The sequence below is a fragment of the Glossina fuscipes genome, unplaced genomic scaffold, assembly GCF_014805625.2.
Source record: "Glossina fuscipes isolate IAEA_lab_2018 unplaced genomic scaffold, Yale_Gfus_2 27, whole genome shotgun sequence".
In the NCBI taxonomy this organism is placed as follows: Eukaryota; Metazoa; Arthropoda; class Insecta; order Diptera; family Glossinidae; genus Glossina; species Glossina fuscipes.
The window spans coordinates 797,802-850,790 of record NW_023998422.1 but is presented as its reverse complement, the minus strand read 5'-3'; the positions used below and the strand labels follow the sequence as shown (position 1 = coordinate 850,790).

General features: G+C 33.7%; 9 protein-coding genes across 12 annotated transcripts; 4 read left to right on the top strand and 5 right to left on the bottom strand.

Moving 5' to 3' along the window:
- Positions 1-1,090: 1,090 nt before the first annotated feature.
- On the bottom strand, positions 1,091-5,668 carry LOC119636050. Of its 3 annotated transcripts, XM_038031133.1 has the most exons (5): positions 5,471-5,668; positions 4,571-5,185; positions 4,423-4,513; positions 2,536-2,754; positions 1,091-2,483 (listed from the first exon to the last, which is right to left on the bottom strand). In XM_038031133.1, the coding sequence occupies exons 2-5, from the start codon at positions 5,174-5,176 to the stop codon at positions 2,317-2,319; spliced, it is 1,083 nt and encodes a 360-aa protein (XP_037887061.1). In that variant the 5' UTR covers positions 5,177-5,185; positions 5,471-5,668; the 3' UTR covers positions 1,091-2,316. The 3 variants fall into 3 exon arrangements, with proteins under 3 accessions (XP_037887061.1, XP_037887062.1, XP_037887063.1); XM_038031134.1 differs by lacking the exon at positions 5,471-5,668 and having other exon boundaries at positions 4,571-5,360; XM_038031135.1 differs by lacking the exons at positions 1,091-2,483; positions 2,536-2,754 and having other exon boundaries at positions 3,296-4,513; positions 5,471-5,663.
- A 1,838-nt stretch (positions 5,669-7,506) lies between these two features.
- LOC119635933 (ADP-ribosylation factor-like protein 6-interacting protein 6) lies at positions 7,507-9,332 on the top strand. The gene is made up of 3 exons (XM_038030971.1): positions 7,507-7,963; positions 8,657-8,873; positions 8,936-9,332. Coding segments are annotated over exons 1-3 (318 nt in total). The 5' UTR covers positions 7,507-7,962; the 3' UTR covers positions 9,036-9,332.
- Positions 9,333-10,446: 1,114 nt separating this feature from the next.
- LOC119635567 (glucose-6-phosphate isomerase) lies at positions 10,447-13,173 on the top strand. Its single transcript, XM_038030418.1, has 5 exons — positions 10,447-10,808; positions 11,352-11,934; positions 11,990-12,229; positions 12,300-12,831; positions 12,897-13,173. Exons 1-5 carry the CDS (start codon positions 10,675-10,677, stop codon positions 13,088-13,090), a joined length of 1,683 nt encoding a protein of 560 aa, XP_037886346.1. The 5' UTR covers positions 10,447-10,674; the 3' UTR covers positions 13,091-13,173.
- On the bottom strand, positions 13,150-16,239 carry LOC119635566 (WD repeat-containing protein 43). 2 transcript variants are annotated; one of them, XM_038030416.1, is made up of 8 exons: positions 15,975-16,239; positions 15,811-15,912; positions 15,219-15,751; positions 14,681-15,163; positions 14,493-14,621; positions 13,606-13,755; positions 13,439-13,542; positions 13,150-13,379 (listed from the first exon to the last, which is right to left on the bottom strand). In XM_038030416.1, exons 1-8 carry the CDS (start codon positions 16,170-16,172, stop codon positions 13,246-13,248), a joined length of 1,833 nt encoding a protein of 610 aa, XP_037886344.1. In that variant the 5' UTR covers positions 16,173-16,239; the 3' UTR covers positions 13,150-13,245. The 2 variants fall into 2 exon arrangements, with proteins under 2 accessions (XP_037886344.1, XP_037886345.1); XM_038030417.1 differs by lacking the exon at positions 13,150-13,379 and having other exon boundaries at positions 13,452-13,542; positions 13,606-13,750; positions 15,975-16,237.
- Positions 16,240-17,792: 1,553 nt separating this feature from the next.
- Positions 17,793-19,009, top strand: LOC119635867 (MRG/MORF4L-binding protein). The gene is made up of 3 exons (XM_038030881.1): positions 17,793-17,959; positions 18,058-18,590; positions 18,648-19,009. Exons 2-3 carry the CDS (start codon positions 18,203-18,205, stop codon positions 18,857-18,859), a joined length of 600 nt encoding a protein of 199 aa, XP_037886809.1. The 5' UTR covers positions 17,793-17,959; positions 18,058-18,202; the 3' UTR covers positions 18,860-19,009.
- Positions 19,010-19,737: 728 nt separating this feature from the next.
- LOC119635703 (peptidyl-prolyl cis-trans isomerase Fkbp12) lies at positions 19,738-20,473 on the bottom strand. Its single transcript, XM_038030671.1, has 2 exons — positions 20,300-20,473; positions 19,738-20,180 (listed from the first exon to the last, which is right to left on the bottom strand). The coding sequence occupies exons 1-2, from the start codon at positions 20,334-20,336 to the stop codon at positions 19,891-19,893; spliced, it is 327 nt and encodes a 108-aa protein (XP_037886599.1). The 5' UTR covers positions 20,337-20,473; the 3' UTR covers positions 19,738-19,890.
- Positions 20,474-20,538: 65 nt separating this feature from the next.
- Positions 20,539-22,068, top strand: LOC119635702 (histone-lysine N-methyltransferase SETMAR-like). Its single transcript, XM_038030670.1, has one exon. It carries the CDS (start codon positions 20,828-20,830, stop codon positions 21,836-21,838), a length of 1,011 nt encoding a protein of 336 aa, XP_037886598.1. The 5' UTR covers positions 20,539-20,827; the 3' UTR covers positions 21,839-22,068.
- Positions 22,069-32,082: 10,014 nt separating this feature from the next.
- On the bottom strand, positions 32,083-36,466 carry LOC119635781. The gene is made up of 4 exons (XM_038030784.1): positions 35,845-36,466; positions 34,309-35,779; positions 34,015-34,192; positions 32,083-33,938 (listed from the first exon to the last, which is right to left on the bottom strand). The coding sequence occupies exons 1-4, from the start codon at positions 36,160-36,162 to the stop codon at positions 33,461-33,463; spliced, it is 2,445 nt and encodes an 814-aa protein (XP_037886712.1). The 5' UTR covers positions 36,163-36,466; the 3' UTR covers positions 32,083-33,460.
- An 8,900-nt stretch (positions 36,467-45,366) lies between these two features.
- LOC119635780 (protein tramtrack, beta isoform) lies at positions 45,367-47,736 on the bottom strand. Its single transcript, XM_038030783.1, has 2 exons — positions 46,638-47,736; positions 45,367-46,544 (listed from the first exon to the last, which is right to left on the bottom strand). The coding sequence occupies exons 1-2, from the start codon at positions 47,610-47,612 to the stop codon at positions 45,498-45,500; spliced, it is 2,022 nt and encodes a 673-aa protein (XP_037886711.1). The 5' UTR covers positions 47,613-47,736; the 3' UTR covers positions 45,367-45,497.
- Between the last annotated feature and the right edge of the window lie 5,253 nt (positions 47,737-52,989).

Genomic DNA, 52,989 nt, shown 5'->3' with positions numbered 1-52,989 from the left:
ATGACATGCATATATTTCGGTGAAACAGAAGGTTTAGTGAAATAATAAATCATGTTCGGGAGTAAATAATAATTTTAATACATTACATTACATACATAAATACATTACCAAAAGCCGAACCCGTGCCTTTTCTGTTATTATATAGTTTCTTTACCGCGAGTCCGACTTGTCAGTGGTTATAGGCTAAAGGGTTAAATAATGTTGCCTTGGTTGACATTCGGAGGATAGCAACAATTGCTTTGTTTTTGTAATATTTCTATACCTGTTGGTGTTTTTTTTTTTTTTTTCATAAAACAAATAATAATAAAAAAAAACTATGGCTGGTTTATATAACTAAAAGATATGTTTGTTTTTTTGTTTTATTCTGTTCAGATCCTGTTCAGATTTTTTAAGTAAATCTCCAAATTTTCTCCCTCATTTTTCCTATTTCTCATGGCCTCAATGGTTTGCTAACGAATAGCGCATTAGTAAGTTGGAAGGTATTAAGTAGTTTGGCAATATTTTCACTTTAATTAGTGATATATTTTAGGTGAATTTTTTTTCTCCAAAAGGAAGCTTCAGAGACCCTATGCAGTACATATATTCTTTATTAGCGGGAAATTGTGAATTGATTACATCACGTCTGTCCGTCTGTGTGGTGTTTGGTTGGCACTGTGCTCGTCGCAAAAATGAAGACATCGACTTCAAATGCGGTAAAAATATTGCAAATTTTTGCACGCAAGTTGGTATTGAAAATGGGCCAGATTGATTAGAAAAGAGGACCGCAATGGAACGTTAACTGGACATAACGCGGTTTTTCTTAACAAAAATCTGTAATTTAAGAGGCTAATAATTTCCACATTTACTTTACGAAACAGTCTACTCTTTAAGTCCGAAAATGGAACCAATCGGCCACGCCCGCACAAGGTTACAAGTGATTACAAATTTCATTTTTTTCACTTTTTTGAGTTTTTATGCTTATTTATCATAAGGCAAACGGGATAGAATGTTTAAAACTCTTCTGGGACATTCTTCAAATGAAGTTATATTATCTGCCTAAAAATGGGTTAATTCTAAAATGAGTGTGATACACACAGCGATTAATTTTTGTTTAATAATACCAGCGATATGGGTCTCAAATAAAAGAACTTGGAGAGTAGAATGCGAAAAGCTAAACGCGTTAGTTCCAAATTAATTGAAGCACACGTCACAACTTAATCCTACTAAATCTATTCGATATAGCTATCAAATGAAAGAAATTGAAGAGTAGAATGCGATAAAGTGTGTTAGCTATAATCTTAATTATGATGAAAGTTTAATACATAAGGTCTTGGGGTATTTAGGATTAAAAGTATTTCTTGGGGTAAGCATATATGGCTTAATTGCATGCAATTATAATTCTCCGCGATCGGGTGATTTAATTTTTTTCTTAAAATGGTTATCAAATAAGAGAAGTTGGAGAGGGAGAAGAGTATTGTGGTGGATATGCGAGATTCGGCCCCTGCCGAATATAACTTTCTTACTTGTTAAAATATACATTTATACTTTCTTTTCCCTTATTATAATGAATTTTAGATTCTAAGAAAACTTAAAGTATATATGGCAGTAAAACGCATAAACAAGGTGAGAGATAAAATTTTGGCATTTTTTAATGTGACAGGCAGTCCCATTCAGCCATTGTAAACTAGAAATGTTATGTTAAAATCGAATTTTGCTATGAATACATTATTTTCTTCCTTCCTTTCTCATCTCTCTTGGGGAGGTAGCAGGAGCTTTTACTCCTTTTATACTAATTCTTATTTTGCCCATAAATGTAAAAGAACCTAAATATTAATTAATTAAAATGACTTTGACAAGTAACAAGAAAGTTTTTACTCGCTACACAATAATGCTAATTACTTGTATGTAAGCATATGTTCGGAGCCTTGACATCCGGCCCGTTCAAGGTTAATTGTTTCGATAATAAAATATCTGACGTAAATATATATCGGTTACCAATATATACGAAAATATATGATTTAAAAATTTGTATTATGCCTTCGATATGTAAATTTTGGAAGTGAAAAGGAAGAGGAAGAAAAGTTTTCCAAATGGAAATGTTCCCGTACTCGATATAATCTTTCGAATAATCGGTACAAGCTCTTTTTGAATAAGAGAATAAAGAAGGAGGAAAATTTTTGAAATGACAGATCCAATTTTTAGAGAACAATGGCTGGAATAAATTGCTCTTAATATCTCCCATGAAAATATTATTGTTTATGTAGTCAGAAAAATCTCATTATTGGTCGCCATCCCTCTTATACATTGATTTTCGTCAGAATATTTCTTAATTTTAAATTAATGACGAATCATGCGTACACGTCGTTTAGATTCGTTCAATTCAAGCGAATCAATAACAGATGGTCGCCTGGAAATGGACAAACTTGTAATAGCCTGTGCGGAAGAGGTGATCTTTTGCATTTGGAACGCCAAACCAACTGGCCCTGTCTCCGAATGTGGCATTTCTAAAACATAACAACAGTTCATGGCAAGAATTGATTTTCATAATAAATATACCTGTGCGTTTCGTCACAGCAAACCTGTCGCTTTTGATACTTTGCTTCAAAATTTGCCAATTTTTTGGTAAAGTACTATCAGATACGATTGGCTGTCGTTTCTCACTCGAATCGTTTAACGCTGATGCAGTCATGTGTGTAACCGTGAACAAACGTTCTCCAAATTGATAATGGTCAGCCGATAGGGAACGGGCGGACGCCAATCGTGAATGGTACATTTCTTTATTCCTCATTACGATGTTTTTAGTTTAATGAATGAATTATCAAAAGTAAGTATGATGATTTAGTAGGTATATGTGTATGCATACAAATATATATATGTATATATCGATTACACACATATAAAAAACGCAAAACAAATGCAGGTTTAGAATTTTAAAGCATTTTTTTTATTTCATAACTTGCGACAAATATATTATAAAATTATTATCAAAATATAACAAGTAAGAAAATTATATTCGGTTATGACCGAATCTTTTATACCCGTCACCGTTATCTTTAAAAAGCCAAAAAGACTAAAAGAAGTAAATTTTCACGCTCTATAATATGGAATGGGCGTGGCCCATTTTTTCTATTTTCAAAATAAAAACATAGGCATTTAGGCCTAGTTGTAGGCGTGTTCAAATTCTATTACAAATTTTTAGGCGATATTTTCGTATTCGCTCACAGGAGAATATTTACCACAGATGCATAGACAAACAGACGGATATGTTTAGTTACATTGCAAATTTGAAACTGGCCAAGAATTTGTACACTTTATGGGGTTTTTGAAATTTTTTCCCGCACTTTATAAAGGTCAAGGTGCCCCTTGATTGATTTGGCCCATTTTCAATGCCAACCCGCATGCAAGAACTTTCAATGTTCCTGCCAAATTCGAAGTCATTTTTGCGGCCACGAAAATGTTTACAACAGACTTTACAGAGACGGACAGGCGGTCATGCTTACAAGGATTCAGAGTTTGGTGCTGATCTAGAGTACATATGCTTTGTGGGCTCTCCGAAGCTTCCTTCTGGGCTTTGCAAACATTTTGACGAAATGAGCAAACCCCCCGTCCTTCGGTGATGGATATAAAAATGTAAAGATACACGTAATTAGACAAATACAAATAGATTTAAATTTGCTTAAAAAAGTGTAAACAAAATCGTAAATTAGATTGCAGTCTATAGAAGTGTGACATTAGTTCCACTAAATTTGATTTGAATTTGAGAAAGCCGTAATCCACATATAAAAGAAAATTATTCAGTGTATTGAGAAATTCTCAATTTTTTGTTAATTTGTAAGACATTGATATTGACGGTTTGCTGTCAGCTTTATATACAAGTTCACATGAAATATTAGAATTTCATCTTTGTTCCCATATAAATTCATTTAATATAGGGTTTAAATTTTGAATTTAAATCTAATATCTGGTTTAACTTTATCTATAAAGATTAGTAAATTTTGATTAGATGTATAGAGTTGCTAAATAAAAAGTGCGAAGACCTTTCCTTGCCCAATATGGAAGGAAAAGAGCAAAGGAAACAAATCGAAATTTCTATTCAGCCAGGCAAACATATGTATAAAAATGTGCGTGAAAAGGTAACACTCTTGGTAGTGCTTTGCGAGGTTTGTTAAGACAGTTATAATAAATCTTTCTTTTTCTAAAAAATACAACCTCACAAATATTGCAATGGATAATAATTTACTTTAAAAAAGAGTTTATTTTCTTCTTTCTTAATTCATATATACACATAAACATTGTATTTTTCAAAAAAAAAAATCAGTCGAAAATAAAAGGAAACCTAGAAAAGGAATGCATTGACATTTAGAAACCAGTAGTTAAAAGTTTAATTGGCATAGATTAACAAAGCTTAGGTTAAAACAGACTTGGATTGAAATACCGTAATACCTTTTGAAGCACGACGATCCGCTGTCGACCGGCGACTTTGGGCGTACGATTGCAAGGAACATCGTCTCAAACGTTTATCGTTTTTATTTTGCTGTAAGTAGAGTAATTATCTTGTTATTCAAGTTTTTGTACAGCATCTTGTATTTACCGTTTTATAGTGTTGATTAATATCAGAAGCCGCCTTCAGCAATAAATATATAAAAACCAAAGCGAACATATAGATTATGGGTTCAGCTGTTGAGTTCTTATTTTTACTTTCATGCCGTTTCTTTGTATTAACCGGAAATTTGTATTTTGTTGATTTATTTGCAGGAACAATCGATCTGCGCTTATTTTTTGCTGGGCTTGTTTTTTTGGTCCCAACGCATTCATGTTTTTCAATATTTTCGACATTTTCATTATCTTCTAAAGCGGTTTCCTTCGCAAGTGTAGTGGTTTTAAATTTCTTAGTAAAGATCTCCAAATCCTTACAGATATGCTCGTACTCTAATAGTCTGGCTAAAATGCTGTTCTGATTATTTCCGTTTTGCTGTTGCGTTTTTAGATCATTTTCCAGGTCAGACCATATGTTTTCGCTGGGAAGATTACTGCTCGACTGATAGGAACAACTCACAAAATGTTGCTGCACAGCTAAATACAGTGTCATTAAAACAACGGCAACGCCTATTGGCGGTAATATATGCCGATTATTTGGATTTCGCTCCTCTGACCACAAAGAATTGTTTACTTTGTCTGCCCCTGCTTGTGCTGGCATTTTGTTTCTCTGTTGACGAAAATAAACGTTATATGTGATTCATTTCTTATCAATTCCTAAGCACCACTTGAAGTAGCAAAATATCAAATGTAATGAATAAGACAATTGTTGTCTTTTATAATTTTTAGTTATAAATCAATAGTATAAAATACTAAATATGTTTTTGTTGTTGTGATTAAATATGTTTTTTTTCCATTTTATCTCTACATCCAAAAAAAAACAACAAATATGGTTTATAAAAATGTATGAAAAATCAATAATGATACAATAGAACAAAAAGCTTAAGTTTTTTACTGTTTCAAAGATGACTTGTAAAACTTGTAGGTCTTTGCTTCTATAAAATAGTATTGCCTTCAAAGTTACATGGTTTTTAGAACAAAATGAAATAATTTAACCGTTTCTTATTATTAAAAATGAACTTGAAAATTTATAGATTTATTGCCAACTGGTTTGGACAGTTGTATTTTTAGTGATACACAAACATTATTATACTTTAAAAGACAAAATCAGGGTTGGCATTAGTTGCACCTTTTTTATTATCGCTTCATAAATTGTGTCCATCCTCACTCAACATCCGAAAAAAATAAAAAAATATTATGTTTTTATTTTTCAATATTTAATTAGAGTTAAAAATTAAACATCTGCAACAGATTTTCATGGAATAAAATTAAATAAAGCTTCTTTGATGTCTCTTAAAAATATTAATTCACGTTTTCTATGATAATTGACTTTTAAAACTTGCCAGAGTTGATATCGACTGCATATGTTTAGATTCCTAAATCAACTAAAAGGGGAAAGATAAACAAACATTTACATAATATTAGGTGTTTCCAGAAATTTTGATTACTTTTTTACTTGAAAAAGACATTTATTGTGGAAAATTAATCAGAATAGTTCCCATCATTTTCTGTAAAATTTTTAAAATATTTTTGGCAATGTGACGATATCATATTGAGAGTATTTATATTGATTTTGCAGCGATCCACCCACCGATCCATTTTCGCACTTCTTCACTTTTGCGGAGCCGCGTACCAGCAAAACCATGCTGCACCGATCTGGGTGCGACAGAACTTCCTAATCGAAATGCAACAGTGTATCTTAGACAACTCTTGCAACAAGTGGCCAAGAAATGGCATTTTCAGTCAATTCGAGTCGCCACTTTTAAACCGTTAAATAAAAACCGGCAATTGGTATAAGATGGACCAACATCTCCATAAACCTCTGAACGTGCATCAAGTCGCTGTGTGCAGCGCAGTCGCTAAGTGCAGCGCACCAATTGAATTTAAGTTCTTTTTTGTTTAAATACACTGTTCTTTTCACAATTTCTAGAGCATGAGTTGTTTATTATTTATGGTCTTTTGGGTGGAAGGGTTCGAAAGAGAAGCGAAGTGGTTTTAAGTCGGATAGCCATTACATGAAGAAGTTGATCGTTATCGGCAATGAACACTTGGTATATAAATAATATTTATATTGGTTATAGAATAGTTGCAATTCTCCGCGGAATGGATTCGTAGATTGTCTGAGTGGTTTGCGACAGAATGTTGTCCGATTGCTGCACTAAAACAACCGCCAACTGTTTCAATGATGTTAGAGAAAGAAATGTGCTCCTCACCCTCTGCTTTAAAACTCCCGCATAACTATTCAATTATCTTGAGATCTGGCCTCTGTTTTGAAACGCCCCCATAACGGTTCAGTTATCTTACGATATGGCGATTATGTTTACCAAGGAAGATTTATATATAAAAACACTTTAGTACTCATTCGGAAAGTGTCTTCAAGTACTAAACTTGGAAATCTATTGGCCTATTAATTAATATATGAGATGGATTATTCACTAATTCAGGCCAGTAAACAATGTGAATTATAGCAACTTTCGAATGGATTTGAGAAATATGTTTTTAAAGTGCCAAAGAGAAAAACATTACGAAAAATAATATGATTGTGTTTTGAGATTTTGAAGAGAGATTCGAAAATTCTTTGGCAAACAAAACCCCGCCATTTGTATTAAATCCAACGATAGGTGCTACAAGTTTCAACGATTTATCTTCATTCCAATAGCAGGCAAATAAGAGGGAGAACAAACCTATCTTCTACGGCTAAAAAGTTTGAGAATTTCATAAGGATTAATAAGGTGCAATTCTACGGATCAAATAGCAAAGTTGGCATGTATCCAGGCTTCCTTGGTTTTAGCATAATTATCAGTCGTAACTTGTCGTAAAAGACGAGTGGAACGTCTACATAAGGAAACCTTCGTATCGATTCTATCGCATACCTGTGCAAGTTTCTTATTTATTTACATGTTTGCTTATATACATGTACAAATACGTATTGAGTGTGTTTCGTGTATACAAATATAAGTTGTTGGTTTTATGTCATTAACTTATATTGTGACGTCATTAATCGAACTACTTGTACATATAAATCTTCGAAATTTCCAAAGTTCTGTTTATAACTGTTGATAATAATAAAACAAAAATAAAAATATATATAATTATATCAAAAATGGAAATAAATTGTCTACCTTCTGTAGCTCACGCATCTAATGGTTTTGCCAATAATTCAATCAGCGCTTCTATCGATGCCTTCTTTTCATTCAGTTGTGTGACTGCTCTGACTGCGAATAATCTAAATAAAAAAATATTCATATAGATCACCAACAACAACAAAAACTAGGTAGTAGTTCATCTAACGGAAATTTGTTAAATAAACAGTCGAAGGATTATTTGACTTGCTGGTCAAAGATTATATTATATTGCTGTGCCTGTTTGTGTGTCACCTTTAGTACAAGTAAGTAATTTTTTATACTTTAATATCTAAAACAAAGATAACTTTTCTGCATATTTTTTTTTCTCTCAATGCCAAGGCCATTTTTTAAATTGTTCGCTTTCCAACTAAGTTAACGAATGTAGTAACTTTTGAATTTGTTCGTTTTTTTTTGTGTACTTAATGAAGTGAAGAAAAAAGAAAATATTCAAAGTATTTAATTGAATGTATTGGATGATGATCTCATACTATTTAGCATACCACTGCGTTTTACCAAAAAGCATACAACCTTCCTATATATATATATATATATATAGTTAGTACGCATTTACTATGGTGTTCTTTTTATTTGAAAATTTCAAATATTTATGTACCTAACGTACCGTGTCTTCCTTTTTTTTCCTTTGGACCAATTTCAATCTTAAGTACGGAAACGCTTTATTTTAATTCAGCGGCATATGTACTGAGCTTTCTATGTATACTTTCGGACGATTTGAAGAGCAGAAAGTTGAGTGCGAAAATCTATATAACCCCCGCCGGAAAATTTTTAGTCGAAATTTCACGCCAATCAAGAATATGTATAATTTATAACATTTTTTCGTTACGAATAGAATCCCAAAAACTAGATTGCTTCCCTTTTTCAAACAGTTTACAAATACGTCTTATCTGCACAAAAAAAAAAAAAAAGCAATATTAATCATGCTTATTATATTGTAGTGCTATTCCTCCAAACAAATAGTCTATCCGATTTCCTCTCATCATATATCGAAAATAGCGACAACCGTTATCTTAACTGGGATGGCAAGTATGTCAACCTCAGACCGCTTCTGTGTGGATTTGCGGTAACATTGTTCTCCTACTATTTGGTATATTTAGACAGTAAGTTACCTGGTATTAATCCACCATCACCGTTTTCTCCGCGAAAGAAATTATAGTAAGTTTTTTGCCATCAAAGATTCCTGCTTGATCTAATAAACAAAATCCTTCTTTCAACAGTTATCATCAGCAGAGAAGTAATCTGCACTTAGGTTATCTAACGGCTTTGGCATCTGGTGTAACAGTGAGCGTGCTGATGTATTTAAATCTGGATATTTAATTAATGTTCAAGAAATATTCTCATTAACTTTATGAAATTTATGTATTTATAATTATTTGTTATTGTATTTTTAAGCTTAAATGTAAAAAATGAAGGGAGGAAGGAATTCAGTACAAAATCCTGTATTATAGGTTATTATTTATATAATAGGATATGGGGATTTAAGGGTAGCTGCCATCTGGTTTTCCCTTTACATCGGTTCCTAATAAGAATTCCCGGTACTTATGTGTTTACGTCACCGCGGCAAAAATTCCGTTAAAAAACCAATAAAAAGCAACCTTTTAAACTTCAAAAAAAGGTTTTTTTGGCTTCTAACTATAATAATAATATAATAATAATAATATTTTAATAATTTGTATTTAATTCCCTTTTGTTGAGAATGAAGAGAGCGCAGAAGTGGCAGAGTTGTTTTCAATAAATGCAAATCCTCTACCATGAATCAAAATTGAATCTCTATCAACTAAAATGAAACAAATTCCTTCTTAGATATAAGACGACGTGAATGCGAAATTATTTATGCAAAAAATTATGAAAATAAATGAATGTCTTGTAAATAAAAATTGGAAATTTCTTCCAACAAAGACACCGTATTTTTCAGATTATACATAGAAAAATGGACAGAAATTATGAGTGCGTCTTATGGTCCGAAGGTAACACTAAAATATTGTTTCCATAAATTTTCTCTAAATTTGAGGTTTGAAAGGAGTGACAATAACAGCTCAGATGAAAGTAATACGAACGCCTATTTTAAATCATACAAAATACAATGCCTATTTATGAGAAGTGGGAAAAAAAAATGTATATATATAGTATACTATGCCCTATACTAATATTATAAATCTTTTTTTTTTCCGTTAAAGGCAATTATTAACAATTTTTTTTATGTAAATATGAAAATCTTATGAAATAATTGATTAATGAATGTTTGCATTACACGAAAAATTTCTAAATATTTGCAAAAAATCGAAATATGCGATTAGTGTAGAAATTTTTGCTTATAATAAAAATAGACATACAAAAGTTTAAGAATTACCCTGATTCGATCGATGATTTTTGAAAATAAATAGCAATTTTAACGATCTTCTTTTATCTTAGTTTATTAGTCAAGCAGGTATAGTTTTCTGTAAAATTAAAGCAAACTTAATTCTACTTCGTATTTATTGCTTTATTAACCCAAAATGAATGATAACGGCGAGAGCGACAATGAAAGTTTTACACAATTCAAATGAAGATGTTTGTGAAACTTGACTTTCGTCGTTAACGCAAGTTGTTTAAAAATATGTAACCATTTTCCAGCATTTTCGATTTAACTGATTATTCATTGGAGTTGAAATGTGTGTCAACTCGATCGGCATCACTATCACTTTATTGTTATCGTTGTTTTGTCATCTACATCTGATGTTGACATTTTTGTTATTCATTTGACTTTGAAGTGACAGCGACAAGTTGCCGCTTGTGTAAATTGCATACGTTTTGAATTAAAAACGCGTTCTTCTTTGGACACATAAGCCAACAATTTATTGGCTTAGTCCATCTCCACTCAACAAACCCAAAAAAAAAGATTTAATAACGCGTACATTTTTCAAATTTTTATTACTTATAAAAAATATACATATTTGAAAAGTATTCATCAGTTAAAATGGCCGGTTCTTTAAAAACATTAACTACAGAGCCGGTATACAAAGACTTGCAAGCACTGTACGATCAACTGGGCAAAGATATTAATATGAAAAATATGTTCGATAAAGATCCGGAAAGATTTAACAAATATAGGTTTGTAAAAATTTTTGGAGTTTGCAACAGTAATAGATATCTTAAACACATCGACAGATGTTAATTATTATATTGTATTATTTGTAAGTAAATAAAAATGTTAGTGAAAGGTTACAAGTTTTGCAGGTTCGACGAGGTCATATAGTTAAGTGTGGAGTGGCCATGCACACATATATGTCAAAGTAAACTACTTTCAAATTTACACGCACAGCTTAGGATACCTAAACTAGAATCCACCATAATGCATTCCATAGAATCCCCCGTGCACATTTACATGCATACTGTGATTCCAGGTTTTGTTTAAAATTTGAATTTATCAGAAAATCAATCACAAGTATATATTACATGTTTTTGCTTAATATGGATAATAGCTCACGTAAGATATTCAAAAATTCTTTCTGTTTGGAACACGAAAATTTCGGTTTCAAGTTTCGAGTTTCATCCCAAAATTAAATGAAAGCCACTTTCTTATTAAGACAATGTATTTGCAATCAGAATGAGAAGCGTAACTCGATTCCAACTTACATTTCATTGTCAATATAGTATACGGCTCAGGACGGAGAGCGATGGTGAGATTTTAATTGATTACTCGAAAAATTTAATCAACGACGAGATAATGGGAAAACTTCTGGAATTAGCGAAGGTTAGACGAGTGGCTGATGCTCGCGATGCTATGATGTCCGGCGAATTTATTAATACAACGGAAAATCGCGCGGTTTTACACGTTGCTTTACGCAATCTGGATGAAACGCCGATATTAGTAGACTGTGAAAGTGTCATGCCTAAGGTAATGGCGGAATTGGCGCATATGAAAGAGTTTACGAGAAGAGTTTTATCAGGCGAATGGACCGGCTGTACCAATAAATCCATTACAGACGTCGTCAACATTGGCATAGGAGGCTCGGATTTAGGCCCGCTCATGGTGACGGAGGCCTTAAAACATTATGCTAAACATTTACGTTGCCATTTTGTATCCAATATTGATAGCACACATTTGGTGGAAGTACTAAAGAAAATCAACTACGAAACGACGCTATTTATAGTAGCCTCGAAAACCTTTACCACCCAAGAGACCATAACCAATGCTAATTCCGCTAAAAGCTGGTTTTTGGAACAGGCTTTCGAGGTAACCGTTTGAAAAAATATGGAAGGGCGGATTTTTACTCTTTGTATTGTTTCAGAAAACAGCAATTGCCAAGCATTTTGTGGCTTTATCCACCAACAAAGAGAAGGTTATTGAGTTTGGTATTGATAGTGCGAATATGTTTGGTTTTTGGGATTGGGTAGGCGGTCGATATTCGTTGTGGTCTGCCATTGGCTTGTCGATTTCTCTTTACATAGGTTATGAAAACTTTGAAAAACTCTTGATGGGGGCTCAGTTTATGGACAATCATTTTAGAGAGGAACCGCTGGAAAAGAACGTAAGCCAACTGCCTACTGATATTTGCGTTCCCAATGCTTATCTGATTATGATGTTGCAATATTGTTTAGGCTCCAGTTATCTTGGCTTTGTTGGGTATTTGGTATATTAACTTTTACAATGCCGAAACCCATGCATTGTTGCCTTACGATCAGTATATGCATCGTTTTGCTGCTTATTTTCAACAAGCTGACATGGAAAGCAATGGAAAGTTTATTACTAAAAGTGATGGCAAGGTGGTTAATTACAAAACCGGCCCTATTGTTTGGGGCGAACCTGGCACGAATGGCCAACATGCTTTTTATCAACTAATACACCAAGGTACTCGCCTAATACCTTGCGATTTTATCATTCCTGCTCAGAGTCATAACAAAATTGCGGACGGCCTTCATCATAGGCTTTTAGTAGCAAATTTTTTGGCTCAAACTCAGGCTTTAATGATAGGTAAAACTGCAAAGGAGGCACGCGAAGAGTTGGTAAAAGAGAAAAAAACAGAAGAGGAAGTGGAGAAACTCTTACCGCACAAAGTATTCCCAGGTAATCGTCCAACTAACTCAATAGTGGTACGACAAATTACTCCGTTCACATTAGGTGCTTTAATAGGTAAGTATAAGAAATAATTTCTCTGCAGGATCTAATTGTAATATATAATTCATTTTGCTTCTCAGCTTTGTACGAGCACAAAATTTTTACACAAGGTGTTATTTGGGATATAAACTCATTTGATCAATGGGGTGTTGAATTGGGCAAACAATTGGCGAAAAGGCTTGAGCCCGAATTGACACATAAAGAATTGATATTCCATCATGATTCATCCACAAATGGCCTCATGAACTTCATTAAATCCAATTGGTCATTTTAATTGTTGCCCGATAGAGTATGTTTTTTTTATACAAATGGACGCAATTTTCAATTTGATAAAATTAAATATATTCTAAAAGTAAATAGACTTGTTGAATAAAAATTGCTATGAAATATTTACTTGAACTAAGTGATGGCGGGAACTCAGTACTTAGTTCACATTTCCATGTTCTCATCGTCATCGTTATTTTGATCCATTGTTCCTTTATTTTCTTCAACATTATCCTCTTCCCACGCGTCGTCGGAATCACTCTTTCCTCCAGCATTTTCCATTTCAGAATTTGATGAGTCTTCAAACATAACATTAAATTACATTCAATCCACATTAAATTAATTAGCTCATACTTACCATCATCTTCATAAACCAAAAGATTTTCACTATGAAAATCGTTCGGCTCAGTGTCAGTATCTCGTTTTAGTTGATTAACCAACAATTGCAAACGCCCATTTAATCTGCAATCATAAAGAGAAACTTTATTAATGTTGTTTGTGTCCACTTAAACGATCGCAATTTACTTGGACAGCTCCTTCAAACAATTGGTTCGGTGCTCAATAATACCAATACAAGGTCCAAATTTGTTTAGCAATTCCTCTGCTCCTAAAGCCATCAATTGGCTCGAGTGAGTTTGAGCTAAAATCTTTAACCAATTCATAGCGAACTCTACGCTGAAAAAAACGAAAGAAGAAAATTTCTAGAAGTGTCTCAGATATCCAACATATATAATATATATAATTATAAGTTGGTCATAAAAGATAGTTACGATTAGCAGGAGATGTATCCTGAAAACTAAATACTTCAAACGAGTGAAATGAATATTAAAGAGCCTTTGGTAAATATTTCTTTCACGTTTTAGGTTAACAATTTGTCCTTAATTATGAAAGCTTTTGTTTATAGTGGCCGTAGCCTTTCGACAATCTAATCTATGATTCTCAATAAAGAATATATATGCATTTCTCGTTACAACTTTTGCGAATGATATGGGTCTAACAAAAAACAGACGAATAAAACGGTGGGTGGTAAGACAAACTTGGGTAGATACAAAATCATACGTAGGTCAAAACACTCGATTCGATTTTTTTCGTCCAATCTTAGAAACTCCGACCCAATACGTAATTTATCAGATCTTTGTCCTTAAAGTTATAAATGGTAGCCATATTCAATATCGGCTCAGCATAAATATTTGAAGCGAAGTGTTCACATTCTTCTAAAGCTTCAGCTGTATTATTCACTAGAGAATATATGGGTGTACCTCACTAAAAAGTACACGTGTGAGCGGACGAACATCTCAGATCCTCCGGATCATAAAATATATGTATACGATCCTCATCACTCTTGGCCATAATTATATCTTTACGATTGTGACTGTATATGTAAATATCTTTTGAGGAAAAAGTCGTCTTACTTTACGTGCTTTTGATGCATGAGCAACGTCAGCTCATCAATCAACGTTCCTATGTATCGTGTTGGTAGCTTTTGTACAGTTAATTGTATCGTTTTGACGTCATTTGTGCACAAAACACTTCTTAACAATCTGAAAAAATGCAATACATTAGGATTTATTTGTACAGTAAGATGAAGGAATTAACTTACACAGCATCTTTACTATGTAATGACTGCAGTAATAAATGTACTTTACATTCAGCCTGTGGTGCTGTTTTATTTTCTCGTATATCTAAGTTTAAATTTTGTAGCCGCGATTCCAAGGACAAATCTGCAGATTTCTTATTCCTTTTTCCCAAAGTTACAGAAGATTTATGGTCGACTTGTCGGTCATCGATAATGGGATTCAATATCTTAAGCGCAGCATCTGTCCCCTTCGCTTTTGTACCAGAGATCTGTTTTATTAAATTTCTTGGTTTCGTCCTTATCAACACTTGCATTTTCTCGCCAAAATTTGGTTTCAAATGTTCAAAAAGCATAAAATGTCTATCACCATAATTAAATAATATTTCGTTAGGTCGCTGAGAATGTTGAAAAGTTGCTGCTATAACGGATATTGGTTCTATTACTGTGGTGCTATCCGATGCTACGCTAATAGTTAATTTAGGTTTAATCGGCTTCTCCGCTCTAACACTAAAAAAAATAAAAATTTAATAAAAATTATTTAATATTTTATCGGTATAAATACCTCTTTATTTCAATTAGGTAAATATGTATAACTCCACTTCTTGTGACGCTGGCAATTTGAAGAGCGTTGCTTTCTTCATCCATTTGGCAAGTAAGACAATACGCTACATCCTCCATAAGTAACGCGCAAAAAGGTGGGCAGTTCTTCCCCTGTCCACCAATTTCCCATAAACAGGTTATACGTTCCATACGAGAAGCTGTGACTGCGTATTCCTTATTTTCTTCAAAAACAAATTTGCGCATTAAATTGACTTCGGAGGTATGTCCGGTGAACGTTTGCAATAGTTCTCTTGTCTCGACAGAAAACACTTTAATTTGCCTTGATCCCACCACCAAACTTTTAGAAGCACTCATATATGCTAAGCTGGAAGGTTTTTCAGGTCCTACTGACCAAGATAATAATTGCTTTTCGCTAGTCAAAGACCATTCTATCACTTTACAGTCTTCACCACACGAAAACAGTTTACCGAGATCGCCTTGTTCTAACGCAGTTATACGTCCAGCGTGGCCATCACCTTTAAGACAGCGTTCGACCTATCCGAAATAATCAATGCTGCTATTAATAGGTTTGCTGCTACTCCCGTTTTACTTACCTTGGCTTCAGCATATGAATAAAGTGACACTAGCCCCTTAGTTGTGCCCAAAGCAATATACAGTGCTCCCGCACCATTTAATGATGTACGTGCTTTCTTACTCTTAATTTTAACAAGACAAATTCAATTTCAAAGTCAAATCATTTACCACAAGAAATACTAACCTTTCTCTCCACCGACGTGAAAGTCACAATCCATAAAAGAGCTGAACATGGTCCAGATAAATGGAGATTTGGTGTATACTCTTGTTTTAATTCACTAGTATCCGTATCGAAAATTCGCAGGATACCTTGGACATCAATATTAGCAAATAACTTCCCATCCGGCGAATATTCTGACACGTGCGCGTCGCTTGCAGACATTTTTACTATAAAACCTCTCTTCAAGTCAATATCACCATTTATGTGAAAATGCCAAACATAACTTAACGGCTGCATTAGCTAAAAAAGTTCGTAATGCGTGATGGGTTACTTAAAGAGCTTATTAACTAATCGCTTTGGTTCTTTTTATTATTATTTTAGGTATATGATTTTCTTTCTTCTTTTCCAGCTATTTTGATTTATTTTGTCATTCATAGAACATTTAAAAATTCTAACATTGAAAATCTAAAAACAAAAAATTGAAAATGTTGAGCAAAATACGGTAGGATAAAAAACTAGAGGAAACTATACATGTCTTTACGTAAATTATTACTTTTTCTTAGAAAATTAACTACGCTTTATGCTTAGGGCTGTAAAACGCTATCCAAAATCAATTCATATTTATTATATACATATATTTACTATATATTATCCAATTTATATTTATTATATACATTTAGAGTTTCTTTAGTTTCTATGAAAATAAAATGGGCACTAATTATAACTAGATTTCATTGTCGAGTTTCGACTTTTTTAGCTATATGTATGCAGAAGAGGTGCTAGAAACGTGCCAAAGCCGGCGTAAGCAAAATTGCTCACGCTTAGTGTTGGTTGTTTAGAGTTGCATTTATAAAATAAAACAGCTGTAAATTAAAAATAAAATGAAATGAAAATAAAATTGTCTACTTACAAACAGCTGTACCAAAATAAGAAATTTAAATTTGATATTCGTGGTGGTAAGTAACTTCTGTTTGTGTGTTCTTGTGACAGGCTTTTGTACAATAAATGATAATTGAAATATTTCTAAAATGTATTGACGTAATCGGATGAGTGGATGAAATCCACATTTATTCTGGTGGGCTCGCAAAAAATGAAGAATGTTTCATAAACGGAAGCACAGCCGGAATGGAATAAATCTACATACACATATGGTTTTGCCTATGTACATATTAATATTTCATTAGTAAAGTTTGCGATCAGGTGAAAATTATGGAAGTAAGCTTCCATTAAGCCATCTTATCTTGACAATGGTGTCGACGTTTCGCTACTGGTCTCCCAATTGAGGCGAATAAGTGGGGAAATGTAAAACGGCAAATCTTTCGCAGTTTCAAATTTATTTGCATTGAATAAAAAGTCGAAAAGAATAAATCCACTTTAAGATGTTTTGTAAAAATGTTTGTACGATTGTGTTATTGATTGTAACATTGTAAACAAACAAACGTCAAATTTTCCCCTTATTTTTGCCTTATTTCTTTCAAAATGAACTTCGAGTGACGAACTCCATACATAACTCTCAACCAAATTGCCTTCAAGCTACACCTTCCGAAGGAGACCTAGTCATCCAAAACGTGGATAATCAATGCCCACTGATTTCATGTCTATCTAATGGTATTTAGATGTCTGCTGAATAATATCAATCAATTGACAAATGAAAAACTAGTCATTCATTTCTAAAATTTATCGAAAACCCAAATACTTACAAAATTGTGGTCCTTCTGCTTAAACATAGTTATTTTTACAGAGGATAATCTTGGAACTAATGAAACTAAGTTACCCTTATTTCCTCTAAATTTGTCTTACTCGATTTTTGTACTACTATTTACTTGCGAAAAATGCTGTTGTCAGATTATTGTTTTTGACATTATCCTATTTTCTGTCATCGCCGATGCTAGCAAGCTAAAAAAATTAATAAAAACATTATTTTAAGTAAATTAATTTAAAATAATTTATAACTTACCTCCCCCATTGTTATTGTATTGACTTTGTGCTATTGGCAGATTAAAAAATACGTAAACATACTATTTTACCAAATACTCTTTTAAAATAATAATTTATCTAATTTTTTTGCTTATTTAAAAAAATTACAAATTATCTTGCGTGTGCGTAGCGGAAATCGAGATTGATAATAAAAAATGAAAAGCCAATGTACGAAAGTCATGCAGATGAGAGCATCAACGTGGAAATTGGAATAGTGCAGCAAAAACGCACAAACGTAAACAACAAATGTAATAACTGTCTGAGAATTATAAAAAATGCAAACATCAAAAGAAAAGACTACAGACCATGAATGGACGCCAGAGGAAGAGATACAGTTATTTTATGCTTTGTCCGGGATGAAACCGGTTGGAGTTAATCGACATTTTTATGTGGCCTGCGTTGCTGAGCGTTTGTCGCGCAGTTTAAACCGTGATTTTCTCGGGGAGCATATATGGACACACTTGAAGTCGATGTATAATTTAGATGTCTTACAGTTACATGAACAGGTACCTTTTCCTAATGAACAGAAAGAATTTTCATTGCCGGAAGTGGAGTTTGGGGTGTTTATGTCCAAAAAAGCAGCATCTAGTGAAGAAAGACGACAAAGTTCGGACGGGCCGCCATCGATTATAGCTGTGGCAACCGACAACACCACTACCAGGGGTAAATATTTAAAAGTAAATAAAAAAATCTTTAATGATTTCGTTGCATATCTTTCAGATAAAAATCAAAGCTACTTATTTAGTAAAACTTCGTCCCTATCAAGCGGAGGTCACCAAACGATTAAGGATTTGGATAAAAAAATTACTTCAAAATTAATAGATGTTCCGAAACGCCTTCCGAAACGTACGCGAGGTTCTGCATCATTGGAATCTAATAGTCCCTCAACCACACCACCACCGACGCAAAACAATAAAAGAAGACGTATTTAGATACCAAATACATTTTTTTTTTATTAATCATCAAAATCATCTGTTTCCTGATCTTGCTTATGCGAACTGTAAACGGAAAATGGTGTTAAAACATTTTCTGTGTTAATGTACTCCAAAAATGTTTTCAATAAATGTTTATTGATTTCGTCATTTTGGGTGGTTTCACGTGTCGGTGAAAATGTTGTGACAGGCAAAGTCGGAGCACTCATATTTAGCAGTTGAAGAGCTACATCAACTTCCGCTGGGGCATCCGTTATACAAGGCATTGCTGGTGGGAGGTGTTCACTTTAATTACAACCAAGTTTGACTTAAATATTTTTGTTTTTATGAATTTGATGACTCGTTCCGCACGAAATATGTGTTTAAAATGAAAAAAGTGGCAACAATTTTTATTTAAATCGTCAAACCAGCTGATGCTATACATAACTATGTGGTTGTATACCTACTTTTAAAAGATTTCACACGTGAGCTTAATGAATACAACAAGACTATTGTTTTGGGTTTTTGATGAAATGTATGAAATCCCTCTTCTCCACGTTATCGTATAATAAAACATTGCAAAGTGGAACAATTCATTGGATATTTTAATCCATTTATATTTCTGAAAGGAATATTTCTAATAGCCTTAATTTTACTTCAATTTGCTTTTATAGTAAATAGTTTTACACTTCATAATTTAATTATTTAAATATTAGATCAATCCTTTAAACAGTATATATGATAAAAAGAACCAGATATAAAAAACTTTTTGATAAATTTGTGTTTAAATTTGCTCAGAGATTTCTAATTTTTTCTTTTGTTTTGCTTGTAAATAAATGCAAAGAAAAATATATATTCCGAATCAGAAAAATGTTTAGGGGAGGAGGAATAGTGTGGGGAATATCTTTATAATGTATGTGTATATATTTCCATTTCGTATGCTTAAGGTATATCGATACAACTATTTTTTTAATGGTAAGAATTTTATATAATGAAAGTTAAATTCACTCTTTCTTACATCTTCATCGCTTTATCACTACAGCTTCGGCTTTTTATTCGACCTTGAGCAATTCAACATCAAAGGTTAGGGTAGAATTTGGAGGAATCACACCCGGATGACCGCGAGAACCATACGCATAATCAGGTGAGCAGATTAATTTAGCACGTTGACCCACCGACAACTGAGCTACGCCTTCATCCCAACCGCGTATTACTTCTCCTTTTCCAATAGTAAAACGGAATGGTTTATTACGATCTCGAGATGAATCAAACTTTGTGCCATCATCTAAAGTGCCAGTATAATGCACAGAAACTACTTGGCCATTTTTTGGGTAAGTACTACCTACAAATGGAAAATGGAAAAGTTAGGTTAGATGCTGAGCAATTATTTACACTTGTTTATTTAATTCATCTTATAATATATAACTTACCAATAAGTAATTAATATAAAATGTTACTTACCATCACCAGCTGAAATTGGAACTATTTGTACGCCCATTTCTTTTTTTTTTGTATTTTGTTAAATGCAGTTGAAAATTTCTAATTTCTTGCACTATGATAGAATTCTCAGGAAAAAGCTACTGCCGCTAATGAAAAAAGATGTTCGGTTATAAATGCAAAGGTGGAGTAATAGATACATAAACTGTGAGCTTTGAAACATTTTTTGAGCATGAAGTTGCCACACATACTTTTTTAGTTATATGACTTTTTGATTTGTTGCCTTAGTTAAGTTTAATATTTTCGCAGGTTTTACTTGCTTTATTCATAAAAAGTTTTCCCTTTTTATAAGTGATAAGATAGGCTTTCTTTCCTCTTAAAAGCGAACTAATTTGTAATGTATTTAATACAGGCTATAAAACTTTAAATTTGGCAATACTATAATATTTACATAAACAACAGATAACACAAATCGGCGCTTAAATATCCGATCCGAGACCGGAGATCGTAAATTAAAAATTTAATATATATAGAAAATATATTGCTCAGGAGATGAGTGAACTGTCGGCAAAACTGCGCTACATTTTGCAATTCTATTTCGACAAAGGTACAAGTGCTGCACAGGCTCGCGAAGAAATATGTGCTCTTTATGGGCAAGATACGTTATCAAAAGCAACAGCCAAACGGTGGTTCAGCCGTTTTCGGTCGGGAAACTTAGACGTTCAAGACGCTCCCCGAAGTGGACGGCCAATTACGGAAAAAGTGAATGAAATATTGGCAAAAGTCGAGCAAGACCGTCATGTAAGCAGTCATGACATTGCCAGAGACTTAAACATCAATCACCAAACAGTACTCAACCACCTGGAAAAAGCTGGTTACAAAAAAAAACTTGATGTGTGGGTACCGCCAGACTTGACTCAAAAAAATTTAATTGACCGCATTTCAATTTGTGAATATCTACTGAAACGCAATGAACTCGAGCCATTCCTTCAACGTTTAATAACTAGTGATGAAAAGTGGATAACCTACGACAATGCAAGAAAAAGATCATGGTCGAAGCGAGAAGAAGCTCCACCGGCCATGGAGAATCCCGCGCCTACAGCTAGGAAGGTTATGTTGTGCGTTTGGTGGGACTGGAAAGGCGTCGTGCACTATGAACTACTGTCGCCAGGTACAACAATCGATTCTGACCTGCTTTGTCGACAATTGGAGCGCTTGTATATAGCAATACAAAAAAAACGACCGGAACTCGTAAACAGTGTAGTAGTGTACCACAGACCATATATATGTTTAGCAAGTCGTCAGAAATTGGGAGAAAATGGCTGGGAAATTTTAATGCATCCACAATATAGCCCAGACTTGGCGCCGTCAGATTATCATTTGTTTCCGTCTTTACAGAGCTCCTTGAACGGTGTTAAATTAGCTTCAAAGGAAGCCTGTGAAAATCATTTGGCTCAATTTTTTGATCAAAAACCACCGAAATTTTACAGTGATGGGATTATGGTGTTACCACAGAAGTGGCAAAAAGTCATCGAACATTACGGTGCCTACGTGGATTCATAATGATATCTTGTAGCAGTGATAGATGCATTTTAAATTTAACCATGATAGACTCAATATTTTTTAAACAAATGGCCCTCAATACTTGTTTGATAACTCATTTTAGAATACTCATCGAACTTTACGAGTCATGATGACAACATATAGCGCGAAATATTTTTAAATATTATTAGTGATGGCGTAGATGCTACAGAGATTTTGTGTTCTGCAGAACTTAATATGTCTCCGCAGAGTGCATATATTCTTAAATATAACTAAATGCAACTTGAAAACATTTTTAAACTTATATGCTTTTTGTTTTAATTTTCACCTGTATTAGCTAAAATTTCAATTTTTTCCCCACTTTTCAGCCAGAATGCTTCCACAAGCTAGCAAGTTATTATTTGTGGTAGAAGTTACAAGCTTGGAAGAATGCTATCCATGGGGCGGTCTACGAAAAAACGAAACATTCAATCAGACTTTTGTTTTTTGCTAAACGCTCCAAATGGTCTGTTGTATCAAAGTTTTTCACGCTGTAATTGATAGTTTTAGATTTGAAACCGACCTAGGAAAACACAAAAATAATGTCAAGCTCCACTTTTTTTTTGTTAAGTTAGTAACAAGTGCCCCACTTGTAAAACAACGTATATAAAATCTGAGTGGACTCAGGGCATGGAGAAGTCACCTATCGTTGTATCGATCGACTGGGAATCATTTTTTGAATCGATTTAATCTTATGCAATACGGCCAAAATAGAAATCTGGCATATAAGTGTGCCACACAGGTGAGAAGGTCAGAATCGCCTGACAAGTAAATGTTTATATGATGAGAAGATCTAATTTTGTGTATTTTACGGTAGAAATAAATGGAGTATAGCTTTAGGCGAAATACTTAAAATTAAAGCCTTTTGCCTCCCGTTCCGTCTCTGTAATAAAACAGTATTACATACTCCTTCTAAACAAAGTTCGTTCTTTCCATTCCCAGACATGTTTTTCACGTTCTAGTTGCAGTATCCGCAACTCCAGTTTACGCGATGAATCCCGCAAATTTTATTAACTCTAACTGCACACTGCATAAAATTTATATTAATCACTATTATGCAGAAATCACTGTAATCAAAATACAACATTTTTGCTTTTCTTTGCTACTTTTTACCCCACACAGTACAGGATACGTTAATTAGTACCAATCGTATGTAACACGCAGAAGGACTTAAGATGGACCCACTTTTTACTATACCGATCGATTCAGAATCATTATCTGAATTGATCTAAGCCTGTCTGTCCGCCTGTCCTCTGAAGTCCGTCAATGTAAATTTCTCTTCAAACTAATGGTCGCAATTTTTGCGATATTTCGATGAAATTACGTACGTGATGTGTTTCGGGAGGACGAACGCTGTGGAAAACAGTTCGGCTCGGTCCGCTTTTGTGACCGTTCCAAAAAATTGCAATTTTCAAAATTTCTCAACAAACATGGCTAAGCAGTAGTATTTCGGCATACTTAATTGGTGTGAAAATATTAAACCGGGCCTCTCCTATAACGAAAACTGAACCCCATACCACAAAAATGTCTAAATTTCAATGCTTCATGATGAAAATTATATCAGAATATTAATATTAATTTAATGCAGTACAATTAACTGTATCAAATTACGACCATCTCGGCATATTTTTTGGATTCTACCCTAATAAGGATTTTCACGAAAATTTGCAGAGCAGAAAAGTCGAGGTGATGAAGTGATAATGAAAATTTGTCTACAATAATAAGTGCGTATACAAATAAGAATTGTGCTAGACAATGTGGTGTAGGGTATTTTCGACAGGGCCGTGCCCGACTCCAATGTTCTTACTTGTTCACTATTAAGTTTTTAATGAATATTCTTTTTAATAATATTCTAAATTCTCTATCTCTTAATTCGAAATTTACTTGCGTACCATCCGGATCCGTCAATAAATAGTAGGCAAATTTCTATAGACTTCAACAAGAACCTAACGTACATTTTATGTGAAAACGAATGGTGGCTCGGTGCAGTTAGTTAACAAAACCTCGCCTCAGGGATTTGGGGTAACGTGGGCGGAGGAAAGACTACTTTAATGGATTTGTTTTTCGATTGTTGTACAGACGTAAATGCTGGTGATTTTCACAAAAGTTCTTATAAAACCTGCTCTTTATTATGCAAATTAAACATAGAAATCGAGTTCACTTCAACGCTTTCATGACTGATGATTATGAATGGGGGAGTAGGTTTACGAAGTTGAGATTTTAATCACTTATATATATTATACAACCACACATTTTTAAATCTTTGTTTTACCGACGGCTTTGCATGTCCCCCTTTGATCTGTTATTTAACAGAATCGATTATGTTCGATCTGTTATTTAACAGAATCGATTATATTTGATCTGTTATTTAACAGAATCGATTATCTTTGATCTGTTAAGTTGGGCCTTTAACATTAGCTGCTTGGCGTTAACATTTTTGTTGAGTTGGGCACTTAACCATTTATTTATTAAAAGCGACTCTGTGCTTTGCCTATCAACAGGGAATTTAACCATTTATTTATGGCGCCTACCTCAAGGTGGAAAACCGTGCTTATATGCGTACATACCAGTCGGCTGACTTGGTTTAAATAGAAGGAATTATGCGTGCAACCTGTATAATCAGATGTTGGAAGAAGTAAGAGACACTGTACGACTAGTTTGTAATACGTTTGCCTATGCTATCACAAGTCACACAAACTAAGCAAAACTACTGCCGTCAACTCGAGGCAGTTGTTTGGTACATCATGTTAAAAAACACATCCACATGCACACCAAATACAGTGAGTTTCATTAATATTGGCATTTTTCGCGCAAAAGAAATAAACCTCTGTTAAAACTAATCCATTGTCCAAACATGAAAATGTGTGTTACTATGGAGCAAGCAGGCAAACGAACAAAACATTATTCCAGTAGACAAGAAACAAAACAGCATATCATTAAAAATTTCTATTTAATGTAGTATATCTTTTTGCTTAACAACGTCATTTAAACATTTTGACATATTGACAGGAATCTTACTCCATTCTTCTTGTAATGTACTTTCATACCCACCACTATAAGAAGGGGGTGTACTCATTGTGCTTTTTTTCCATAATATATGTAACACTCAAAAGGAAGCTTCAGAGACCATATAAAGTATATATATTCTTGATTTAGCGTGAAATTCTGAGTTGATTTAGCCATGTCCGTCCGTCTGTGTGGTGTATGTGGTTGCCACTCCCCTGATCGCAAAAATGCAGGTATCAACTCCAAATTTGGTAGAAACATTGAAAATTTCTGCATGCAGGTTGGTAATAAAAATGGGCCAAATCGGTCGGAGCGGAAACGCGCAATGGAGCGTGAATTGAACGCAATTTCCATTTTTTAACAAAAGTTTTTCGATTTTTGCTCGTTTCTCGGAAATTATAAAAGTTAGAAGGCTAAAAATTTCCGCATTGACTTTGCGAAGCACTTCGCTCCTTACGTGCAAAAATTGAAAACATCCACCATGCCCACACAAAGTTACAAGTGATTCAATTTTCTTCTTTTTTTTCACTTCTTTGAGGTTCTATGCTTACTTATCACAAGACAAACAAGATCTTCTTAAGTGAAGATATATTATTATTAATATTATTATTATTATTTTAATTTAGACTAATGAATTGAATTTTTAGACTAAAAAAAAGACATTGAGCACTAGCAACACAGGCTATCGGCTCGAAGATATATTATCTGCCTAAAAATGGATTAATTTTAAAATGAAAATTATAAAGAGGGCGATTAACTAACTTTTCCTTAATAGTACCAGCGACATGGGTATCAAATAAAAGAACTTGAAGAGTAGAGTGCGAGAAGCATAGTGGTAGGTATGCGAGATTCGGTTCCCGCCGAATACTATAACTGTCTTATTTGTTCTGAATCGATCGATATAGTAAAAAGTGGGTCCATCTTAAGCCTTACTGCTTGTTACATACGACCACATTAAGTTAATATATCTTTTACCGCAAGCAATGTAGGGTATAATGATGTGATGTGAAATAAATGATAAGCTCATTTTTTTTTTTTTTTGAATTATGGGCACATATGATTCATTTTATGTCGGCAAATTGTTCCTTTTAGTAACCCGTGTAACGATTTAGGATCAATTGATATCTTCATATAACTGAAAGGCTTATCCTACGTTCACAACAATAATCTTGCAAAGTAAATGCTTACAATTGCGTGAGGGTTGACCTATTGATTGCGCCAAATTTTGGGAGTTAATGCGAGGCAATGAACTAATGATAAAGATTTCGAAATATGAAACGTTCGATCACAATGTTTGCCTTTATTCTAAGCAGATTATCCGTTTTATGTTTTCACCAATCAGCGTTAGAAATTGCAATGACATGGGTCCGCTCTACAAGATTCACAGAACGCAAAGTACCTTTATCATGCTTGTCAATCACCACAAAAAATTTAGATTTAATATTTAACTGAAACGATTAAAAGCTAACTATGACTTTTCATTTCAAACGCTTCGCTTTCGCTTAGTTTTGGCGAACACTGTACAAGGGTTGAATGTATTAATATACGATACGTTTAGAAAATTTTGAAGAACGATATGAGCAAAGACAACGAAATACAATACTCGTATGTATATTTGTCGCATCGTCACAACGACTTGTTTTCGGATTTTAAGAGAACATAAAATTCCAAAGATTTCTTACTGAAGAGTATAACAAAGTGCGCATCAGGGAATCATATTACAAACGCGATCTTAACGCTACATTTTATGAATTTTTCCCTCGCTTTTTTTATGAGTTGTTTGAATATGTGTCTTTTACCTATGCTCGGGTTTAAATTTTACATTACATGCTTACTAGTCGCAACTGTACAAATTTGCACTGACTTTAATAATACGCCAAACGATATGATTAGAAATTCTCCAATAAATTTCCTTTGAATGGCATAGTTAATGATTTTTCAATAGTTCAAATGTGATCTGATCCAGTTATTGTTCAATGGCATTCTCCAATGCAAAAAAAGAAAATCATTTTGCAATAGGAAGACATTATCAAAAAAAAAAAAAAAAAAAATTATAATTATAAATTTTTGTCAATTTACTTCTTGAATGTATACTTCCCTACAGACCAAGGCAAAAATGAGATCGTTATCACAAACTACAACCAAATATTAGTAAATGTTTGCCAAGAGTAGTAGTCTTCGATTGCTTTTGTATTAATGAGCTTAAGTTTTAACTTTCTTTCGAAACTTTGCGGCGATGAAGGTTTCAACGCTACCCACCAGGCGGACATTGCTAGCTGGGCTAAGAATCTTGTCCTAACCTTGAATAAGGTTATATGCATTTCATAAGATCAATGCAGTGTACTTCAATAAATCACTTCATCTGTCCACCCGTTGATGATGGGTATAAAATATTAAAAGACTTTATATTCAGATAAGTTATTCCGATGTTCTTTCGAGCTTCCTCTACATGAGATAATAGTTTTCCAGCGCATGCCGACGCTAATCATGGAACGCTCAAAATTCCTCATCTTCCAATTTGATTCCTTTTGTTGTTTATCTGGAGAAAACAGTCCAGCAAACATATTCAGAGGCTTACGGTGATGTCGATCCATCGTATTCTAAGTGTCGTTTGTGGTTTCAACGGTTCAAAAGTGGCGACACGAATTGACTGAAAATGCCATTTTTTGGCCACTTGGTGTAAAAGTCGTCCACGGTACACGGTTGCAATTCGAAAGGGAAGCTTTGTTCAGATTCGCACACCGGCTTAGCTGACACGCGGGTCCGGAAAGTTGAAAAAAATACGTAAATGGTTTGAAGAGTGGGCCGCTGCCAGACCAATATGAATTTTTTCGTCATGATAACGCCATGTTGCCAAAAATATTGTAAAATGTTATAGAAAATGTTAGAAAGTGCAAAAGAGTGATCAAAACTTTTGCAAGCACCTTATATTAATCATATTGATGCCTAAGAAAGCTTGTCTTCTTTTTAAATCATTCATCAAACGTACGGCTTACTTTGATCGTAAAACATAGTGAACATCTTCTCGAATCTTTCTAAAAAATATTCAAAAATCATATAAAAGAATTTTTCAACAAACGTATATATATATATATAGTTTTCCGGACTAATACATGCCAGTCAGTCTAGGTATAATATATTCAGTCAGCTTTAAAGCAGATATAAAGTCAAAAATATGGCTAAAAGGGAAGCACAATTAGGAAAGAGTTTTGCGGAGAAACTCATGAAAAAAATCGGGATTTCTTTTTTTGTTTTCTTCTTTGACTTAAATTAAACTAAAAATATAATATTTGGGAAATTAAGTACGAAAACAATAAATAATTTTCTCTTCTACAAAATTTCCCATCAATAATAAGGCTTTTCGGATACTGCATTAAGTTTTGAGATTCGAATCGAAATTTCGTAACCTAGTATCGTATTGAAAACTTTTTCGATTAGTTTCAATATATTTGAAAATAATATTCATATTTTTTATTTTCCATATGCGTCTTTTACTTATGCTCTAATACAATTTTATTTACAGATATATTTTTAAAGCTTATCATAAAAATTGTGTTAAAAGTTTTTATATTTTTTATTATTATCAATATTATTATTATTGAATTTTTAGATCGAAATTCCTTACGGAGATATTGCATGTACTTACTTATACGTTATATATATATATTTTTTGTAAATTTTTTATTACACTTAACTTTGGAAATTATATATATAATTTTTATTTATTTATTTATTTTTTTTTTACATTATGTTAACAATTTTTTTTAAATTTATTTATTTATTTATGTCAGCAATGTTGACAAATTTATTACAATTTTCGATTTTTGCACAACATTTCATTATTAATATTCGTTTTAAATGTTTTCAGTTTCAGCATATATGTATACATACACATATATATATAAATTTAAAAAATATATATATTCTTTTTTAAACAAGATAAACATAGGTATGTGGATATGGTGGCGTAGAGAATATTGAATGAATTCCAAAATAATTTCAGACTTTAAATTATTGCTACAAAAATTAATTAACGAATCATCAAGTCAATAAGTAATTTAAAATTCATTCCTATATTATTATTATTATTATTATTATTATTATTATGCATAACAGTATAGCAAATGTTTGTGGATATTTAACATAATACTTGATCATTATCTTTTTAAAGTGTAATTACCGTGAAGTAATGTGTGAAAAGGAGGGAGAGACAGAGAGAGAGAGAGAAAGAGAGAAAGAAATTTTGCCAGCAAGTGCTTAGAGGAATGGTATGTACTTAGAAACATGTCATTAAAGAATCCCATTAATGGTTAACTAAAGCGTTACTTTTAGGAAGAATTATCATTGCACCTACGAAGGCTTAGCCCAAATGCTCCCCAGAGTGCAAGCGCCTCATTGAGATAGCATTTTGTAATATATTGCAATCATCCTTTCGGTCAAGACAAGGCCTGCCTGTCTAACACCTATAGCTTCCATCGGATCAAGTACCTTCCCCTTAAGTCACAAAATGAAGCTCTGTAGAAATTCATTTTCAAAAGATTCGTGGAACGTGTCTGACAATAGAACTTATTCAATGATTGAAGAGAAGAACTTTTATAAAAAAATAACCTATGCTTCCTATGCTCCGAAAACTTCAATTGTTTGATTAAGGATGAAACAGAAACTTTTTTGCCCCCAAAAGGACCATATCCCCAATTTTGAAAATACTTCAGCTCCTCTAGAGATTATTAAAAGTCGTTCATCAATTCGGGCATAGCACAACAACTTTATGAACAATTATGCAATACAGATTATCACTGGTGCCGAGTTATGTCACACGTATAAGACGAGATGAGATTACGTGAAGCGTTTTGTGCCATTATGCAAATGCAAATATGATATTAATGTTGATTGACTAAAAATAATCGAACTTTCCTGTGAATAGCTTAGATGCCTATTAAAATGTATGTAAAATATTCATTATTCGAGTAAAAGTTAAAAAAAAAAAATGTATAATGGAAGCGTGGGGTATAGGTACTAAAATATAAATAAAAACTACACAGAAAAATTTTATAATACATTTTTTCGGTTCGAGCCGAAGTTGTAGAAAAAAAAAAAAAAACAATAAAATAATAAAACTTATGTCAAATAAATTCTTTCTATTACCACAAAACTGACTAAACTGTGTGTATTCTTTAACATTAAAATCCAATTTCGTTGAATGCGGAGAATGAGAAAACCTGTCGCGATGCAGGCCTAAGTAAAAATCATTTTCTCATTAAAGTTTTCCTTAATTTCAGATAACTTTCTTTTTTATGCCCTACACGACTAGTTTTACAGGGTATATATATACAATTGTTGGGAATGTATATAACCCATATATGAACTTAAGCTGAAACTAACTTTTATTGTAACGATCAACTCAAAATCATTTTCTGGATCAACTTAACTTAACTGAAAAGTAATCGTATGCCTATATAAGGATTCTTACGACAAATAATCCCGTAAAGGCTCAAGTTTTTTCAATGAATATGAGTCCACAATTTCACATGAAAATCGACCGTAGCAAATTTGGATTAATGCCTTCCTTCTTTTCTTTTAGATTCCGATAGAACCGCACCGATACTTTATATGGCGATAAAGTCCAATTTGCACTTTCTTATGGCAAAAAAATATTGACAAAAAATAATAAAATCTTGACCAAGAAAATTTAATTTGTTACATCTGGATCACACCAATGCACTTTTTGGATACTTCTCAATACACTTTCCATGAAAAAGATTATTGTAAAAATTAGTAAATAAAAATTGTATTAAGCGAAGTGATATGAAAGAAGGCTAGGAAATCGGCATAGCCGGTCTAGTAGTCATACTTTTACTTAATTATGAACGGTGCTCAGTGGTACCTATAATGACTGCTCAATCGGTAAGGCTATAACACTTACCAGCCAACTTGTCGTCACTTCTTATCTTTCCCGCCATTTCTTTCTTTCTGATACATGCCACAGCACATGCGCCTCGAAAATAAGATCGCATTGGAAACTATAATAAGAATAAATTTGCTATGCGGTTTAAATGGAAAACAATCGAACAGATCCCGTATAATATATAGAATATTTGATAATAGCCGACCGGCCGGCCTTGCCCTACTATAATGTGTTTACTTGTTAAAGTTATGGAAGAAGAAGAAACCAAATATATAAGGAAATCTATTTAAATAAGGATGATAAGGATGATAAGGAGAACTAATAATCAAGTGGTTATGCCGCTTTAAATAAGAAAACAATGGAAAAGTTAATTAGGGGAATTATAAAATCGGGAACAATAAAATCACTTTCATTTGTCAAGTAATTAAACAGATTAATTGACATGTTTTAGAATTCCTTAAAGAACAGATGACAAATTTCGTCGTCAAATGTCAGTCGTAATGCCCGATTTATAAACCAATTTTTTTAGACATTTTTCTTCTTGTAGAAAAGATTTCAGCTTTGCCTTTTTGGTAGAAGCATCTTAAGTAATTATTAGGTTTTCAGGAAATCTTCAAAAAAAAAAGTCGAATAACAGGAAAATAATATATATAGGAATTAAATCTAATGTCGTATGTATTCCACAGATTGTAGTATTTATGTGTATAATTACAAATCTTTTCCTAACTCAATCCGGAGATTATAACCCTAGTCATTTGAAGTCAAAATGTAATCTGCTCTGCAGCCATTTCTTCCTCTTGAATGTTCAAAGTAGTCTCAGTCATTACATGATAGTTTGCACTGTTATATTCTAAAAAGAAATATTTTTACATGAAGGATCTTGATTGTAGGTAAACACTTTTCCCGAAAAACTTGACATTGTAATAAATTCGTCTCCTTCAAGGGGAATCTATTACCAATGTTATCTATTTATCTATCGTTAAGGAAAAGAGAGTCTTTTTTTTTTGCCAACTAATGTTGAGGATTTCTTTACATCAATTATCTGGAGTTTATTAAATTTGCTATATCGCTGGTATAGCATCAAACACAATTTTCGAATTGGGACTCCAACTTTGTCAATAACAATATTGCATAATAGATAAGTTATGTCCATAGGATAAGTAAAAGAATGAGAGAAAATGGAAGTAAAAAAGAATTTTCAAAAATCCTAAAATATATGTAGATTGTTTTTATCTTCTGCGCCCGATTTTCAACTTAGTTTTATGAATGTTTTTTAAATTATTTTGTAAATAAAGAAAATGCTTTTTGTAAAAGGAAATTATAAAAATTGCTTAAGACTTCTATGAAGATTTTTTTTATTAAAATTTAATAATTAAAAATGTCTGTAGATATAAATTACGGTGCCGATGCTCATACGGTTAAACTCAGAAATCAACACATCGAGAGAGTAATAACAAGTCATCATTCAAACGACAATGAATTCAAAATTTCAAGATTTTTCGATCCCTTATGCCTCTGCTGTGTAAGAATACTTTAAGATCTACGTAGCTGAGGCAGATGCCCGTCCGCGTCGGGGAAATGCCGTGTCGAATCACCGGCAAATGAATCTCACAATCAATTTTAAATAGTAATAAATTAAATAACATAATAAAATTGCCTTATGCCAATTGATATAGGAGTTATCATAATCAGACAAACTGAAATGAATAAGCCATTGGTCATTATGGGAAGCATTTAATCAGCCTAACCAAAAAAATCATCCGATTTTCGTTTCAAGAAAACCTACACCAAAAATTTAAAGGAAAAATTCATTCGATTTTCGTTTCATGAAAACTACACCCAAAATTTCTAAGAACAATTCATCCGATTTTAGTGGCAAGAAAAGAGTCGCGGTCAGCAGTGAATATTCTGCGACCGTTATATAAAGTAGTACAGTAGTTATCCGTATGCATATCAGATTGCATTACTTGAGAAGCTTTGTGAATTTCTCGTAATCGTAATCGTTTCTAACATTATATTTATATATATATACTTTGCTTATATCCACAAGTTTTTGTTCCACTTATTATAAGAAAGTGCGCTCATGTTATCAATACTTTTTTGGACTTGGGCGATGGATACTTACAACTCATCTTAAGACAAGTGTATAGGTTGCTCATATCTCCTTTTTGTTTTAAGTAGGAATTTACAGAAACACAAAATCTGTAAAGTAATCAATATGTTTATCAGAAGTATTATGACTTAGAAGGAAATATTAAAAATTTTTATAAACGAATCTAATATCGATTTTTATAAATTTTTCAAGTTTAAATTATGATCTTTAAAAGATTTTAAATTTTCTAAAATTTCTCGCTTTCATTTTCTCACAAAATCTCGCTACAATTTCTATAATTCATATTAAATAACTTTAGAATAAGGAAATTCAGTCACAAGTTTAGTAAGGCAGAGGAGATTAATTAACTCAATAGAATATTAATAAAAAAAAAAATAAAAAAATAATAATAAGTAGAATAAACTTAACCCAATGGAAGAATTGGCACAAATTTCTTATCAGGAAGGAGGCTGACAACGTTTTTAAAAATCATTTTCTTTAAATGCTGCCATGAAAATCGCCTCAATATTTTCCTATAAAATTATGATTTCTTAAAAATACCTTTAAAAAACTTTTACAAGAGCTGGTCGCCGACATCAATTCACATCCAGCCCCAGCAGTTGGGATCACGTTGATTTTTAAATTCCACTTGACCGATATGTAATCGTAGATAGGGTCTCTTTAGATGCGCGGGCAAATTTCGGGCGAACTTTTCCATAGATGGGCCCGTTTTGGAAGGCATTTTTGGTAATTGCAAATTCAATATCCTAATGTCATACTTTAGATTGCTGCGCGCCAACGGATGAGCGCTTTTTATACGATTCGTTATCGTCATTGTACGTTTAATACCGATTAATAATTTCTCTCCATTGGGATCGTGACGCTCGAGAGAGCAGTGTTCGATTAATTCGTTTTTTGTTAAAAATTCAAATTTACAATAATTGCAACGATAGTTAATACAACGCCGATGTCGAATCATATGACGGTCCAGTTGATGCTGATACTGAAATGTATTTCCGCACTTATAGCATAAATAACGGCCGCTATTCTGACGATCCAAATGATAATCGAGAAATACTCTATAAATTTTAAATTTTATTATTAAAATATAAATGTTCAATGACTACTACTTGCTGCATATATATATATACTTACTTGCTGGTAAAACAATTGCCGCATTTTTTGCAATAGAACCAGGATTTCTTGAAGTGCTCCAAATAATCGTGTAGCATGATTTTCGGCAGGGTATCAGTTTTAAAGTCGCAATCAGTCACGAAACAAGTGAATGATTTTGAAATTATTTCTAATTTTAAGCGATCCAAAAGGTAAAGATCTGCAAATAATTTATTAATAACTTTTTAACTTTTACTCCTTTACACTCGATCCTTATTAGGATGATATTGTTTCAATATTAAATTTAAGTTAATTTTAACTTCTGATTCGACTTACCATATTCTTTGTCTGTATGTATTTGTAAATGCTCGTCATCATCGAATGGATAATAATCAAAATTGTAGTCAAACTGTGATATGACACTTTGTGAATTGCTATGCTCTTCCACCCACTGTCCAGTGAAACTTAAGCGCCTATGGTACATGGTGTCTGGGATAGATACCTCGTCATCATCATCGTCCTCTTCATTATAACCGTAAGTATCAACAGCACTTTCGGAGTCACTATGTTCATAATTTTCGTTGAAGCTACTTGGCGCCTGCGGCACGCTTTTATTGTCTATGCTTTTCCGTTTATTTTGTTTAGTCTTCTTGGCAACACTTTTGACGGAACGACTTTTCTTTGTTTTCACTCCTTTTTTAGTGGTTGATTTGTTGGGTTTACTTTTGGGTTTTTTTGTTGATTTTTTTGTTGTTGTCATTATTGAAACTGCCAGACTGGATCCGATTGATAAAGCCCTCGATCTAGCCCGAGTCATACGTCTTGCCGGCAATGCCGGTTCATCATCTTTAGGATCCGGCGTACTTACCGCTAGCTTAGCCTCTTGCTTGGCTGCACATACTACACGATGAAATTCAAATTCGTATTTGCTGGTAAACTCATCGCCACAAATGTCGCAATAGAACCTTTGCAGATGTATACGCCTGTGCTCCCTCAATTTGTTTAGTGAATCCACAGTTACAGCGCAAGCATTGCAGTGGAAAAGGCGTGGTGTGGTGGTTGTTTGCGTTCGATTATTATCTGCAGGTGTGGGACGACAATCATCTGATCTAAATTCGGGCGCCAGTTGACTTTCATCGTCTGCTTCTAAATGGGTGCTCTTAACACTACGCGCTGAAGTCATCGATTTAGCGTAGCGTTGTGAAGATTTGCAGCGTCGCACATGTTTTGTATGATAGTCTTTGCGCCAATAAGTGCGACTACAATGTGGGCATGCCAGCTGGACAGGTATTTTACGTACCCGAGCATAACTTTGTTTACGATTTGCTCCCCCCGATTCAGTTGTCAAAGGTGAAACGTTTCTTTCTTCGTAAACTTCCAACATAGAATAGTTGTTCATCGTTGGCAAGGGTGGCATTGGTGCGTTATTGACATTTTCGCAGTGTTTCACTCCATTATTGCTTGTTTGCTTTCCAGATACCTCCTCGTTGCTGTTATTTGTTTTCATCACTGGAGAGCAGCTACGTTCCAATACGGGCGTATGTAGAGGTGTGTCTTCTGTTACAGGTATAAGAAAATTATTCGGACTAGTATCAGGCGTAAGTGATGTTATCAATAATTCTTGATGGTGCTGATGGGGTATAAGTTGCTTTTGTTGTACATTTGTTGCCGCTGAAGTTAGTTGAGCACTCTGCGACGATAATTTTTGAAAACGCCTCCCTATTGACATTGTAAGCTCTTTATGAGCGTTGATCTTGAAAATGCATTGCACACAAATCGAACTTAACCAGTTTTGTACATTTTCTTTCTAAAGGGGAATTATAAAGTTATGGATAAAGGAATTCAATAACGTATTTTTATTAAATAACTTACCGACAGATGCCAATATGTCATAAGTGTTTCGTTCATTGGAAGATTTTTTCGCATATCAACCAGGCGGTTTCCCTGGTCGCGCATACACATTGAGCAAAATTTGGCGACTTGAGCCTGCTCCTCTACTTGCTTCGGTAGTTCCATCTTATCTTTATTTAGCAAATCGTTTATAATACCATTCTGGTATATAGACGGCTGTTCAGGTGACATTCGAGCAAACGCCTCCTGGTCACACTTCACAGGCGTTTCTTGCTTACGTTTCTTACTGCCTATTTGTTGGGCTTTTCTCGCACTTCGTAAACCTACTCCGCCATTCATAATTATGGTTCTAAATGTTTGTTGTTCTTAAATGTTTCTTCTCTATAAGAAATTGACTCCCGTATCTTATCATATACGAAATAAACTAACATTTACCATAAAAGGTATTACAAACGTTTTGTCTGTTTGGCTAATTGCCTAGCAAACGAACTTTTAACCATATTTCCGCTTAACTTCCATTAATTTTTTCTTATTGTAAATATATCGTTTTAAATGGCTTTTTTAGGCTTGCACTAATTAAATTACAAAATTCGATTTTAGTAAATATTATATTTAAATTTTCAGTATTTAGTGAAATTTTTACGAAAAAGAGCGGCTTCACGTAAATTAATTTTACTCGCAACAACGCTCAGCTGTTGTAGTGATTTGACGTTTATCTAAGATTTTTTTTAGATATAAGAAGATTGTCAAGTTCAAGTTGCGACTGTTTTGTGACATAATTTTTTTAGAGGTACAAAGCGAATTTGCATAATCTTTTGCAAACTGTTCCCCAATTTAAACGTCGAAGAGTGTATTTTGTTTATGTCGTGCTGCATTTTTCCAATTGAAATATCTCAAAAGCATGTCTCATTCCAATAGTCCCATTTTTAACACAGAGGTGTTTAAAAAGCCACTCAATGAAATTGATAAAGAAAGAAAATTTATTTAGATTAATTTTTAGCATTAAAGTAGCCGTTTTGATAGCAAATAGTATAGATTGTATAGCAAGCATCTCATTAGTTTTATTTTCATGCAGTCCAGATTTTATTTTTCGCAGAATTTTTGAAAAGTTATGGGAACTCTGCAGAATATAGAAAACGCGCCTTCTTGATAGCGTTGATTTTTTATTTATTTATTTTTTTCGGAATAAGTTGGGAATGAAATAGACAGTTTCATTTGTTTTTAATTTAGCTGACAACAACAAAAGGACCTCCAAAGGAAGACACAGTAAAGCAAACGACGAAATTTTGAATAACACAAATATATTTACATATATATACATATATTTGAGTATACTTAAATGTTAGGGTTAAACTGTTTAGAGAATGAAGGTGTACAGTTGAGACACTACCGCTTGCTTAGAATTTTCACAAAATAATTTCTTTGCTACCTAAATTGTAGTTGAATTAAATGAACATCTTAAGGCAAATGTAAAAATAACTCACGTTCAGTTTTTCATTTCTATTATTTCTTTATGTTCAATATATTACAGGCTTGAAATTAGCCTACTCCTGTAGCACATATTATTGTCTTTGCTAAAAGGTTCGCATCCATGCTAAGGCGATTGATAATTGAATGTTATTGAAAGAACAAAATGTTGAGAAAATTTAAAATAAAAGGTGCCATCATAAATAAAAAAATGAATTATTCTACTCACTCTATTTACCATATAGTGCATGTGTAAATTTGCGCCAATACAAAGTGTGTTATAGAAAATTTTAACGAATTTATACAAGTGTACACTTCTTTGAAATGTTTTAAATGACGCTTAACCGTATCAGAAAAACGTAATTTCATTACTATCATTGCCAAAATCACCACAGTATGTCCTCTCTGTATACATAGATCACTAAATGCAAAATGTTTCAAACATGTTGCTAGTGAAATATTCCATCCTGTATACGCAATGGCTTTGTTTTTGTTCAACATGTATTTCTAAGACTACACATCATGGGATATGTTTATAATAGTAGAATGTTTTGAATAAAATTGTACGAAGGTCCGTTAACGCTATAGAAAATGCCTTTCCTTAAAATATATTCGTCAAGGTTGTTAATTATTTGATTATATTTGGTTGACCTAATCGAGCTGCGGAGAAGCATAAAACAGTATTGCAAGCTCATCGTACCATTATCTTATTGTTGCAAATCAATAAGAAGTCAATCAATCTTCTTTTCTTAGTAGTAGTAGCCTTCAAAAACATTGATATTGCAACAAATATGGGCAACAAAAACATTATGTATATAAGATGAAATATTTCATTAACAACATTTATGCAACATTTTGCATTTAGTGTGTTATGTAGACAGAGAGGCTGTATTTGGGGCGAAGTTTGCAGTAATAGGCCCTACATATAGTAATGAAATTAGGCTTTTCTGATAGGGTTCAGCATTTTTCAAGACATATCCGAAATCTGTAGTTTAGTAATGTCTCTGAAAATTGCTATAACACGATTTGGAAATTGCATTCTTTCAACGTTAATGTTTTACATGAGGCTTAGCAGGAATAACTTGGCTTTTTTTTGCATTTATGATCGTAATTAAAAGTTTAATTTGTTTTATATATGCACGCTTGCTTCGCAATAAATCGTAACTTAGCAAAGACATTTTTAGCGAAGATCTTTGACGGCCTCTCTTCATTTCGGTAATATATTCAATATATAGTTTTCAAGTTTGTTTTCGCGTATTAACTTTTTTTAATTTTTCTATTAACTATTCAAATATTTTCATTTTTTCACAATTAAAACTATCAAAAGCTATTTTTCGACTCGCCTGGTTCGCATGTGTGGCCACCTTACCTATAAATACAGCGCTTTACTTATCGCATGAAGTAAAATAAAAACAAAAAAAAGGTTGATTTTTATTGTACATCTGCATTATAAATGGAAGAGTACGACATTCAGGCGTTACAAGCGGAGCAGGACGCCGGCTGCATTCTTAGCAGAAAAGAGCTTTTTTTTATTTAAATGTTATCCATGATTTTTGGTGACCAGGGCTGAGGAGTGACAACGCCAATGGATATGATTTTGCATAGGGACAACCAACTCCTCGACACTACCGCTGCGGTCTTCTAGTTCCTCTAGCTGCTCAACAACGCCGCCATGATTATGGTTTTGCTCGTCAACAACAATGAGCGTTCTCCGTCGAACCAGCTGCCACTACTTATGCTACTCATTAACAACTCATAGGAAAAAAATGAAAAAAAGGAAAAAATTTAAGGAAAAAGAAAATAGTTTAACTTTATGAAACCCCAATATACTTGTTTATACCTTAAATTACTGTACTACAGGCATTGCGCAAATTTTATTTACCTGACAAAGGCAATGATCTGTGGCACTGGTCGAGTACATTTTCTTGCTCTCATCATATCAGACCGTGATGCATGAAATTAAAATAAAGGAATAGGAGCAAAAGGAACCAATCCGGCTGTGGCTGAACATATTGTACCCATCTCCTTTTCCGCAAATAAATGAAACTTCGATGCTCTATATTGTCGAAGAAGCGTAGCCGAGTTTTTATTTTTGTTCGTATATTGTGTGTGCATATTTTTTGCAGTTATTTCTGTTGTATTATGTTGTATTGAGTAACAAACAATTGAAAGGGAAAAATTAAACTTTTCTTTGCTTTTTGATCTGAAAACAGACAGTGTTCGCAGTTTAAATGGCACGTGTTCTTCGATCGTTTTCTCCTATTTTCAATAACAGTTCGCATGCGAAAACTTCCACTATTGATAACTTTATTTTTGGTGCCTGGGGTCACAAACAGACGGACATGCGTAAATCAATTCAATATTTGAATTTTCGACAAAATTCTTTAAGAACGAATGCGAAGAAGAACGAAGAAAGATTAAAATCGATAAGACTAAGAACTAGTGTTCAAATATTGTAGCTTTCACTCAAACTTTGTGAAAAGACTTCTTTAGCTTGTCATCAGAATATGATGATGAAAAATTTTACCATTTCAGTGCTCGTTACTACTGGATCGCTTTTTAATCAACCGACTGCAATAAGTAAATATAAAAAAAAAATTTGGCAATTTTTAAATATATTTATTAGCAGCCTAAACGAGAAAGAAAAATATTTTCGGCAGTGACCGAATTTTTTTTACCCATCACCGTCATCCTGAAAAAGATGGAAATAGTAAAAGAACAAAATTTTCATGCTCTTGGTTAGGGAGCGGGCGCGGACGCGGCTGCTTTTTTCTATTTTTTGCCGCACACCTACACCTACATGTGGGCGTGGTAGGCGCTCTTGGCAAATTTTAAGTCACTTCCAAATTCTTCTCTAAATATGTAGCCGATAACTTCATTTCCGCTAACGGGAGAATGTTTACCATAAATACTGCGAAATTGCGCAGACAGGTGGATGGACAGACTAATAAATAGGCATTTTTATATACGATCTAAATTGGAAACTGACCAAGTATTTATATACTTTGTGGAGTTTTTGATGTTTGTTTCTATTGGTAAACCAAATTTTAATACACTACGTTGTTGGGTAGGCGTGGTCAATTTTTTCAACTACTATTTTTTTAAAAATAGTACTACAGCATCGCCCATAGAATATGCTTTCAAATTTTTATACATTTGTCTGTTATAGTTTATGAGTAATGAGTGAAAAATCAATTTTTCATTCATTTTGGAAAACAGATGTGTCTCAGTAGCGCTGCGAAAGGCTCCTTCGACCGATTTGACCCCATTTTCAATACCAACTTGCGCGTAAGAACTTTCAATGATTCTACCAAATTTTAAGTTGATAGCTTCATTTTTGTGGCGAAGAGATTGTTTATTACAGATGGACAAACGGACATGCTTAAATAGATTTAGATTTTGATGCTTACTAAGAATACATCTCTGGACATATGACTGCTTTGTCACTTGTTGTCGCCAATCTACATAGAGGAGAAAAACATTTTCATAATTGCATCAAACGTCATTTTAAGCAATGCGAACAATTTGTTATTTTTATGCAAGATGTCCTTGGCCGAGTGCATCAAGTTGTTGTTGTGATTAAAGTAAACATTGTAGGTTCTCAAGGTGACGAGCCTAATGCTAATAGTGCGCGGTAATGTAACAAAAACAACTTAAAAGCTTAAAACGTCTTCAGCCTGGATCTCTGAAACTAGACCAAAAAGGCCATGACTCAAATGTTAAATCAGCTATCAGCAACCAATTTGAACTTTTTCAAACTTATAATCGTGATGTGCAAGTTGATAATGACAACAACGGAAACCACTGCTAAAATATGTTCCAGATCTAATGGATGAATAAAATCCTCAATAGTATCGGTTATGTTGTACCGAAAGATTAGTTTAATTATAAACGTCCAGAAGACAATCGCGTTAAGTTTATGTTAAAGAGAGGTCAAGTGCTTGGGTTATTGTACGATAGATTTTCACATGTGTCAATTGAAAGACGAACATGTTCACAGTATATGTATACTAATAAATGTATGGTGGTAATAGTAGTAGTAGTTGTGGTGGTAGTTGTGGTAGTAGCATAGTAATAAAAAGTTCACAACATTCTACGCCTACTGTTGATATTAAATCAGAAATGATTTTCTCAGGATGTCAAGCACACAATATTATTAATCTTCGCCATAGGGTAACAAGAGAGCCTCTGTCTGTGTTTTATAATGACCTGGGCCCTAGACCAAACAACGGGGCAGTGTTTAATAGCGGACATATTAATCAGGCTATCATTTCTCTTCAAGCTCTCAGGAAAACAGTCGAGGCGTCAACTTTTTGCCCAAACCAAGACCTATTGTAAGGGGTCATGAAGGTATACATGTGGTCTAGTCTCGTTAATATGAGAACAATACCAATCCCGGGCCTATGCAGAGAAATCTAAGAATTCATGATGGAATCATGGAATGCCATATGAGTGATAAAATAATCCACAAACCAGTTTTTTTCCTTGTGCAATATCAACGTGTGGTATTAACATTGTGGGCATGTCTTCTCGAGTGATATGCCTCATTTTCAAAGTTAACCTGCGTGCAAGGATTTCCAATGTTTTCACCGAATTTGAAGCAACTTGAATGTAATTTTTACTACAGACGGATAGACGGATATGCTTAAATCGAACCAGAATCAGATGCTTATGAAAAATATATGTATTTTACTAGGTCTCTGAAGCTTCCTGGTAGATGTTGCAAAAGTTTTGAAAAAGATTTCATATTTCGGTGATGGGTATAATAGAAACAAAATGCAGCAGTGTCAACTTACGCCGACCGTAAGGTATTCGCACGAAGCTTCTTAGACGAATGTCGCTGGCAAATTTTAAAAATGGTTGTGCGTTTGTGATCCAAGTGATCCAGATAAGCCGAAGCAGTAGGCAAAGTGTTTTTGCGTTGATTTCTAAGGCCGACTATTAATACCGTATATCGATCCAAGATGAGCGTGACTACTTTCTTTTCTCTACTTTCTGTTTCTTTTCGTACGAATGTCTAAGACTTCCTTTTTGAGTCTTCTTCACATGATTACAAGTTTACTGGCAAGCTGGTCGTCTACGACCAGGCAGAGAAATTCTATCAAACCACAAAAGTTGGTGACGGGATCTGAAATGATTTTTGAACAGTTAAACGGTAGCCCAGTTAATGTTAATGTTCTTAAGCTTATCTGAGTGGCTCCTTTGCTCCTAAAGGAATACTTCGGCATATCTATATATATGTATGAAGTATGAAGGCAAGTAATGCGTATACTTTTTGCCGCAATGAGCTTTTGTTAAGGCTTTTGCTGATGCCTGCAAATTAACGAAATTAAATCTTAGGGAGACGCTAGTGGTACGCTACTCATTTTTCTCGCAATTCTATTGTAATTGAATTATATAACGAAACTTTTTCAAATTCTTAATTTCTGGTTTTTTTTTTTTTTTTTTTTTTTTTTTTTTGATACACTTCTTCTTCCTTTCCATTTTTATTACAATTCAATTGATAGTTGATATCGTGCAGAGAAACATTAAGTGAAGATCACTTCAAAAATTACAATAAGTTTTTATTAAAAATAGATTATAAAAAGCATTTATTTTTAAAAATAAAAAATAAATGAAACAAACATAAAAAAATATATTAACGGCATAATAATAAGAATAATAGTAATGAATATATAATTAACTAAATTTTTATTTTACTTACAAATTAAATTATTCTGATTCAATCGACTAAAAATCAAGTAAGGCGTACATTAAAAAAAAAAAAAAAAAATCAAACAGTATCCTATTGCATTGCCCCCAGCTCAGTCAAATAATAAAAACGTATTTAGTTAACATTTGTTTTTTTTGTTTCTTTTTTTTTTTTTTTTGTTTAAAGGCCTTTTTTAAAGAATATTTGTACAATGTTTATGTGAATAATGATGGATCATTGTTTCTCTTCACATTTACCCGACACCATTAAAAATATACTGTCTTTGCATTACAAGTCCGAAGACCATAGAGCCCCATAAATGAATGCGAATGAAATTTCAACTAATTTCAGACATTCGGTCTTTTGGTCATCAGTGCTACCTATGCATGGGTCTCACCGAGTGATCGGAATTGGCCATGTGCGCGCTCATCGCCTGGTTCCCTATCGTGCCCATAACCGTAACTTTCGTAATATTTTCGTCTCTTCAAAAGCTAACTCAGACGTACGTACTTCCGAAATGATGGCCAGGTTTTGCGCTTATTGTATATTTATTTGTGGCGTAATGGATGCTCAAGATTCGCCTTAAAGCGAGCGTAACAGTTTCACCTTTTTTATCTCAGTCGTTTGATCCTCTTACATCCCAGACTATGAGGTCAGTCTTATTAGTAAATTAAATTAATCCAAAATCGGAAATTAAACGAGAAAAAATTTAAAACTAATTTTTTTGTTTTTTTTTTTTTCGTTTTTGTTTTTTACAAATTTTATTAAACCATATTCGGTTTTTTTTTTTTTTTTTTTTCTTTTTTGTTGATGGTGAGGTAGTTTTGTTTTAGCGATGAACGATCATGCACCAGGTAAATATATATATATATATATATAGCATATATATATATACATATATATACTTATATGTTGAACTGCATTTTTTTTCGTTTATATATAAATTATTTAAAAATAAATATATCAACTAAGATTTTTTAAATAAATCACTGGATTTTGTAACAAATTCCTTTTCTTTTGTTTACGTATCTTTAGGAAAACGTCTTAAATGCTATAAAAAAAAAAGAATTGATTTTAAAAAAAATATTGTGTTTTTGCAGTTGTAGTAAGTAAATATGATGGTCAAGAGTGTGTGTTTGTGTGTGTGTATGTTGATCTGAAGAATTTCAATTTCTGATATTTTCCGAATTAAAAACTTTCTTATTAATGAATGTTGCAGCGACTGCTGCTTATGGGTTTTTTTCTTTTTTTTTTTTTTATAAATTTTCTTTAACTAATTTTATTTTTTAGGCACAATGTGATGTTGCGTTTGTTTTTTTTTTCTTTTTTTTGTTTGCAATAATTACCGCGAAAATGAAAATGTTCTTTTTAAAATTATTGAAGCTCAGGCAGAGTTTATGAAAGCAATAAGAAGAAAGCTTTTGTTAAGCTCTCCTAGCAGTGAGATCGCAATATGCAAATATCTGATCTATTAAGAGTGACCCACCCTTTCTCTTCTATGTAAAAAAATTTGAGAGGATTCTTTACTTTAGGACATCTGCTTAGAGATTAGTCAAACTGAAATGGTGTTGTATCGCAATAAAATTTGCTCCTTCAATACGCGTTCTTTGCTTAGAAGAAGAGATTTACAATTCTACGTTCTCTCTGTGTTACAAGTTTTCTAAGTAAGAGATAAAATTAAAATCCGGATAATGAAGTTAGCTTTCGCGTACAACCCGCTGAATAATCGGCAAAAGAATTCATAAAGGAATTCAGGAAGAGAAAAAAGTCCTCTATTCCGCGGGTATACTTGATATAAGAGAATATCGTCTTCAGAGCTCAGAATGTTTTAACGGAAAGACAAGACAGATGTTATTCTATTTATTAAATGTTAAGCAACAATTTCCGAATGTAAGATCGAATTAGTGTACTTTTAAGAAACAATGAGCTTTTTCCTTCTCTTTAATGCAAGAGAGCAGAAGAGGTGGATAGAGAGTGCGAATTAGACACAGGTAGAGAGAGATAGAGAGAGAGAGAGAGAGAGAGAGAGAGAGAGGGAGGGAGGGAGAGAGAGGCAGAGTGATAGAGGAAGTATTTCTTTCTTTTCCTTGATTTAAGGAGCAAAAGAAGAAGAGAAGTTACAAAAAGCTCACAAAAGCCTTTTTTCAATTCCAGTTCAAACACGGAGGAGAAATATTATTCCATCAGAGTTTATCCTCTATACCGTTAAACACTGAGCTTAGTGTTTAGTTAATTTAGTTAGCGTATTTATTATTGCATTCCGATTTTCTATTTAGATGTGTTTGCTGCCGCGTGTATATGTGTGTGTGTTTGTGTAACCGTGTTTGAGAAATTTCGACTAAATAACGTATTCACCATTTTTTTTTTTTTTTTTTAATTGTTTATAACCACTGTTTTCTTTTCCTTATTTTTCTTGTGATTGCTTTTCCTGGTCCTTGCTGCTGTTAACGCGTATTGCGTGAAATAAGGCATCGTAAGTATCGGCCGCATATTGCCAAGCCATAGTCAACATTAATCAATCGCCTCGTACATCATCGACAACTTCCCTTTTCATTGCGGACTCGGGAATAAATTCATCGCTAAGATTTAATGGCAACTTAGAGTTTATTATAACAGTCCTTTCCGCCTCTTGCGAACTGCGAGGTTGAGACATTGCTGGCAATATGTTAGTCGACAGTGGCCGTTGTTCTCTTTGTTCTACGGTTAATGGCGACTTAATCGTTTTTCGATTGATTGTTAGATCTTGGGCATGATTATCGTCATCAATGTCCATGACTTGTTGATGCCTCTCAGGATTGTTACCGCTGCCGCTACGTTCTAAGCCTTCAGGTTCGTCTATATGCATCGCGTTACAATATTTGATTAAAGGAAATGTGGCTGGGCTAGGAGAACGGGCGGCATTGCCATTTGCTCCTGGATTTGTGGATATATGATTGGCAGCCGCTTGAGCTACTGCTGCTAAGGCCATTGCATGTAAAGCTTCTCGGCCGGCTATATCGCCCCCGCCCCTACTTTCTAATGCTTGTTGTAAGAAGGCACGATCCAAAAGAGTTGGATGAGCCATGGCTTGTGGCAAATGGTGGGGTTCACTGGGGCGCTGTAACTGCTCTTTTAGCTCACTGTTTTCGCGATTAACGTCATGCATAGCGGCAGCGGCTGCCATTGCTACCGACGTTGACGCCTGACCGTAAGTATGAGCATAGGGGAAAGCTGCCGAAGATTCCACATTGGTTGGACTCCGCTTCAAAGCACGATTGATTGGACGACCTGTGGTTATGCCTAGTTTTTTTACTTTATCGTACAATGTTCTTGAGGGTACACCAAATTTTTTCGATGCTTGCAAAGCGGTCATACCCTGCTTCACACACTGAATAGCCGACATAATATCATTGCGAGTATATTGTTTGTAGCGCTTCCATTCCGGTTTCTGATTTCCTGTCGGTGCGCTGTTTACATTGCTATCGTAACTACTGCTACTGCTTCTATTTGCGAACGTCCCCTCATCGTCAAAGGAGCGATCGGTCAAAGGTGAGTGCTGTTCATCATGCTGTTGCTGCGGAAGCTGCGAATGACGATCAGGTTGCTGCATCAGGTTTTTTAAATTTCTTAATACTTTGTTAAAAAATTTCATATAGATAATCATGGAGGCACTTACCCGATTCCCGCTGTAATCAGAACCGTTTAAACTAAAACCATGACTACTTTGACCTACCATATGCGCTGATGAGCTCACATCTCCTTTCGTTGACGCCGCTGCTGCTGTCGCCGAGGCTGACGTGCTAGGTAGAACTAAAGGCAAGGACTGCGACGAATCGGCTGGATTAGTGTGGCCTAAAACATTACGCAATATGGGAGTGTCTTCGCCATTTACTATATGGGGGAAAGCGGACATTTCCGCCGCATGTTTTAACGAATTTAGATCGTTGCCTGCATCGTACACCGAATTGATCATGGCAGCTGCGGCCGATGATGGCGACATAGCCCATTGATTAACTGGAGCTGACGCGATTAAACCAAAGTTTCGCGTACTACTCGGTGAAATATTCGAAGAGGTAGATATTAAAGACGTCTCATGATGATCCAAGCTATCGCTATCTTTTGTTACTCGAGGAATTTGAGCACAATTGGATGATGTTGAAGCCGGAGACCGGTATAGAACGTCTGGACTTATTGGTCGTGTGCAATGATCAACTGCTCTTTCATTGCATTCGTCGGCTGCCTTACTAAATTTCTCTTTAAGATCGGCCATATCAAAAAGCCCCTTCACCTTCAATTCTTCGGCAATTCGCATTATTCTTGGTATTAGACTTTGGGTTACATCCACCTCACCGGTATACATATACTCAAGTAAAGCTTCCATTTCATATTTTTTAACTCCAGGAAATATTATGCTACAATGTTCGCCCGGCACATCCTGAAGTATACTATGAAAATAGGGTGAATTGGCTGCCAATACGACACGATGAGCTTTAAATTTTTCATTATCATCAACAATTATCGTGCAGTCGACATAATTCTCTCTTTTGTAGAGGACATCTAGTATATCAACCAAATTCGATTGATGCAGATTCCAACGCAGACAATAAGTTTGCGGCTCGCCCAAAGGAGGTCCGGGTGGCGGGCCCTCCATTGTGTAACTAGATAATTGTTGAATATCTCTCTGATCTTGTGGCTGTGGCAAGACCGGTGTTGAAAAATTCGAATAGCCGGAGTAACGAGCGAAATATTTACGAAATTTGAGAGCCAGCTTAACCCGTTTCCAATGAAGCGTTACTAAAAATGGAAAAGATGGAAAGATGGAAAACGATGAAATGAATTAATTACAAATAATGTCCTGAAATGCTGGAGATTTAGAATTTGGAATGAAAAACCATTTTTCTTCTTTTTTTTTTTTTACATTTTTTCCTTTGCTGCGCTTCGATTTGTAAAATATTAATTGAATAATTGCTCGTTCAGTTCAGTTACGACTTTTGAAAGAAAATATTTGCAAATACTTTCAATGTATGGTATGTTGGAATCAAAAAAAATTTTTTTCATTTTTTTCAATAATGAACAAGTGCAAACGTTTTCGGTAGCAAAAAAAAATATTTCCTCAAAATGTATGTATGACATAAGCATGTACATAATATATGTATATATAAAGTCCTGCATGTAAACGTGAAAGTGAAAGTAATGTAAATAACGCTTGAAATGAAATCGCTTTTATTTTTGGATTTTTCTGAAAATTTTGTTTTATAAACATACTTATGCGTGCACAGTCTTATGCTAACAGCCAACATATCTACTTTGGTATGAATGTGTGTATGCATAGAAATGAAAATATATTTACATTTTGCATATACATATACATGCATATATATATATATATACATGTGTATATAAGTACTTCATCCCTAATATTCATATTCACGCTTTCAATCGTTGAACTTCAAACGAAAGTGAAAATCAACCGGGAAAACTGTGGAGTTTTCCTCTTATTTTTTATATTTTATTTATGTTTTGTTAAATGTCTTCTCCTTAATTCGGTTTCTTTTTTTACGTTTTCATTACATTTTTTAACGTGGTCGACGTATGGGTCTCAATCGAAAAAGTTTTGGGGGTGACTTATACTTACATACATACGTACATATATATATGTATATATTTTTATATACATATTTATTCAATGCTGTCGTATGACATTAAAATAATTTTCAACGCATCGATCATAGAAAGGATCTCAAGGACAACAAAAGAAATTTACTCATAACATGCGTGCATATGGTCTGTAAATATATTTATGTACGTTCAACAAGATATTTATAGACTTTGAATAACAAATGTTCGACATATGTGAAATATTCAAGTGTGGCTCAAATGACTTTGCAACCTCCATATGTTGGACAAATTGCAAAAGTAACATAGTTTCCTTAGAAAAAAAAAAAAAAAAAAAATAGAAGAAAATTACAATACATATGAAGATCGCGATAGTAATGTTTAGTTTAAACAATTTTTCCTCTTTAAAATAAACAACAAAAAGTATGTTACACTTCTGCGGTGGTAAATAGTAAAAGCGGTCTATAGATCGATTGTATAAGAATAACACGTACAGCAGCAGACGTTCGCAATTTTGAAAGAAAAAATCTATGACAAGAGGTAAGGAAAGCTGAAGAGTAACTTTGTAATACTTATATAAGAAATGCCAGATCAATCGGGATTAATATAACGAAAGCGTTGTCACAGGATCTCGCGGTTTAAATCATCCATCCATAATTGTCAAAACTTTGTCAATTTAATATTTTCAAGGCTTCCATTGTCAATCAATTTGAATGCGAAAATCGTATTTCTTCTTCTTCTATTTAGCATAAACAACAAACGCAAAATTCCCAAGGCCCAATGTGAATGCAAAGTTCTTTTGTTCTTAGTTTCTTTGTAGTTCGTAATTAAACTATATTTGATTGTCTTGTTAATTTTGCTTGTTATATGTCCGCCACGTTTTTTTTTTTTTTTAATTTTTATCAATTTTGAATTTTACTCCTCAATCAAGTAGTATAGAAAAGCGAGAGGTAAATTTTGTAGTATAAGAAGTGGTATTGTGCATGAGTATAAAGTGTCATATGAAAGAATTGGTAATTGCGAGAGTCAAAAAGATAAGTAGGTTGGCTACATCTTAAGATATACATATCTTTTTTAAATTAAGAAAAGAAAGTAGTGGAGTAAGCTGCTAAGTTGTTAGAATGGACAATGTCAAGAATGTTGCGGCCATGAATACCACATATACACAATTCGCGAAGTGCGGGATGGCGAATAGAAGTGACAATATTCGCACAGATAAATGGGATATGATCAGGAGTTTACAAGACCTCATCTCCTGTACACAAATGGCAAAGATAATCATTACAACTCGTGTGCTTGTTAATAAGCCAAATAGCGTCTCGCCTAAGCCCGTAATTGATAAACCCAGAAGATTGTATTTGATATTCAAGGCCAAACTTTGAGATTATAATGGAAAGCAGTCAAAAAAAAAAAAAATAAAAAAAAAAATAATAGAAAAAATTCTATTATTCACGTCAATCAATGCTCTTCGGGGTTTTTGATATGTTACAAAACTATGTAATTATTACATAATGAAAAATACAGAAATGTAAAAGAAAAGCTTTTCTCAAGAATTACAAGATCGATACGCAACCGTTTTTAGTGAAACTCTGCGCATTTACACTTAGACAGTAGATGGCGATAGTGACGAATAATGTTACTCTTAATAGCATTATCGAGTGTTGAATGAATGTGGGAGCAAATTGAATGAAATGGACGTATGGCTTTTGCAAATGTCTTCTGGCAAAATGCTTAGTGTGTCTACCGAAAAGACATAGTTATATATTTTACCAAATAAGTTGCTGCGCTGTAAATACCCCGTTTTTTTTCTTTTAATATCACTAAGCACCGAGGAGATATGCACTATACGCTAACCAAGGTGCTAGTCAGGGAGAAGACAGTGCGGATAAAGAGAAAGACAAAGAGAGAAAGAGAGAGAGAGAGAGAGAGAGAGAGAGAGAGAGAGAGAGAGAGAGAGAGAGAGAGAGAGAGAGAGAGAGAGAGAGAGAGAGAGATAGAGATAGAGAGAGATAGATAGATAGATAGATAGATAGATGGAGATAAGGAGTGACCATAGCTTAGGAGGTGGATGCCCGACCGGTCATAAATCATAATGTATATCTGCAATCTTAAAAAAGCCTCTTCCGGATGCCCGATCAAAATGTTTATCTACAATTTTGAAGAAGTTTCTTATGAGCGGCCATAGCCTAGTTGGTGGATGCCCGATGAAAAAGTTTATCTATACTTTTGAAAAAGCTTGTTCTGAGTGGCCATAGCATAGGGGGTGGACGCCCGATCTGTTATAAATCATAATCTATACGGACAATTTTGAAGAAATTTCTTATGTTGTATATGGAAAAATTGGAAAAATTGATGGCTTAAAATTCGCTCGATTGTTGATTATAATTCTTGTCATCTTTCTGGTGAAGCAAGTTCGTATCGAAATCGCATCCCTTTTGTAAGAATTCAAGATAAAACCCATTTTTGAATAACGATAGGTGGAAGGAATGCATCACGTTCCAACTCAGCGCTGCCAAACCACTTCATGATGTCTTTCTTTATTGATTCGCTTTCTTGCTCGTATGGAGTAATAATACACTACACTTGATTGAGCCCAGGAGTAATCAGAAGCACGCACGTGAGGCATTAAATGTTTAATCTTAACCTCAATGTTTATGAGTCGTTTGTTTTCATCGCCGGGTTACCGGTCGGCAGCAAGCTCAACGCAAAATTAGATTCTTCTCTCTAACGATATTAATCGACATGGTATCAAAGTTCACTAAAACCTATGTTATCCTCAATTAGGCGATTTACTACTGAAAGTACTATTCCGGCACAGAGGCGCTACGGCATTACCGAGTTTACGATAGTATTAGTTACGCTTCTAGTTAAAAGTCTTTCAAACTTGTTAATAAAAGCTCTTTAGATTTCGTAGAATTTCATGTCCACTACTCTTATATGATATATTTTCAAAGAAAGAAGAAGACACTAATTTACAATTTTAACGCGTAATAGAGAAATTTCTTAGGAAACAAAAAATTTTTTATTTAAAAGTAGATTTTATTTAAATTGAATTGTCTTTACTTGAAATATTTTTTACTGAAATTTTTTTATGATAAAATTAGTCACAGATGTTCTTATTTATCGCAAAACTTTATCATACATAACTTTAAGAAAAGTAACCTTTGATTTTTATGTCGTCCTTAGTTTTCTTCCCAATATTGTTGTCTCTGCTTTTAAATCTCTCTCTTTCTCTCTCTCTATTACCCAACCCATTGCTTTTTATTTTACACCATAAAGTTTTGTTTTGACTAGAGCGACTTTCGTCCAGATTTCATCATTCTTCAGAATCATTTGGATTAACGGATTTTCGAAATACGATAATATAGCGAAAAGCTATACATATATATATATATATATATCTCATTTATGTAAACTTTTGCTAATCTCTTTAGACGATTTGCTACCAATCGCTTGACACGCGGATGATACGTACGTAAAGTGAAAAGTAAAGTATTCACAGCTACTTTCATTTGGTGTTTGTAACTCGATGTGTCGGTTAGAAAAGCTTTTATACTGACTTTTTAGGTAGCTCTCGGATAAGCTTGTGTTTGAGCGAATCGTGAATAGTTATGAAAACAATCTGCCTGAGTGCCCGAGTAGGCAAAAGTCTCGATTAGCAACTCAGTGGGCGTGGGTGCAAATCTCAAGTGCGGTAGAGTATTTAATGAAGCCGGACAGCCTTAGAATGCTAGTGCTTTAAGACATTAGTCTTAGAATTTATTCTCGGTCTAAATTAATAGTAAAAATAGTGGGAAAACAAACCTTCTACTTCTATCGGCTCTACAGCAAGTAATGAAGGACGGATGGACAGATGAACAAATTCACAAAATGCGAAATTAGACGGCAAATCTTATATATCTCCGTTCCTCGATGGCGAGTAAAACCATTACACTATGGTGAGCCTATTAAGTAAAATGAGTTTTTGCGGCTTTATATCCATCGCATCATCACCGAGAATAAATTACTTAGCATGCATTTAGTATGTGATTATGTTCGCATAACCGTATGAATGCGGTTCGCATAGCTGTTCGGTCGACTAAAATCACGTCGGACCTTAAAATCCTTTTTTTGAAAGGTTGGCTAGACGGACCGAACCGACGGCCTTAATTGAAGAGAGAATTCCATTCCGAAGTAAAAATGCGCGTTATTTAATAAATGTCCAGGTTTTGGGTTTCGCAAAGAGAATAAACGAAATTTATTTACTCCTTTTAAATGATTTAAGTCACTGTTCATAAATGCATAGTCGAATCTTTCATAATACGTAGGCATTAAATCATTTGATAATGGTTTTCTTTTCTGTTAGTCTATGAGGATCGATTGATGATAACATTCCGTAAGAAATGAAATAGGAAACCTGTTTGAAATATTGC

Bases quoted from the DNA above. Each gene is read 5' to 3' on its own strand.
- LOC119636050 (XM_038031133.1), bottom strand. From the start codon at position 5,176: ATGCCAGCACAAGCAGGGGCAGACAAAGTAAACAATTCTTTGTGGTCA. The intron at 4,514-4,570 runs GTAAATACAAGA...CTCTACTTACAG, and splicing joins TTAATCAACACTATAAAACG to CAAAATAAAAACGATAAACG. The intron at 2,755-4,422 runs GTATTACGGTAT...TGAGGAATAAAG, and splicing joins GGATCGTCGTGCTTCAAAAG to AAATGTACCATTCACGATTG.
- LOC119635933 (XM_038030971.1), top strand. The intron at 8,874-8,935 runs GTAAGTTTTTTG...TTCTTTCAACAG, and splicing joins TCTCCGCGAAAGAAATTATA to TTATCATCAGCAGAGAAGTA.
- LOC119635567 (XM_038030418.1), top strand. From the start codon at position 10,675: ATGGCCGGTTCTTTAAAAACATTAACTACAGAGCCGGTATACAAAGAC. The intron at 10,809-11,351 runs GTTTGTAAAAAT...TTGTCAATATAG, and splicing joins GAAAGATTTAACAAATATAG to TATACGGCTCAGGACGGAGA. The intron at 11,935-11,989 runs GTAACCGTTTGA...GTATTGTTTCAG, and splicing joins TTTTGGAACAGGCTTTCGAG to AAAACAGCAATTGCCAAGCA.
- LOC119635566 (XM_038030416.1), bottom strand. From the start codon at position 16,172: ATGTCTGCAAGCGACGCGCACGTGTCAGAATATTCGCCGGATGGGAAG. The intron at 15,752-15,810 runs GTAAGTAAAACG...TATTTCGGATAG, and splicing joins ATTCATATGCTGAAGCCAAG to GTCGAACGCTGTCTTAAAGG. The intron at 13,543-13,605 runs GTAAATTGCGAT...TTATGATTGCAG, and splicing joins TGTTTGAAGGAGCTGTCCAA to ATTAAATGGGCGTTTGCAAT.
- LOC119635867 (XM_038030881.1), top strand. From the start codon at position 18,203: ATGCAAACATCAAAAGAAAAGACTACAGACCATGAATGGACGCCAGAG. The intron at 18,591-18,647 runs GTAAATATTTAA...CATATCTTTCAG, and splicing joins CGACAACACCACTACCAGGG to ATAAAAATCAAAGCTACTTA.
- LOC119635703 (XM_038030671.1), bottom strand. From the start codon at position 20,336: ATGGGCGTACAAATAGTTCCAATTTCAGCTGGTGATG. The intron at 20,181-20,299 runs GTAAGTAACATT...TTCCATTTGTAG, and splicing joins TCCAATTTCAGCTGGTGATG to GTAGTACTTACCCAAAAAAT.
- LOC119635702 (XM_038030670.1), top strand. From the start codon at position 20,828: ATGAGTGAACTGTCGGCAAAACTGCGCTACATTTTGCAATTCTATTTC.
- LOC119635781 (XM_038030784.1), bottom strand. From the start codon at position 36,162: ATGAATGGCGGAGTAGGTTTACGAAGTGCGAGAAAAGCCCAACAAATA. The intron at 35,780-35,844 runs GTAAGTTATTTA...ATTCCCCTTTAG, and splicing joins TGACATATTGGCATCTGTCG to AAAGAAAATGTACAAAACTG. The intron at 33,939-34,014 runs GTAAGTATATAT...TAAAATTTATAG, and splicing joins GGCAATTGTTTTACCAGCAA to AGTATTTCTCGATTATCATT.
- LOC119635780 (XM_038030783.1), bottom strand. From the start codon at position 47,612: ATGGAGGGCCCGCCACCCGGACCTCCTTTGGGCGAGCCGCAAACTTAT. The intron at 46,545-46,637 runs GTAAGTGCCTCC...CGTCATTCGCAG, and splicing joins CTGATTACAGCGGGAATCGG to CTTCCGCAGCAACAGCATGA.